The sequence below is a fragment of the Canis lupus genome, chromosome 10, assembly GCF_003254725.2.
Source record: "Canis lupus dingo isolate Sandy chromosome 10, ASM325472v2, whole genome shotgun sequence".
Taxonomy (NCBI): domain Eukaryota; kingdom Metazoa; phylum Chordata; class Mammalia; order Carnivora; family Canidae; genus Canis; species Canis lupus.
In genome coordinates, this window is record NC_064252.1 from 9,998,760 (window position 1) to 10,055,354 (window position 56,595).

At 42.6% G+C, this 56,595-nt stretch overlaps 2 long non-coding RNA genes across 3 annotated transcripts; one reads left to right on the plus strand and one right to left on the minus strand.

The window, feature by feature from the left end:
* Positions 1-15,206: 15,206 nt before the first annotated feature.
* On the minus strand, positions 15,207-18,051 carry LOC112677811 (uncharacterized). The gene is made up of 3 exons (XR_003147202.1): positions 17,687-18,051; positions 16,627-16,764; positions 15,207-15,814 (listed from the first exon to the last, which is right to left on the minus strand). It is a non-coding gene; the product is annotated as an uncharacterized LOC112677811 (long non-coding RNA).
* Positions 18,052-19,160: 1,109 nt separating this feature from the next.
* On the plus strand, positions 19,161-41,492 carry LOC112677810 (uncharacterized). Of its 2 annotated transcripts, none has more exons than XR_007413356.1 (6): positions 19,161-20,538; positions 23,053-23,322; positions 24,108-24,287; positions 27,604-27,696; positions 28,368-28,464; positions 41,325-41,492. It is a non-coding gene; the product is annotated as an uncharacterized LOC112677810 (long non-coding RNA). The 2 variants fall into 2 exon arrangements; XR_007413355.1 differs by lacking the exon at positions 19,161-20,538 and adding an exon at positions 20,545-22,516.
* The last annotated feature ends 15,103 nt before the right edge of the window (positions 41,493-56,595 follow it).

A 56,595-nucleotide genomic window follows, 5' to 3' on the forward strand; every position in this document is an offset into this window, starting at 1 on the left:
CAAGTGTGTAACATGTCAAATGGTGACCCAAGCTAAGAAAAATAAAGCAGAGAAAGGAGCTAGAGTGAGCGCTATTTTACGTAGAATGTTGAAGGAAGGCCTCTCTGAGGCCTCGAGTGACTTGATAGATGTAAGGGAGCATGAGGGAAGGAGGAGCGTATCAGCCAGTGGAAGCCGCAAATGCAAAGGCCCTGGGGCGAGTGAGCAAGGGTGTTCCAAGAATGGCAAGGAAGCCAGTGAGTCTGGGACAGAAGAGTGAGGGGAAGAGAAGCAGGAGATTAAATCAGAGAGGAAGGGTTAGGTTGGAAGATGCTAAGCTATGTTGATGGCTTCAGATTTTAGGATTTCTGAGGGGGAAACTTTGGAGGATGGATTAGCTTCCTATTGCAGCTATAACAAAATACTATAAACTTGTGGCTTAGAGCGATCTGAATTGATTATCTCTGGAGGTTGGGCAGCCCCCATGGTCTCTGAAGGATGTGAGTTTGCTCAGGCCACTGCGACCAAGTACCACAACTGAGTGTCTTGCACCGAAGAATGTAATCTCTCACACTTCCGGAGGCTCCAAGTCTGAGATCAATGTCTGGGCAGGGTTGGTGACTACCCGGGGCTGTGAAGAAGAGTCTGTTCCATGCCTCTCCCCTAGCTTCTGGCCGTTTGCTAGCAATCTTTGGCGTTCTTCGCCTTGTAGCAGCGTCACCTTCATGTCTGCCTTCAACTCCATACGGGGTCCTCCTCGGATGCGTGTCTGCTTCCAAATTTCCCCTTTTTATAAATCCCCCAGTCATATTGGAGTAGAACCCACACGATGGCCTCTTTCTGATTCGATTACCTCTGTAAAGGCCCCATCTCCAAGCAAAATTACATTGTGAGGTGCTATGGGTCAGGCCCCCAACCTGTTTGTGCACAGAGGCCCAATCCAATCTGTAAAATGGAGCTAAAGTCAAAGCAGTGGCAGGGCTGCTTTCCCTCCAGGAACTTCAAGGGGCGAATCTCTTTCTTGACCTTTCTACCTTCTAGAGGCCACCCACATTCCTTGGCTCTTTGCCCTTCCAGCAATGGCACCACTCCAACCTCTCCTTCCATTGTCACATCTCCTTTTCTGACTCTGACCTCCGGCCTCCCTCTTTATAAGGATGCTTGTGATTTTATCTGGAAAATCAAGAACCATCTCCCCTACCCCAGGATCCCTAACTTAATCACACCTGCAAAGACCTTTTTGCCATGAAAGGGGACACAGTCATAGGTGCTGGGGATTGGGACTCCGGATTAGGACTGGACTCGGACATTTCTGCCTCCCTCAGAAGGTTTGAGCAGAGCAGTGATGTGCTCTGCATTGTATGTGAAAAGCATCACCCTACCTGCTGTGTGGAAAGGGGAAGGCGTGTGATGCAGGAGACCTATCAGCAGGCTGTGGCGGTGGTGCTGGTAAGAGACGGTGGGGCCCTGAGCCAGGGCAGAGGCCCTGGGAGGTGATCGCATTCTGGAATCATTGTGAGGAGCCACTTGCCAATGGAGCCCATGAGAGGTGTAAGACAGGGACAAAGAACTCTTCGTTGTATCTGCCTCTTAAGAACAACACCTGCATTTGTTTACCCCATTAGAACATTCGATGTGACTTTGCATTAATTTTCTCATCCTGTGATGTATCCCTTTTATACCTCTTTTACTTAAGAGAGAGTTAGTTGAGGATCAGAGAGGTGACTTGTAGTGATTCTCTTCATTTGATAGCAGTTAATTTTTCTTTTAAATTGGCTATTTCAAAGCTTTGATGGGTTTTAAACACAGAAATGGTTAGTTAAGCTTATACTGGTGATAAAGAGAGACAGATGTCCCTTAACATCACCAAAGTTTTAGACATAGTTTACTAATCCCAAAGCCGGAGAGAATTTCACATTTAGTTTTGTTGGGAATAAATGAATTAATATATGTAAAGAGTCTAGAGCATTGCGTAGCACGTGTAAGCCCTGTATAATATAGCAATTACATATATAGCAATCACAATTGTTATTTATCATTTCGATTCCTTATTTCCCAAAGATATTGAAAATGGTAATATAGAAAAAAAAAGGTAAAACAAAACAAAGAAAGAGAGTAGAGGAAAAATTTGTATTGCAAGGCTAGAATAAATTAGTTGCTACAGTCAAACATTCAATTTAGTTCTGAGCATCCAGGCAGCTAGATCAAAAACAGGAAACACGTTGTGTAATATAGATTTTGCTGATTTCTTATTGAAATCCAATTAGGTCGTCTAAAGAAACAGAACATTTCTTCTCGTGGAATTCCAATCACAATCTAATGGTAGATCCTCACATTAGCGGCTTTAGAAACATAATTTTTTTGTTGTTGTTGTGAAAGCCAAGGGCATGACCGTAAACCTTAGTGCAGCGAAGTCCTCTGTGCATGTGCTAAACCCACATATCCTGCTGTTCACTTTTTGTAAGTGTCCATCCTCCTTGTTGCCAGAGTGACTTTTAAAAATACAAACCTACCCCGATGTTTATAGCAGCAATGGCCACGATAGCCAAACTGTGGAAGGAGCCTCGGTGTCCAACGAAAGATGAATGGATAAAGAAGATGTGGTTTATGTATACAATGGAATATTACTCAGCTATTAGAAATGACAAATACCCACCATTTGCTTCAACGTGGATGGAACTGGAGGGTATTATGCTGAGTGAAGTAAGTCAGTCGGAGAAGGACAAACATTGTATGTTCTCATTCATTTGGGGAATATAAATAATAGTGAAAGGGAATAGAAGGGAAGGGAGAAGAAATGTGTGGGAAATATCAGAAAGGGAGACAGAACGTAAAGACTGCTAACTCTGGGAAACGAACTAGGGGTGGTGGAAGGGGAGGAGGGCGGGGGGTGGGAGTGAATGGGTGACGGGCACTGGGGGTTATTCTGTATGTTAGTAAATTGAACAGCAATAAAAAATAAATTAAAAAAAAAAAATAAAAATGCAAACCTGCTAGTGTTACTTCCTTGCTTAAAATTCATCCCTGATACTCCGTTGTTCACAGCAGTGTTCTCAGGCTTATTTTTAGCCAGAGAACCATTTCTTCAAATCAGAATTTATATGGAAATCCAATAGGTAAAATGGATATAGGCTGAGCTGCTCCAGGGGAAGTGGGTGCGGGGACCTCCCTCGTCTGCCTGCTTGGCCTCACCTACTCTTTCCTCTTGCATCCCACCTGGTCCTCTGAACTGTCAGGATCTAAGCAGAGCCTCCCAGTAGGCCCCAAAAGGACCTGTTTCCACCCTCAGGTGTTGCCACCCAATCTGCACTTGGGCTGAGCTGAGAATCTAAGTTCTTAGCCAAACTATTTTGAGACTAAGTAATTATTTTAAAAAATTAAAATCATGTGACTTTGGAGATGTTTATTTTTTGATCAACAAATTGGTTTTAGGTTTATTGGTGGACATCTAAAATAATTCCTTTAGATTGGGGTTTTACAAAGTCTCTCTAAAAAGCACTCAAGCAGACAGATTACCTAAATGTTAAAAAATAACACAAGCATAATAATTATTCTTGAAACATGACTACATTTTATTTAATTTCTTAGTTTGATCAGTCTCTATGTCTATGATACTGTGTTTCTCCCTTTTCTTTCTTTCTTTTTTTGATATGGTTCTAGATTTTCATAAAGTTGGCTATGATGTTCAAAACTGGATTTATGGTATATAACTTGGAAATTTTTGACACTTTTAATTGACTTTTCTCTGAAGACCCTATTTTTAATGAGAATATGTTCTCTGGGCGCTGGGGTACTTACTAAGCTCAGAGCAAGTTCTGCTAAATTAAATATCTTCTCAATTCTATTTTTTTTTAATATATTAAGGTGAGTAAAAATTTTAGCCCAGATATTTTCCTTTCAATCTAGAACACTGTTCTTTGACATACATTGCTGTAAGAGGTTGTCTTTATGATTATTTGAAGTGCTTCACCAAATTTTTTTGAGACAGGCAGAGAGAGAGAGAGCAAGTGTGTGCAGAGGAGAGGCAGAGGGAGAGAGAATCTTAAGCAGGCCCCAAGTTCAGCACAGAGCCTGACATTGGACTTGATCTCACGACTCTGATCATGACCTGAGTCAAAATCAAGAGTTGGACGCCTAACCGACTGAGCCACCTAGGCAGCCCAATGCTTCATCAAATTTATATGTTGCAACAGTATAAGCTTCTCAACTATATCCCATTCCATTCTGGAACAGAATGCAATTTCTCCAATTAAAGTAGGTGCCCCATCAAAAGATTTTCCTCAAGTCAAGACTTGACTTGACTTATAATTCTGAAGACTTGACTTATAATTCTGAAGTGCAATTATAGAATTTCAAAATTAAATCCTGTCTACCACTTTAATGCTTATTTTTACATTTGTTCACTTCCTTGCTTTTGTAGGGACTAAATTCACTGCTTCTCTGTTTGCTATCTTTGTTTTCAATAGCCTTAATTTCCTAAAACATTTGGCAAGCTGAAGTTTTTTTGGTTCTCCATTTGTTGAATGCCTTGATTAAAGATTTCAATACTTTCACATAAAATGCACCCAAAACGAAGAAAATTTGTTTACAAAAATGCCTCACACCATTGTAGAGTACTTAGGTTGATTTAAAAAGTAATTTGTTTAAACAATCAAGCATTTCAAAAATCCAGTTGATAGAAGGCAGCAGGGGAAGCCTAGAGCTACGCTAAAATATCGCTTTTCTTCAACATCAGCTTCCTCATGTCAGTTTTGTACTTTAGTTATTTTAATTATGTATGGTGATATAAAATATGTAAAAATCACTCTAATTTCATTGGCAGGTTATAGAGGCTTGGTTTGGACAGATTTATATCAGACTCGTGAGTTGCATGTTAGTGCTTCATGAATTTCTTCATTTAGTAAATATTGTTTTCACCACACTTTTCATTCTAGACTCAGGCCTCCTAAACTGTGAGCGAATGAATGTTGCTTTAACTTTGCCAAGTTTGTGGTAATTTGTTACAGCAGCCTCAGAAAACAAACACACATGCCTTTATGATAGTACTTATCACATGTAATTATAGGGTCTCCTGCGCTAGATAAATCATATATTTTTTAAAGGCATCCTATTTATCTTTATATCTCTAGCTTTCACCATAGTGCTTAGAATATTCCATTTTTGGTTAAATGAATAAATGATGTTAATGTATTAAGTTTTCATTTTTGTGGAGTAAGGACTTAAGTATAACTGTACTTATATTTAAAGACTGTACTTGGAAGAGTATAAATTTATTTTATTAAAACTAAAATCAATGTAAGTTGTAAGCCTCCATTTCCGCTGGGTAATGGAAAGCTCAGTCTTTCTTCATCTGTTCGGCTTTAAGGCTCTATCTCTTTCATAATTCTCTACTCTTTTCCTAGAGGAAGCTCACTTAGGTGGCCTGCATTCCAAGTGGCTTGCCGTAGACTGAATGTTTGCATCTCCACGACATTCGTACGTTGACACCTAATCAAGCTCCGATATGATGGTATTAGGAGCTGGGGGCCTTTGGGAGGTGATTAGGTCAGGAGGGTGGAGACCTCCTGAGGGAAATTGGTGACCTTATAAAAGATGCCCCAGAAAGCTCTCTCACTCCTCCTGCCATGTGAGGACGCAGTGAGAAGACAGCCACCCACCAGGAAGAGTGCTCTCACCAGACACTGAATCTGTGTCAATAGCTTCCAGAACCGTGAGCAATAAATTTCTGTGGATTATAAGCCACCCAGCTATGGCATTTTCTTCTAACAGCCCAAACAGATTATGACAGGCCTCATACATCCCCTGGCATCGGACGTCAGTCCAGTCCCCCTGGAGATGTGGCCCTCTGCCTGTCCCTTGGGCTTCCGTCCTTACCATCAGTACTTCCCTTGAGTTGACTAGAATCCCACTGAGGCAACTGGTTGTCACCACCACTCCCTTCACTCGGTATCCCCTGGAGGTTCTTCACTGCTGTTGGCCACTTCTGTACACTTCTGTGGAAGCTTGGGAGTGTGTGTATTGGGGGGACGCACGGGGACTTGGTGCGACATCCCCCAAACCCAACAGCCTACATATTTCCTCTGTCTATTGCTGCCAGATGGAATGTGCCCTTCTTCATACCACTTGTACCCCCTGGACAATGGTCTGGGAAGCTTCTGCTCTGGGAGCGCCTCATATTTTCTTGGGATTTCTATTGCAGTTCTGTAGTCTTGCTGCCTCCTTTGTTTCTAGGATGAAGTCTATGGCCTGGAGGGCAGGGCTTTTTCTCAGGGACGCCCTGGCTTATTTATGCTATCATGGTCCCTCTGTTTCTCCCTTTTCTACTCTCTAGTCAAACTCTTATTTGATTTCGGGAGTAATGTAGCAACTCATGCCATCATGCTGTAGGATTTATTGTGTAAAGTTTGTGCTCTAGGTCCACGGAGATTTGGCTTATGATATTTAAAGCCTAGTGTTTTAAAAGTTAAAAACAAAATCATCAAAAGACAGAAAATCAACTCCTCTCTTTCCAAAAATGAAACAAAACAAAACAAAACAAAACCAAGAAGCCATTCTCAATGTTTTGCCATTGAAAGCCCAGGCTTTTGCAATTAAGGGAAGCATCCAGAGACCATTCCAGCTGCTACTGGTGTGGGACTGGAAGCCTAACCCTAACCTAACCACTGGGTGGGGATGACAGGAAATGGAAACATGCATGGTTCAATATTAAAATATTACTCATTATTATAACATGGCAAAAATGTAGTATTGAAAGTAAAATAATTACTTGGAGACTTTAAAAAGAAAGCTTTCCTGAAACAGAATATTTGAACAAAGTGTAAGTGATGAATAGAGAGAAAAACTGACATTTTGAAATACGTGCATTCCCACGTTTTTATATCTCAAGTCTCTGCAGATCATCAAAATTGATAGAAGGAGTGAGCTGATAGTTCATAATCTGGAATATGGAGCTCATAAATAATATTGGGAACTACATATCAAGTCTTTATTCTCACAAACCTGGCATTTTCTGACATTGACACCAAAGCATGTTAATTTGGGGAGCTGAGGTTTCCCATGGTCACATGTTCTCTAGAAGTTAAGAGATCTTCCTGAATGGCCTTCTCCTCTGGATATAGAAATGGTGCCTTTGTAGAATCAGTGGGAAATTTTAAGTATGGACTTCTACCCTAGAAACAGATCTCCCTTCATAACACAGTTGGCTTTAGAAGAACAAAGAATGGGCAGCCCTGGTGGCTCAGTGGTTTATTTAGCGCCAACTTTGGCCCAGGGTGTGGTCCTGGAGACCTGGGATCCAGTCCCACATCGGGCTCCCTGCATGGAGCCTGCTTCTCCCTCTGCCTGTGTCTCTGCGCCCCCCATGTCTCTCATGCATAAATAAATACAATCTTTTTAAAAAAAAGAACAAAGAATGAAGCCTAGATTCTTAGTGAGTTGAGTTGGGAGAAGAGGGGAAGTTCTGATGTCTGTTCTGAGTCTAGGACTAAAAAATTTGGATTTGTATAAGGCCCAACCAAGTGTCAGCGGTCTGCCCGGCATGGCGCTATGACCCTGCATATTAGAGAGACTGGTCACACGGGTCTGGGTGGCCCATTCCTTGCTGGCCTTCAGAGAGACTCTAGTTCTCTGGGGAGGCCTGGAAAAGCTGAGGGCTTCTAACCACTGCAATGAAAGATTTACTCCTGTGGGTCCAAAGCTTTGTGGTGATGGGAAAATGGGGCTGTCTAGGACACCACCTAGCTGGAAAGAGGGAGAAGGAGGAAAGTCAGTGATCTGTCTTTCTGCTGCTTCTCCCTCTGCCCCCCACCCTGTGCTCGCTCATGCTCACTCGTGCTCACCCTCTGCTCATGCTCGCTCGCTCTCTCTCGATCTGCTCTCCCCCAGCTTGTGCTCTCTCTTTCTCTTGCTCTGCTCTCGCTCTCAAATAAATAAAATCTTTAAAATCAACCCGTGAGACTGGTGAGATCTGGGAATGGGTCAACGGCAATTGCGACATATCTGTGACATGCTTGAAATGAATTTTATGAAGGTAGCCAGCCTCTCGGCTTACTGGTTAGTGCGACGCGAGCTCATTTTGATGAGCTGCTGCAGGACGTGGACAGATAATTGCCAAATTGGTAGTATCAATACCTCGCAGATCTCGGTCACATGTCTGAACTCTATGGATTTACCGTCTAACACAAACTGCCAATATTCAGCTGGAAGCTAGCTGAAAGATGGACAGGAAGTTTGTCCAGAACTGCTGGAGTGTCACAGCAACCCAGTTCCACTCTGAGAGGGGAAGAGGAATTAAAAGGAGGACAGGATGGATTGAGAAGTTTCCAAGGCTTTGGTTGTGTGCCAAGGAAGAATTTCAATTTTTTTTTTTTTTGGTATTTATGAAAACTGAACTTCTGACCCCCAAATGTGGATTCAGTGGGAGGTTGGAACGCTGAAATGTTGTTATTGATGATGTGTGGGCAGAGTTCCTGCCGCAAGAAGCTTGGCAGTTACAAAGGTTAATTCTCTTCCCGGCCATCAGGTTCAGAAAGAATTCCCATGCGGTGATGGGCTCTCTCAAGTAACCCCTGAACCCACTGAGTATCCTCTTGCATGAGACATGTTATAAAGAGGCAGAGCACAGGGAAGGATGAGGCTTCCTTGGATCCACTTTTCTACTAGACCGCCACACTCTCCCTTTCAGTTTATGGGTAGCTTGGGGAAGCCAAATTCAGACAACACAGTCCAGCATTTCTGGGGAACAGAAATTAAATCTTTTACAGGTTCCTCACAGTGCTTTTTACAGGGTAAGCCCTCAAGGGAAGTTGAATTAAAAAAAACCCCACATATTTCAATGCTGTTGGTCAAACCTGCCATCGTTCAAAATAGGCCATCAGGTATCACCAGCAAATCACTTTTGCCAGTTATAAAGGAGAGGTCCCCTCCAGCTCTAAAATCCAAAACCTGTGTTTTATATTCCATGTTTTGTGAATAAACCTATATTCAGAAAAGAAATCAGCGGTCCCTGGAGATCAGCTACTTCAGGATGTTGGTGAGTTGTGTAAGCTGTAAAACTCCCCAAAAGTCAGGCGAGTGGGGCAGGATGGGGGCACCATTTCAGAAAGAACAGATGATTCATGGGAATCGACCACAGAGTTCTCCTCGTCGTGTGAATGTAGCTCGTGGTTGGACTAAAAGACTTCTTATTCCAAAGTTTTATGATTGTTTTTTTTCACTCATTGCATGAGGATATTGGTGGAAAAGACACAACGACCACAAGAAAATTGTTTTTAAAACCATATTTTAAAGTGTTGCACCACGTGCCTTTGTTGTTACGTAAATGAAACCTTGAGATACGGAGACTGGTGGGATCTTGCCTAGAGAGGGTCAGACATTTCAATCCACTCGGTTGTATTCGTGCCATATGTGTAAATAACTCCAATACACAAGTGAGCCTGGGAGGAAGAGTTAATCTGGAAAAACGCTCGGTCCCATCAATCATGTTTTAAAATCCTTAAAACAGTTTTGTCAGATTCTGAGACTTAAAAGGCGAAGATAAGGATGACTGCTTTCAAAGCCAAGTGTGAAAGTCATCCTTTTCGTATCTCTCTCTGCTCCCACAGTGCAACTGGCTCTTGCAAAATGGGATCTCCTATCTCTTTACTAATGAGAACTCAGACCTTCTCTGGGGACTGGCAGCTGGAAAGGCTCATCACTCATAGTTTGATGTTATCTCTTGTTCTCAAATAACTGACGCTGGAGTTCTGAACATTTGCCTTTTAGCTTTCGTGGTTGCCCAACGTTATGTTAATTTGTGGGGACTGTGATGTAAGTATGCACCTTGAGTGGCTGCAGAGTCTTTACGTTTGTTGAGAAAGGAAGAAAATTACCTTCACTGAAGCCTGCGATCCTAGGGTCCTTTTTTTGTGTGTGTTCTTGGTCTTTCCTTCCAGGAGATGGCGACAGAACATCATAAATATCAAATTACACGCTGCAAGGGTTTTTGCCCCTCAAGGCCTCCCATTCTAGAGCCTACACTCTGTGTGGATAATTATTCAGGATCTGAGCCATGTGTGAGCTATCTCATTGCAAAATAGGATCTCATATCTCTTTACTAATGAGAACTCAGACCTTCTCTGGGGACTGGCAACTCTAAAGGCTCTGCAAGTTGGTGTTTGGCAGTCCTCCCTTCTCCACTTAGGGTGAGGGCAAGCACAAGAAATGAAATTATATTTGCCAAGAAACAATTTCACATGACCTTGGTTGAGGAATGGAAATTTTGTATCCTGCTTGTCCATCTACCAGTTGACTTCTGATTTCCTTATTAGGAGAGAGAAATTATCCCCAGGTCTATTATCCACTGCTGTCTAAAATTAGCTACCTTTCGGAGTGATCTCATTTGAAGATATCAATTATTTGATTGCCTTGGAGATTTTATTAAAATGAAAAGCTCCTGATTTGGCAAAAACAACTCCAAGAAAAATTGGAATAAGTGAGCAAAAGGGAACCTGATGGAGAGTTAGGTATAAGAATCTAGAAGGAGAGAGAGGATGGGTGTCTAGAGGCCAGCTGTCACGGGTAGCTTGGCAACTAAGGATGGGGACATTCTCTGGGGTGGCCCTGGATGCTTTTTTTAATTCACAAAAAAATACAACCATACTGTAGTACTTCACAGTTGAAAAGGAGAAAAGAAAAAAAAAAAAAAAAAAAAGAAAAGGAGAAAAGAGAAATGCTTCCTTCCAGGTCAATACTTTTGTAAGTGCTGTTTTACAGACAAGAAGGTCCAAAGATTGATTGATTTTTTTTTTAAGTATGTAGACACGATCAACAAGTGTTTACTTAGTTTATTAGAAAATAAATATTATTAGAAATATTTTTGAGCTCCAGCTGGGAGCTGAGTCCTGTGTTAGGAAGTGGGAATGCAAAGCTAATTAAATTTGGGTATGCACATAGTGCTGCTAGACAGGTGAACCAATATTGGTAAAGAAGACTCTCTAAAATACGTGGGTTCTTCAGCTTTTAGTGGCCCCAGCATGAAAGAAAGTCATCTAGGGCAGCTGCTTGCCAGACGGGGAAGCTGGGGAAGCATCCTAACAGCAAATCTCTGGGTTTAAATCCCGTCTTATCACTCACTGGCTGTATGACCTTGGGCAGATTATTTAAACTCACTAAATGTCAATTTTCTCATGGAAAGTGGGAATGATAATACTCCCTGGTGAGTCCGTTGCAGGAATTGGATGAAATACCGTAAGCCAAGCATTTGGCATTGTACTTGGTTCGGATTCAGTAAGTGCTGGTCTGAGTTTGGTTGGCTCCCCTCCCGCTGGCGAGGGCTTGATGCCCTCTGTTTATTTGTTGCTGTGATCCTAGGGGAACATCCTCCCCTGCCTCTTACAAATTGCATGCAGACTGTGGTTCTCCCTCTAGGCTTGCTGTCTCCAGGCGCAGAGGGTTCTATTTCTAGAACTTAATCTCAGACCCCCCAGTCCCTGTCTGATACCATCCAGTTAATCTGGACGTAGGTAAACTCACATGGACGGTGCTTTTGCGTCTTGCCACCCATCTGATGCCACATGCGAAAGCAGAAATTAAATCTCCCACCCAAGAGATAGGGCAGGAGGCATTTTCACCATTTGTGTTTGGACATGAACACAACGCTCTGTAGCTTAGGCTTCCCAATCACAGGACGGAGAATGGGAATCTGGCCAGTGTGACAGATTTCTGTGATTTGCTGGCGTGTCAGAGGGGCATGGCAATTTTAGAGACAAGAGGAGGTCTCATCTGAGTTTTCAGCTTTTCATTCATGCTACCAGGGCTATATGCCCGCACTGTGCTAGCCAATGGCCATCCACTCAAGTGCTAGGGAAGATATTCGATCCCATTTGATGGCAAGTCAATGGCCCACACTGTCAACACCAGTAAACAGCTGGTACGGGCGCCCTGGTGCAAATGCTCTGGGTACCAGCCACGAGTACAAAAGTCTACAAGTGGCAACTCTCCTAAGTTCGGTGAAGCTGGCGGCTAATAGGAGTATGACGGGGCACACGAGCAATTTAAAGTTTTCTAACAGCTACATTAAAAAGGTAAAAAGAAACGAATGAAGTCCATCTCAGTGATATATTCTGTGAGTCCCAGCACATGCAAGCTGTCATTGCAACATGCAATCAATAGAACAATTAATAATGCAACATACTACATTCCTTTTACCACTCAGTCTTCAATATCCGTTACGCAACTTAGTACACTTAGGGCACATCTTAATTTGGATAAGCTGTATTTCTTTTTTTAAAAATTAATTAATTAATTAATTATTCATGAGAGACACACAGAGAGAGAGAGAGAGAGAGAGAGAGAGAGAGAGGCAGAGACAGGCAGAGGGAGAAGCAGGCCCCATGCAGGGAGCCCGACGTGGGACTCAATCCCTGGTCTCCAGGATCACACCCTGGGCCGAAGGCAGGTGCTAACCGTTGAGCCACCCAGGGATCCCCTCGTATTTCAAGCTCTCTACCCTCACGTGTGGCTGGTGGCTGCCCTACTAAAGAGCACAGGTGCACAGGGCGACGAAGGGGCCTAGCTCTCTGCCTCACGGAGAGAAGACACCTAGAGAAGAGGAAGTGTCCTCGAGGGGCCCAAAGATTATCCCAGAGGGAGCACGTAGTAGGAGTAAAATGTTATAATGTTAAATGAATGTAGTTTTCATTTCTCTCTCCTTCGACTTGAAATCATGTTTCCCCGCAGCCTTCCCGTTGGGAGGATTCCCCGGAAAGTGGTGGATGTACATAACACTTTGGGGGGAAGGCAGTAATCTGGGGCAAGTCTCTGTCAAATAAGACCAAGAAGTAAAAGAGAACGTTTCTGATCTAAGGAGGAGATGCAGACAGGAGGGAGGTTGAGAGGAAGGGGGGAGAGTGAGACACCAGTGTTCTCGCCTCCTCCTACTGTTTAGGGTTTGAAGGGTGAGGTGCCCCAGCACCCTGGTAAGCGTGAGGGAACGTACGGAAATCGAAGGTAGTGACCCACTTCCATGGGAACAGCCTGGGGAAGGCTGCAAGCTTCTAGACACTCTGTATTTAAATTGATACCATCTCCAAAAAAGGGAGAAAAGGCAGTAAAGTGAAATGGGAGAGAGAGAAAGAGAGATCGAGATAGAGAGAGAGAGAGAGAGCACGTGCCTGAGGCCCTGGGGAAGCACAGCCTGCGGGAGACCTCAGAGCCCCTGTGTGCCCTGATAAAGGGACCCGGAGGTGCTCAGAAGCCAGAGAATCACAGAAGTTTGGTGCCAGAGAAACAAGTGCAGAATTGAAGACCTGTCAGCTGGAGGCCAACTGTTGGGATCACAGACTCCAGTAGCAGACCTCAGCTCAATGCCCCATGAGGCCAGAGGGGACACAAAGGTCCTCCGAGGACACCGTAGAGGCCCGCAAAAGACCATCGGTTCTCCAAATACCAGCAAAACCCTGGAGCACATGCCAACAGCCCCTGCTGAGGTGTGTTTGCATTGTTTAGGGTCCAGTCAGGAAACAGAACCCACAACAGGTAATGGGGGGGATTTATTAGGGATGCTGGTTGGGGAGGCGTTGGGAGAGTTTAAAATGGGGGAAGGTGAGGTAAATCCTGCAATCCACGAAGGCTGGAGGCCATCGCCTCTTGCAGCAGGGCCTCCCCGGCTCCCTTTAGGGAAGACGTGCAAACCCTACTACTCACTATTTCTCTGGCTGGTTGGCATGTAGCAGCGGAAGGAGAATGGAGGTGTTTGGAGACTAGAAGAGGTTCTGGAAGTCAAACTACTTTTGTGGTTTGTAACTCAATGATTTTTAACCTCAAGAAAAAAATATTCTTTTATCACCAATTCCTACTTTAGGGGGAGAAAAAAAAGTTGAAGTCTTGAACTATTGAAGTTAATACAATTTTTTTCTGTGGAATAAAACTTTGATTTTGGTACTTCTGACGGACATTTCTTCGAGTCAGAGTGATGGGTGCTGGGCAAGGAAAAAGGATAGCTAAAGGGTTTCCAGAAGCAAAAGCCCCCCCAGTGTTAAGAATCACCTCCCCACACAGGAAGCCATACTTAGGAATGACCGCCTTGCCCCTTGTGCCAATAAGGGCTCCCCTTCATTTAATAATTTAAAGGGTACGGGGTGCAAAGCCTGTTCTCACCTTAAATGCCTCTCCTATACAAAAGGATTTCTTCTGTTTGATGTGCTGCCTAAAGTTCTGCCCATTTGTTCTTTTCAATGGACGTCCTGGGCTTCCTTTTAAAATGCAAGTGTCTCTAGGTGGCTTAGACAGTCAGGGCCAGATAAGAATTGATTTACCTGCATTGCTTTCTAGCAATCTAAAGCTTCTTGGAGATTAGAATGGGTACCAGTGAAAGACGGGCTTTCTGGAGCTTCTGTGGAGTTGGAGAAAGACCTGCCAAGCTACACTTAGGCAGCATGAACAGCAAGGAAATTTTGCCCAGAACTTAGCCTGTTGCCAATTCAAACTTTACTTCTAGAAAGAATCTCCCTGATTTGTAGAACCAGTTAAACCACTTTGGAACTCCCATTTTCAATAGATTGAATATGTATTAAACTACCATCGTAGGCTTGATATCGAGTAAGGCGGTCTCGGTATTTAGGGAGCCCCTATTACGTGACATGAGTTTTGCGCACATGATTTTGCTTGATCTCCTCGGCAGCCTGTTCTCCGGTGTGAAAACCTAAACCCAGAGGAGGTTAAGCCACTACGTAGGGTTGACATAGCTGGAATTTAAGTCTAGTTTCTCATGTCCTCCATGAGCCCTGAACTTTTTGATATCAGATTTCTGAATATTTGTTCCATCTGTGGGTCCACAAGATAGCCGATATTGTGGCATAATGGGATAATCTTTTATTTATATATTTATATATTTATTTAGCTTGGTCATAGGATACGTGTGTATCTATTTTCATTAAATATAGTATCAAAAGCTTTCCACAGTGTTTAAACCAATTTTCACACCAGCGGTGTGTGAGAGTTCCAGTTGCTGCACCTCCTTGCAAATATATGGCACCGTCAGTCTTTTCTTAAATTGAGATATAATTTACTTATTTGTTACATTATATTTGTTTCAGATATACAACATGATATATTGCAAAATGGTCACCACGAGAAGTCTAGTAAATGCCCGTCATCTCGCAGTTACATTTTTTTTTTTCTGGAATCTTCTTTTTATAGAATGCGTAGGGCTTTTTAAAAAAAACACTGAATAATTACATGATGGGGAAATATGATAGGACATCTGATACCGGGTCTTGCATGTCTCCCTAGGGTAAAATTATCTTCTGTAATAATGTCGGGAGAATATTTAGATGCAAATAACATGAGCATGGCTATGAGCTCTCACAGCTGATGGACGTACATGCTGCTACTTAAAAACATTGAGGGACGTGTTAAAATATTGAAGACTATATATTTTTTTTACAAGCAAATATATTTAATGAAGTTGTAATTCCACTAAACGGAATGTGAAGGACCCGTATTTCAGAACAAGCTTGACAGGAGAGTAATATTTTCATGTAATTGAAGTAATTTTTTACTTTTTCTGTGATAATTTCAGTGTGCCAGTACACAATAGGAATAACTTTATTCCCTGGCTAATTGGAATGTGTAATTCTGAAAGAGGCATCGATCATCTTAATTAGAAATAAGGTTTATGATGTTGAGATAATGGCCTTTGGTTTGGTAATTTGGAGCAAGTTAATTCAGAAAGGGAGACAGGAGCTCGACCCTGGCTTGCTTCTGGTTCAGGTCTGTCCATGCACGTGGTCTATTCACCTTCCACAGGAAGCTCTGCCTGTGGGAAGTTGGAGCCTGGGCCAGCCCAAGGCAAGACCTGGCAGGAAAGAGGGAGGGGCCATGTTGCTGAGTCCTTCTTCCTTCTCTGAGCTGTGTTTCCACCTCTTGGTGTCCCCTCTCGCTGCTTCACAAGAGCCAAGGCCCTCCAGGAACCCCTGAGTATGCCCATCGCCTCCATTCGGGGCGCCCTCCTCCTCCTTGCTTCCACTCCACTCCAGCTCTCCCTCAGCTGTTCCCACCCAGTGAGGAGGAAAGGATTAGACTACACCTAGAAGCCCAGAGGAAGGGTGGGGGTTTGTACCTTCACCCAAACACCAAGCCTGGGCAGAGGTCCAGCTGTCTGTCACCCACCGTGCTCTGCCCTTTTCTTTGCCAAGGGCTCCCCCTGTGAGCACCGTGGGTCTGTGGCAGCCCATGAGGGCCTTTGTGCGATTCATCCACCAGGAGGGAGTTTCCCTTTCTGCTCTGTTCCAAAAACACCCTGTAGCTGGCAGTGGCTCTGCCTAAATTAATTATTTACAGTGACGTAGACCTTTAAAGCATTTATTTCAAAACGTCCTTATAGACATGATCTCACTTGAAAATTACAGTAACCCAGGGGCTTAAAGTGGGTCAGGGACCATTTATCTCTACGGCGCAGATGAGGAAGGTGAGGTTTGGGTTGAGTGACTTTTCTAAGGTGTTAGATCGGGATCTTGAACCCTGTGCTTGTAACTTGATCTTCATTGTTCTTTCTGCTCCTTCTGTGGGAATCTATTCATACTGAAATGTGAATGACTAATAGTATTTTTTTATTATTATTATAAGACTGTGTATAAATGACAGAGAATGGAATAAGTGACTTCTCACCTGTTATCCAGATTCAATAGTTACTCGATTTGGCCACAGCTGTACGTACTTCTCAGGCATTGTGTCTTCTCATTTACATATTTCAGTTGTTATATCTTAAAACACATGTTCTTGTAGAGCCACGATGCATTATCATACCTATTAAAATTAATAATGATTCCTTGGTATCATCTAGTAGGCAATTCATATTCAAATTACCCCATTAAAATTATTTTATAGGAAGTATATCTAAGTCAGAAACCCCAAATTCTTTTATTCCATCTATTATCCCTTCTTTCTTATTTTCAACTTCTTTACTGCTGCCTTCTCTATCATTTAGGAACTTACTGAAATATCTACTGTCTTTGAACACACACACACACACACACAGACACACATACTTACTTGGAGTTGCTATCCTATGATTTTCTTTAACCTTCTCAACCACAGTCCATAAAAGATAGCCTGCACTTATTTATAAACTTTTTTATGCCATAAACTCTGAGTACCTTCTATCCACCACATACGGTGAAAGCATTTGAGAATACAGAACTAAAAGTTCATTTCCCTCACTACCACAAATATTCTGTGTTTTTTTTTTTTTTTTTTGTAGTTCCTACCCCCGTCCCTCCCTGTCCCTTCCTCCTCTCTCATACCTATCCCTGGGCAACCAATGACCTGCTTTCTGTCACTGTAGATAAGTCTGCACTTAAAATTTTATATAAATGGCATCCTATAATACGTATTCTTTCTGGTTTGGCCTCTGTTACTCAGTATCGTTGAGATTGATCCATATTGTGCTGTGTATATTCCACTGTATTGATATACCACAATTTGTTTATCCAATCTTCTCTTCATGGGCATGTGGGTTGTCTTCAGTTTTCAACTGTTACAAATAAAACCACTATGAACACTTATGGGCAGTTTATGGACATATGCTTTCCTCTCTCTTGGGTTAATACCTAGGAGTGGAATGGCTGGGTTCAGAAAAGTTACTACAGGATAACACACTCCACCTGCCCAATGGAAGAAAAGGGAGACCCTCCCGTGGAAGACATCCATGCTCATAGACCGTACTTACTCTAGTTTTGATGGGAGTCTCTCTCTTTAGCCTGAAAGTCTTGCTCTTTGAAGATTCTGAGGTGTTAACTCTTCCACTTTCTGAGCCATGCAAATTCAGAACCCGAGCACTATCTTCAGGAGGAGACCAGTTGTATTGTTGCAGGCTCCTTCTTTCCAGTCGTCGGATTTTATCTTCTCTGCAATAAATGACTGAGAACAGCAAATTATCAATGGTAAACCTGGCCCTGCATTTGGGTCTCCTCTAGTTTTCAATCTGCAGGATTTGTGTGAGCACAGAAAGCTCTGTTGGTTTCAGCCTATTTGGGCCAAGCCCAATCACTGATCTCCTACCGATGGCATTCACCTCTTGGCAAGCGCCTCAAAGGGAGGAAACAGGTGGGTATGGTCAGCTTACCTAGAAAGAGTTTTCCCTACCCTGGATGGGATTTTAGAGTTAATCTAAACCTCATTGCCTCCAGGAAATAATAGTTTAATATCTTAATTTTTTTTTTTTTTTTTTTTTTGCAGTTTGATTTTCTTTTGGTTACTGCAATGACATCCTATCTCACTTTTAATGGTGCTGATGCTGGTGAGTGGAGGCCCACAATTTTAATCCCACCATAGTTTATACCAGAAAAGGCAATATACTTGCCTAGACTATATAAATTGTATATTAATCTATAACTGAGGATTGAAGGTCTAAATATGTTACCAGACAATGGACAAGAAGACATAGTTTAATCAGCTGCAGAGAGTGAAAAATATTCTATTCTAAATTCAGTTTGCCCTTGATCATAAAAATGTATACACAGTTAAATCAAATTTCATCCAATTCCCAAAGTGTAATTTTGACGAGTGTCTTTTTTTCCAAACCTTAAGTCGGGGAAGCATACTCTCTGGTTAACTCTCTATTAGATGTCAAATTCAAGTTTTTAAAAAAGGAAAGACAAAGAGATTAATGTTGAAGAAATTCATCCCCTGCTGATTTAACTTCTATAATTAAAAACATCATCTATCTTTTCAAAATTCTTTATTGGAATATAACTTGTGTTTCTGAAATTGCACCCATTGGACATGTATATATTTCAATGAGCTTTGACAAGTGTACGCACCTGGGTAACCATCCCCACAGTCAGAATACAGAACAACTCTCAGAGGTTGCCACCTTTTGTTATTACCCCCATACAGGCCTTCCCCTGCAACCAGTAGTCCTCTCCTTCCTTCCTTCCTCACACTCGTGGCTGGTTTCTGACTCAAGCCTTTGTATCACCATCACTGCCTCTGAAACGCTCCCCTTTGCTTTACTTGCCCTTCAAAGACTTTCTAGATTGATTCTTCTAATTTCAATTCCCATCTTTTGACTGGAGCCCTCCAAACCCTTGTGAGGGGAGATGGAAGTGTTTTTACGTAGGCACATGGATCAGATGCTCTGTGCAGCTGTTCTCCGTGTGATTCATATTCCTATGTCCTCACTGCCCCTCTCCAAGCCAGAGGCTCTCTGTTTCCTTTGAAATCCCCCAAAGTGCCCTCTACTATATTTTGTTCTTTAGATGCTATTTATAGAAACAATTTGCAGAATGTAAATGAACTTCATTTCCCAAAGTCCATACTCCCCCAGGGAGCCTCTGTGGGCTTTATTCTGTGCTGAGAGTCCTGAGCACACACCCGCTGCACACGGTGCCATTAGCTCACTCACCCTTCAAGGTAATTTCATACCTGACTAGTATGAGATTGTTTTTTACAAAAGCATTGACCCATGACAGTGGCAGCATCTGTCTGTTGGTGTGTTGAGCACTAAATTGGAATTTTAATGCTAATAATTAACTAGAATAATATCTCACTTGGACAGAAGCCATTTGATTCTCTCCCGTGAGCTCAAATATTATGTGAGTAGCCACCGAGGCCATGGCAAAGGAAATTTTATTATGATTGTTTCAAGGAAGGTAAAATAAGAAGTTAAGGCTTTCTGAAAATATTTTTTTTCTGAAAATATTTCTTAAAAAATAATGACCATTCTGAAATAGGGTTAATGAATGCAAAAATGATTTTGCTGTTGAAATGCTCTCCGGCTTTCTGAGTCCGGTGACCTCCCTTCTTTGATATTTCCATTTGTTTGACAAGTTTACTTATCTGAAAGATTTTTTGATTGATTCAGAGGGAATGCGTTTGTCCTCTGAGAGGAGCCATTCCTCCCTCCTCACAGGGACTGTCACTTTGCTGTGACACCTCACAGCCTTCCTAGTTGTGGCTTTTAGGAAGCTTCCTCCTAAGGTAGGCGGTGAGACTCCAGGGCTCAACCTTGCCTTGAGATTGACAGCGGTGGACTTTGTAGGTGACAGAAACCCAATTAATAAACTGAACATACAAAAATGTCCTCTGAGCTCTGGAAACAGGGCCAGGTGGCAACGACAGAGACAAATGTGCTTTGTTTGCCCTCTGCGTGTCTGCTTTGCCCTGTCCTAACAGCTTCCTTCTCTCTGTCTCTCTCTCCTTCTCTCTCTCTCTCCCCTTTTCTTTTCCAAGCAGTGTTATTTGAATTCACACGGTGAGAGGCAGTTTCACAGGTTAGGCTATGGCCGGAATACAAAGTTGTGGAGGTGGAACACATGAGCCCAAAAGATTTACTTTTTTGAAATAGATTCTTTATAAGCAATTAATTTGGTCGTCGTTTGGTTCTGATGACGTAAAGCTATAGATAAAGTGAAATTAGGAACGCCTGATGAAGACCTGCGGCCTGCGTCACCTGAAGGGATCTGTAATCCTGTTTCCTCGTTGGAAGAACCCCAACAGTTGCATCTGTGAGGGCTCATGATGGGCAAGAAATTGCGCAGGACGTACTATGTTGTTTTGCTATTACGTCATCCTGATGAGGTAGGTGGATCTTGTTACACTCCCTTGAAGGCCAAGTCCCTGAAACTTGGAGAACTTAGCGAACGTAGAGGCACACAGCCACCAAGTGGCAGAGCTGGCTCTGGGAGCCCGGTCTGTCTCACTTGGTGGTCTGTTCCTGTAGGCGCCACATTATTTGCCATTTTATGGTAGAAAGAGGGTGTAGCTAAAGGCCCCAAAGCCTGCAAGTTGTCGTTTTCTCATTCCAGGTCATTGGCAGAACCAGAAATGGGATCCAGATTTTAGAGTCTTGGTCCATGGACAGCTAATTGGCTGCGTTGGCTTCTTTGGAACACATCTTCTTTCTCACTGTTTCAGAAAATAAGATTTGAAGTAAAACATATGCTAATAGAATTTTTTTTTCTTTTAGACTGCACACAAAATGCACACTATGCATTTGGGGACTTTATAGTCCACTCTGGTGAACAGAAATACAGAATGTCCAGGCCTCAGGGCCAAGCCCACTTGAGAACTGTCTTTGCCTTGATATCAACACCAGGTCCACACAGAGGGCTACGCAGGGCCCAGAAAGTCTCCCCACCCGAGGTTAGCAATTTGCTCACAAGGAGCAGTCTCAGTGGGGAGTATTAGGCTTCAGAGCACACCCATGTCTCTCATCTTTCCCTCAGAGTGGGGTAAGGCTACCTGCTTGTCATGGCTGGAGACTTTCCGGCTTGCTGTTGTTTGCAAAGGCAGAGACATTAGCCTGAATTCCAATAAACCAAATCCTGTTAAATTGTGCTACTATCAGGCCAGCTCTTTCAAATTGTGCTTAGGAACTCTGGTTGAGAGACATCAAACAATATGTCATTCGATGGTTTCCAGGCTCAGAAGAAAATGGTTGAAGACCATAAGTCATGGCTTCCTTACATCTACCATAACTGTTGGCTTTTCTCACTGAATTCCCCCAATTTCCACTACAAGGTTTTATAAAGAAAAGATGATATTGTATTTATTCCTGTGACTTTTATGGGGGCATTTGAGACTTTCCAACAATCAATTTAGGTACCTGAAGGTTATTTTCAAAGTGGATTCCGTTCCTATAAAAAGCATGGTGTAAGCTGAGGTCAAATGCATTTGACAGAATTTTTAAACCTTTCTCTTGCCTACCCATACTGACTGGTATATTAAATAAACATGCATCTCTATAATACAATGACTTTCCTGCACTCTAACAGTGTGGAAATGGCAGAAAAATGTCACATAATTAGATGTTCAGTATGACCCTTGTCTTATAATGAATATGGATTTCAATTTTATTTATTATTATTTTTTAAGATTTACTTATTCATGAGAGACACACAGAGAGAGGCAGAGACACAGGTAGAGGGAGAAGCAGGTTCCCTGCAAGGAGTCTGAAGTGGGACTCCATCCCAGGACCCCGGGATCACAACCTGAGCCAAAGGCAGATGCTCAACCACTGAGCCACCCAGGCATCCTTGGATTTCAATTTTAGAGTGAATATGGACTTTATGGATCCATCTCTATATCCTAGTAAATGGGAATGAAAAGGTGAGAAATTGAATCAAAGGTGATTTCGATAAGAAGACCAAACAGGGAACAACAGTTTGTAGTAAGGGACACTGACCAGACATTTGGAGGACATGAATTCCACCCTGGACGTTAGTTCATTAGTTTCCTACTGCTGCTGAAGCAGATGACCACTGTCATAGTAGCTTCAAACAACATCCATTTATTTCCTTTTAGTTTTGTAGATTAGGAGTCTGGTAGGCTCGTCTCAAGCTCACTCAGGCTGACCTCAAGGTGTCTGCATTCCTTCCCGGGAATCTCTCCCTCCAGTCTCAATCAGGTTGTTCACTCAACTTGGTTCTTTGTTGTTGAAGAACTGAGGTCTCCATTTTCTTGCTGGCCACCCACTGGAAGTTTTTTCTCAGCTCCTAGAAGCCACCCACATTCCCTGGCTCATGGCTCCCTTTCCCCATCTTCAAAACCAACAGAGGTGGGTCAAAGATTATCTTCATGTCTCTCAGACCTCCATTCCTTCTTGCCTCATCTTTCCTTTGCTGCCTTCTGCTGCTACATCCACTGACTGCAGCCAGAGAAATCTTTCTCCTTTAAGGGCTCTCCTGATTAGATTGGGTTTATTCAAATAATCCACGATCATCTCCCTATTTTAAGATCTGCAACTGTAATTACATCCGTAATTTTGTTGTTGTTTTCTTTTTTACAACAGTGCCTACATTTGTGTTGGTTGAATGATCTTGCGGGAGCATCTTTAAAATTCTTTAGAATTTAGAAGTGAAATACAGCAGAGCTCACCCATTAGGGGCTCTTTGGTCAGATGTGGGTGGAGGGCAGGGTTTGATTTAGAATTCCACATCCTTGCTGACGCTAATATTTTTTAATTTGTGAGAAGAAGACCATCATATGATCAACAAATTACATAGTCAGCACATAGAAATAGATTTTGAGATTAATAAGTGAAGGAAATGTATGTGTATACTGACGTGAGGAATCACTTTTGTGTTTGCACAGTCACTGGAAACACATTAGAGGAGGCCATGGAGAGGACATGACTTACGAGCTGGACCCGGACAATCAGAAGCTACTCAACCCTCCCCTGTCCTGGGAATGTACATTTTGCCCATGGATCCTACAATCAGAGCTGTTGTCAAGGATGCAGCCTTGAGAGAGCAACGTGTCATTGAGACCATCTGGACCCAGTTAGGGCCTCTGTATAAACTTTTAAGATGTGGCAGGTGGTGTGGAGATCTACTGGTCCTGTGGCCACCCCCAACGAGCCTGGTAAGTGGCCTTGCTTATCAAAACTCTACCCACCAGTCTGGAGTGGCCTCTTCCTTCAGTTTTTCTTTGCCCTTCATGGATGGGGCCAATTTCAGATCTTACCCAGGAAACTTCCGAGGTTTTGAACCAACAATATATGACATAAGGGAGAATCCATAGATAAACAGGAGAAGTCCTGTTTAGCAATGCTGCCAGACGTGCTGAGACCCTAGAGGTATCTGTAGGGGATCAGCATGGCCTTAGCTCTTAAGGCACTGTGGGCGACCACGGACTAGCTGGAGTAACTGAACCAAACCAGGCCCGGACTTGCGTCCCTCATTCACTCAAAAGGCTCGGGAGCCTAAAGGGTGAATAGTTGGTAGACGCTTGAGAAAGGGCTCGAGCAATGGTTCTCAGGGCTCGCTTGTACGTGATCGCCCACATAACACAATAGATACAACTTATTCTGCCCTGGTCATAAATGTAAATAAGGGTCTGTCTGTCCTTGCTGGTCTGTTTACCATACCTAATATTCCTTTGAAGTATGCACATCTGGAGCAACAAGCTTATCTATTTACCAAGGTCTTCTGGCACCTGTGAGTCTGTCTTGCATGCTGAGAAAAGGGAACTTTGGAGAGTTTCACAAACCTGCTAAAAATAAACACCTTCTTGTCTTTGTTTTGCTCATGCTATAAAATGTTGTAAAACCTTGAATAAAGCTGGCACTGCTTGGACATCATCCACTGTGTCCCTCCTGTCCCCATCTCTTTACTTTTCTTTTATTTTCCTCATCCCCTTATCCTCAGGACCCTGATCATGTTGCCGCAGCGCGCGCAACAGGTACTGACTCCCTTATCTGGCACAGTCCACTAGGGATGGAGTCAGAGCCGGAGATGGCTTTCCTAAGCACCTCACTGAGGCAGTGGGATTCTGAAAGTGAGGACTCAGAACTAAGGTCTCCTGGCAAGTTGATGCTGAACCTTAAGGTAGGTGAAAGAATAGGGTAGTGGAGAAAGACTCCCAGGGTTGGGAGTGGGATGTGTTCTGTGGGGTTGGTAGTAGATAAAGGAAAGGGAGACCCTGGGAAACAGAAAATTTCTTTGATGCAATTTTTTAGACAGATCCCAGTGACTTTCCCATATGCCCATCCCTGTGTTCACAGCTCTCATCCTCGACTGCACACTATAAATCCACATTGTTCAATATATCAGACTGTAGGAAGATTGCAAGGCCCATGACACCAGAACAAAAGCACCTTTACAAATGAACTCGTAAACTCTTCTGGGCAAATAAATATTCACATGGTTTTCACTTACCTGAGGGCTCTCAAGGACTCTGGTTTAAGTGCGATGAAACACAGGAACAAAAACTTAGGACAGTTTCAGCCAATCGTCAAATACAATACCCTCTCTCTGTGATCCAGTAAATCCCATTGAAGAAGCACTTTTCTTTCTCTTTGGTAGTTTTTATTGAGGTGATTGATATGCCTGATAATGACCTTGAGACACAACCCATGACTTCTGAATTGGCAAGGACAGATGAAAACGTGCTCAGTCTGGGTGTTAGAAATTACATGCATATACTTTGGAAACTGGCATTTAATGTTCCACACAAACGCCAACACCTCTGATTTAACTGGAATATTTGCTTAACAGAATGCCCATTCCCTAAATAGTGTGTAAGCTCTAGATTACCACCGGGTTGTTAGCATTCCCTCTTTGTTTTCTTTGCACGATCCCAAGGAAAGATTTTCATGAACAGTGGCAGTAGCTTGGCCCGGGTTCAGAGACTCAGAACAATGCAATGGTGAAGCGGAGAGCTTGGTCAGCAGGGAGCTGTGTCCCCAGGGTGCAATGTCAGCGAGAGGCCTGTCATCACATAGGTTGAAATTATATATTTACATATATATATATGTATGTAACACACACACATACACACACATATATATGTATTTAACCGATGATTTAAAGCACAGAACATTTTGAGGGGCGTATATCATACCTCAAGTAGTTGTGCATTTAAACTGTCTACCTTCAAATGCATCTCTGTAAATCTGGGTGAGGTTACCTCTCCGAGCTTGTTTTTTTATTTGTAGAGTGAGGATAGTACTCCACAGGGCTGATGTAAAAATTAAATGACATAATGCACGACAAGTGATTGCCGGAGGAAGCTCCCAGTAAATCTTGGCTCCGATTATTAATGTGCGAATCCAGCTACTCAATGCTTATGTTCTCAAGACCTGTGAGTGCATATCAGGGAGAATGATTGTCTTTGGATGACTTGGGAGAGGAGGATTCTAATTTAAGTAGGTCCAGTGTAGGATCATGTCAACGTTGAAAACAGTAGAAGTCTCCGGCGAGGTTGTCTTGACCCCGAGGACTGGGGTACCATTGCCAGGACTGAGAGGGGAGCGGACCCGCATGCCTCTGATGCTCCTGACCACCGCCTGTGCTGGGGCTGGCAGGCTGGTTAGTAGAGTTTACTGGATTCCACTGGGTGTTCGACGACTCTGTCTTGTCCAGGAAGTGGATACGATTATAATCCATCTCCAGCTCACAGATGAAAAAAAACAAGATTGAATAATCTTCATTGTCACCCTTCCATGCTAATAAACGGTGGAGCTGACACTGGAATCCCAGTCTCCCTCCCCCCGGTGAGCACGAGATGACCAAGGTGTACTACCTCCGACAGATGCCCGGACCCTCCAGCAGCGTCCAGGAGTCATTCCTGCAGCCACTAAGTAGGCGGGGAAAGGACTTCCCACAAGGACAATCTGGCCACCCTGACCCAAAAGAAGGACAAATTCGCTTGGAGGACCATGGAACAGGGTTACTTGTTTCTAACCATTTACTAAGTAGCTCCTCCTTCATTGACTCAAGTAGAGCAACCAGATAAATTTGAGGCAAATAGTTATAATAATGGGCATCAGGGATTGGCTTACTCCGCTCGAGGTAGTCCGATCAGAACTTCACATATGTTTATTCTCCATGATGACCCACAAAGTAGGAATTATTAGGCCCTTACTACAGATGAGCAGAAAGACCCAGAGAAGTTAAGTAACTTGCCCAAGACACAGGGTAAGTTGTAGGAAAGAGAAATGCTCAAAATGTTAAAATAAGACAGTGGGAATCGGGGGATGGTTGAGAGCTTCCTAGGAAGCCAGCAGTTGCTGGTGAAGGAGTCTGTTCCTTCCCCTCAAGTCCTGTGAACTTGGCCATGGGTACTTTGGGAAACCAAAGATCCTTCTTGTGGGGAGATGTGGAGAGAGACAGCTTGAGAAAACCAAAGTCATGGAGGACCCGAGGAACAGTAGGTGCCCCATTAAAAAGAATTTGATAGCAGTTGCATAACAGAATATTATCATAAACATATGCTCATATTTATGGGATTCTTCTCTCTCACATTTGATGAAATATTCATGACATTTTTCTCAGAAAGGCATGAGAGACAATCACCTAGAGAAGAAAAGAAAAAAATATGACTTTTTTAGGTTAGTTTTGCAACTTGTCACCACAGATCTTTAAAAAAAAAATCCTTTTTAAAGCATACCAGTTAACAGAGGAAATTATGATAAAAAATAAAGTGAGGCTGAAAAGGACAGAAGCAAAAGCTGCTAACCAACACCATGCAGCGTGCCTCCCACACATTTTCCCTGGGTAGTTCCATCCACAGATCGACAACATTTAAACTCTTTCTTTTTTCTATTTTTAAAACTTTTTTTTTTAAACCCTCACAAAACAGGCTACATTAAAGCTTAATTTAAATTTTCATTACAGGGGCCCCAGGTGGCTCAGTTAAGCGGTTGCCTTTGGCCCAGTTTATGATCTTAAGGTCGGGGGTTCAAATCCCACATCGGGCTCCCTGCTCAGTGGGGAATCTGCTTCCCCATCTCTCTTTGCCCTTCCCCTCACTCATGCTCTCTCTCTCTCTCTCTCAAATAAATAAAATCTTTTGAAAAAAATAAATTTTCATTACAGGAAATATATTAACAAGCAAGGATTAAATTGACTGAAAAAATACCCTTCAAAAATGATGCTTGATTAGTGACTTTTTTTAAAGATTTTATTTATTTATTCATGAGAGACACAGAGAGAGAGAGAGGTAGAGACACAGGCAGAGGGAGAAGCAGGCTGCATACAGGGAGCCCAACGTGGGACTCGATCCCGGGACCTTGGGGTCACACCCTGAGCCAAAGGCAGAGGCTCAACCACTGAGCCCCCCAGGTGCCCCAGTAACTAGAGTTTGACATATAGTTCTCCCTCTCTTTTTAAAAGGTTTTTCTTATTTCTTTATTTATTTTAGAGAGAGAGAGAGAGAGAGAGCATGCCAAGGAGCAGGAGGAGAGGCAGGAAGAGGAGAAAATCTCAAGCAGACTCCCCGCGGAGCCCTAGCCGGGTGTGTGTGTGGGGGGGGTGGATCCCATGACCCTGAGATCATGACCCAGGCACTGAACACACTGAGCCTCCCGGGCGCCCCCACATGGCCCCCTCTTGAGGTTGGCAGTGGCACCAGGAGAAGACTGCAGATGTGTCTGAAAGCAGATGTTGCAGAGATGGGCAGCTTGCAGGTGTTCTCCTTGGTTGTGAGCCCGCAGGCTGCCCCTCCACCTCCCACTCTCGTGTGATCAGGGGAGTGAAGTCTGCATCTCAGTGTTTGCCCTTCCTGCAGCTCGGCTTCAACACCAGCTTTTCCAGCACCAAGTGCTTGAAGCTTGCCCATGAGGCACAAAGACCACTGCAAGTGGGGGGCACCCTCCAGGCCCTCTTTTGAAACTTGTGGTAAAATCAGAAAAACTAGTCTTCAGATTGAACATTCAAAACTTTACTGAGCATTTACTATGTGCCAAAATAGGCTAGGTTCTTTCATATATGATCTCTCTCTCTTTTTTAAGATTTTACTTATTTATTCATGAGAGACACAAGAGAGAGAGGCAGAGACATGGAGCCCGACGTGGGACTCGATCCTGGGACCCCAGGATCATGCCCTGAGCCAAAGGCAGATGCTCAACCATTGAGCCCCCCAGGTACCCCCTTAATATATGATCTCATTTCATGCTTACCTCATAGATGAGAAATCTGCAGCGTGGGGAATCATGATGCTGGTGGCCGTGATGCGAAGCTGGGGCCGGAGGATCTGAGAACCCAGGCTCAGGAATCCAATGAGGTGGGTGTCACATGGGCCACAGTATGCCACAGGTCCATGCACCTGTTTCCTCCTCTGTGATGATACCACCTGCCTCGTTGACTCAATACATGTCAACCAGCCGCCCTTCCGAAGCCTGTGGTCCCCAGCAGTGCGGCCTGCGCGCACCTCTGAGGCAAGAGTCTGCGTTGAGAGCAAACCACAGATCCGGTTTGAGATGCTGACTCCTTGACTCTTGCAGGTTGCTGTTCTTCCAGCAGGTCGTAGGTTCTCTTCAACTTAACATCTCTCTGTTGTACTACTGAGGCAGCACTTGCGTTTAGAACATCAAGAGTCCTGAAATGAGGCTCCAGTTAGCAAAGACCATGTCGGACGGGTTGACCCAGGATTTTACTTTCTTCTTTTACATAAGAAAAGTTACATTTTTGTTTTAAAAATGGAACAAACCACCCCAAATTGATTCTAAAAAAAAACCACCCTGCATTTTATTTATTTTTATTTTATTCCCCCCCTACATTTTAAATGTGATATATATCAGTGATATTTAATATAAAAAGTGATATATATCAGTGATATTTAATATGACCTGTTATTTAAAAAGCCTCAAACAAACAAAAACCCCATGAAACCCAGAAAGGTATCAAATAAAAAGCTGATGTTCCTCTTCGATCCATTTCAACTCTGACTCCTCCCCACTCTAGAGGCAGCCATTGATAATGGTTTTTTGTGTATCATTGCGGGTGGTTTTCTGGGCATTTTTGTATGTACATAAATATGCACCTGGGTCTATTTTTCAATCATACATGGGATAATATTTGACATAATTTTTTTATTTTAGTGGTTGCCCCACTGAATGGGATTTAAACTCATCGGTGCAGCAATGAAGACCCTTTACCATCTGCTTGCCCCTCCCTCCCCCATCAACACCCTGACAGGTGCCCTCTCTTCAGGCAAAGGTCCTGTTAGCTCCTGAGTGAGACCTGGTCACCACCACCTTCACCGGGTTGCTATTCTGGGTTCTAGCCTGGAATGCCCTACCCTATTTTTCTACCTTCCCAATATCACTCCTTTCTTCAAGGGCTAGTCAAGCTCCCTTTTTCTCAGATGGTCTGCTCAGAGTGTCTAATCCCTCTGAGATTACCTGGCTATGCCCTGGGTACCTTGCTGTATTCTATTGACCATGACATGACACTGCTTGCCAAAGCCCTTGGGGTGCCTATCTTGTCTTTTCAATAGAACTCTGTTTCTTTGGCTTGAGGACTGCATCCTGTGGCTCCTACCACTCTTCCTGTGGCGCTTAATTCTTGAAGACTCAACCTGAATTGTTTTAAAGGAAGGCAAGACCAACAGGGTCTTTGCATATTATGTCTGTGGCTTAAAATGTTTAGTGACTTTCTATAAGCCATTGACTGAAGCTTAAGTGACTATGTTTGACTTAATAGGTTGACTAAGGTAAACCTCCCAGCAAGTGTGCTATAGAGGCAGTCATTTTTACCTAACAGACATATCATCATAATACTTAAAATCCTACTATGGTAACCTTGCTGGAGTGGTTCTAAATTCATTGGATTAAAATTTAGGTTTCTAGGGATGCCTGGGTGGCTCAGTGGTTGAGCATCTGCCTTGGGCTCAGGGCGTGATCCCAGGGTTCTGGGAATGAGTCCCACATCGGGCTCCCCACATGGAGCCTGCTTCTTCCTCTGCCTGTGTCTCTGCCTCTCTCTCTGTGTGTCTCTTATGAATAAATAAATAAGATCTTTATTTAAAAAATTAGGTTTTTATTTTTTTACATTTTTTAAAATTTAAATTCATTTTGCCCACATATAGTATAACACCCAGTGCTCAACCCAGCAAAAATTTAGTGTTTTTTTTTTTTTTAATTTAGGTTTTTAATAAGGGGGTGGTATCCTGAGCTTTGGAGCTCTTTTATTTATGGCAAGACTTTAAACCCATGTAACTTTTTTAAATTTAAATTTTATTATTATTTTTTTTACTGAGGTATAATTGACATATAACACTGTATTAGTTTCAGGTGTACAATGTGATGCTTTAATATTTGTATATATTGCAAAATGATCACCACATAAGGCTAGTTAATATCTGTCACCATACATAGTTACAGAATTTTTTTTCCTATAATGAGAACTTTTAAGATCTGTTCTCTTAGTAACTTTCAAATAATGCAAAAACAGTATAACTATAGTGACCATGCTGTACGTTACACACCCATGACTTACTTATTTATAATTGGAAATTTGTACCTTTTGAGCTCCTTCACCCATTTGTCCACTTCCATCCCTTGCCTTTGGCAACCACCAATCTGTTCTCTTTATCCACAAGCTTGGTTTTCTTGTTTTGTTTTGTTTTGAAGATTCCACATATAAGTAAGGTCATATGGTATTCGTCTTACGCACGTGGTTTTTAAAAATCCTTCTTTCCTCTAAATACTTAAAACATTTTTCCTTCTTACATTGCTTCTTGCACATTCAGTACATATACTTTCTTCAGTAAGTACTTACATTCTTACCTATATTATTCAATAATTAGAGCCTTGTACATTAATTCCACATATTTACTACATGAAGCATTCTTGGTAAACTGATATTCTATTATAGAAATAAATTAGTTATTGATAAATAGAACCTTCATAAACCAGAATGCTGGAGAAACACATCATAAATTTTTCTCCTTGAGCACATTTAAAAAGCATTAAAATAAATGACAAAGAACTTACTAAATGTTTATGACTTTGGTTTATGCATGTGGGCTAATGGGATGAAAGGCTAATCCGTCACTTGGCTCTTACTGCATTTAATTAGCTTGGATCACTTTATACTGTCTTGGGAATACTTTATCTCCTTTCCTCTTTTTTCTGGTATAAACAAAATAAAATGGACAGTAACAGGAAGTAGTTACCTTAAATTCAGGGTTGATGTAAACAGTAAGAATAATAAACTTATTCTAGAAAACAAACAAGGACCATACAGCCAACAGCCACTCTGAACATCTGAATGTCTGCAGAGGCTACTTCAATTTTGGGCCATATTTGCTCCCTTGTGTCACAGGCTGTCCTCTCTTACTTGCGACATTGCATCTCCATCATCTGGAGTCAAGCATAGTGTCACCTTTAAAAAAAATAAAATCCATAGAAACAGAGCAGAAAAGTGGCCAAAGGCTAGAAGTTGGGGAAAATAGGAAGAAGTTGGGACAGGTATGTGGTGTTCAGGCCACGGGACTCACGGATTCACGTTCTCATTTTTAGGAAATGACTTCATATTCTTATGTCTAAATTATGCCATATTTTATATTTTTCAAATGCTTTCTAAGCATTACTAGTTGTTCATGACAAACGTGACAACTGAAATGCTGTACTTGGTGGAAATACATGGCTATCCATTATATGGAATACACTTATTTTTTTTGAAATTTCAGCTTTATTGAGATATAATTCACATGTAAAATTGTAAGATATTTAAAATGTACATCGTGGTGATTTAATAAAAAAACTTGCACATTGTGAAAAGATTGCCCCCATCTAGTTAATTAACACATCCATCACCTCACTGTTTGTTTATTTATTTGTTTTTGGTGAGAATATTTAAGTTCTCTTAGCAAATTTTAGCTATACAATACAGTGTTATCAACTACAGTCACCACGTTTTGCATTAGATCCTTGGACCTTATTTATCTTATAGCTGAAAGTCAGTATCCTTTTACCAACTTCTTCCTATTTTCCCCAACTTCTAGTCTTTGGCCACTTTTCTGCTCTGTTTCTATGGATTTTATTTTTTTTAAAGGTGACATCGTGCCGTGTTTGCCTTTCTCTGGCTTATTTCACTGAGCATAATGGCCACAAATTTCATTCATGATGTCACAACTGGCAGGATTTCCTTCCTTCTCATGGCTGAATAATATTCCATTATGTATGTACGTACATATGTCACATCGTCTTTGCTGACATTCACTTAGGTTGTTTCTATACCTTGGCTATTGTGAATAATACAGCAGTTCTATTTTTAACAGAAGAAACTCCATGATTGTGGCTTGATAGATGTTCATTACCTGCTATAGCAAACCGTGTGATAAAAAAATGACCTCTATCTTGAGCAATGAAGGCAGCAGTGAATTATGTCTTCTCTAACCAGATGTAAAGGGCTTGTTTTCCAGAATTCTGCTCCAAAAGAGATGTGGATATCAATGGGAATCAGTTTGGTGTCATAGACGCCTGGGTTTTAGCTTCGGGTTAGTTGATTGTGCAGATTTAAGAAAGTAGTTTAACTTGTCTTGGATTCATTTTCATTAACTATAAAATGAGAGCTTTTCCCCCAGCTTATCTGCCTTCAGACTGTCCCAAGTAAGGGTTTGGCACTTCTATATCTTTTATTGATACCTAGGAGATCTTGGGCTGAGGGGCCAGGCCAACAGCAAGGAGGGGATGAGACCCCCCCCAAAAAAATGGGTTTGCAAGGGTGCCTGGGGGGCTCAGTTGGTTAAGCATCTGACTCTTGATTTCTGCTCAGGCCATGAGCTCAGGACTGTGGGACGGAGCCCCACATTGGGTTCCAAGCACAGCATAGAGTCTGCTTGAGATTCTCTCTCTCCCTCCACTCTTCCCCATGTTCATGCTCTTTGTCTTTTAAATAATGAATAAAATATTTCTTTTTTAAAAAGAGAGACAGAAATGGATCTCCAAGACTTCCTGATAAGAAACTCTGCTCTTCTTTATTTTACTTGATGGGCCTCTTTTTTGGGGGTAGATGGGGGGGGAGTTTCTCTGCTTAAAAAATTGGTTGGAAAAACCTGTTCAGAATGATAACTAGGTCTCTTTCTAGCCTTTTCATTCCATAGTTTGAAGCATGTAACTTGAACATGAATAAAAAATGCACAGAATTTTAAGAAGACATGCCTTTAGAAGAACACAGTAATTCGTGTCCATTTGTGTCTTGAAGTTTTGTATATGACTGTGATTAATGGCAAACACTACAGATGGGGCAAAGGCGATTTGATAGTTAAATCGACATTCTCTTGGTTAATTGCTGCATATGATATTTATCTCTGTGAACCTAATGAAGTCAAATAGGCTATACTTGAAGTGACTCATTAAATTTGGTGCATATAGATAGTTCTCTCCATTAAAAATGTCCCTATCCTGAATCAAGTTCACTCTCTAATTTAATTGGGAACATTGGTTTTGTTAATCACAATTTATTAATCACCAAGACACTGTGTTTTCTTAGTCTGAGAGATTTTTTTATTTTGAATTTCCTTGGATAGATTTTAAAAATATCTAAAAAACCCCAACATTTTTTTTAACCCCAACGTTTATAGAAATGGTGAGAGTGGAGGGAAAAAAAAAAGAAAAAAGGATATTTAGCAAAAGGACACTTAAAATATACTTAGGATACACAGAGCTGCTTGGCAGTCTATTTAATGTTTGTCTAAAGATCACCTGTAATTGGAGCAGAAGCCAATTTGAGAATGGCATCTCTGGTTTGGAAGACTGTGTGCTGTGACCTAGATATGGAGCAGAAGGAAGCCAAAGGAGATGGAAAGAGGTGAAGGGCAGGAGGGTCCTATTTCATTTCCCTGAAGTTTTATATCCTTGCATCTGCCACCTGTCTTCTCACCCTGCTGGGCTCCTAGGGTCCCACGTCTACTTGAACTTATCTGTCTTGATTTCTATGGGAGGTGGCAAGGTATCACCTGTCCCCTGTGCTCTTATTCTCGTCCAAGAAACTTTGTCCTTTAAACCTATTAATACTTTGCCCTGAGAAATGTAGCCCTAGGTAGAGGTGGGACATCAGGGTCAGGATTTTCTGTGCTTGAGCTTAGAAGGGCTTCTGCAGCCAATAGTCAGGAAATGTCAGCGCCGCTAAACAGAGACAATAAATCCCCAAGCTACCCAGTAATGCAATCTCCCTCAACATGGAAAAAGGTCAGGCTTGAGCTGTAAATAAATTCCTGTCACACGGCAGCGTGTCTCTTCAGGTGAGATAGTAAATCTTCCTGGAGATAAACAGCCACACATTCCATAATTCTTTTCCTATGGTCCTGGGCTTCATGAGTTAATTTTTCTTCAGCCAATCTTCCATAAAGCTTGGGTATTAACATTCCCTTGGTGTGTAAAAGACCTTCCCGAACACGTAGCCAGGATGAAGTGGGGTGGGGGTTGGGCTCTATAAAACACCAACAAAATTTATAGAGTATAGGCTCCAAGACCCTTAAAAGGGAAAAAAATTTTGATATGCAGCCTGTCTATATTTAAAGGAAGACAGGACATAATTGACGCTTTCTTTGGTATATAAAATTCCTTAATTTTTTTTGTATCAAACCTTTTAGAATGCTGTAAATGGAAATCTCCAACACGTTACAGCATTTTACATTTAGTTTTATCTTAACAATCCCCAGATTAGTACTTGGAGTCAAACACCCGAAGTCTCAATTATGATTCTTCAGCTAGTTAATCAGCACTTAGGAAGCTACCAAACAATAAAGATGCAAAGATGAATGAAGCTGGCTGCCTCCAAAGAACTCACAGCCTGGCTGCAGGGGAGAAAGATGCACACACACACACACACACAAATTTAAAATATAATATCCGAGGTGCTATCATCAAGGTTTCCCCAAAGGGCAATAGGAACACAGAGGAGGGAGCCACTAACTGGGAAATTTGGGAAGGCTTCACAAGAGAGTGGCACCTCATCAGTTTCTTGGAGAACGCATAGTTTTCCTCAAGGTAGAAAAGGAAGGAGAAATACATAGACGTAGAGGAAGGCTATGTACAAAGACTCAGAAATGTAAAAGAGCTTGGCCTACCTGAGTAATTGTGAAAATTTCAATATGATGGGAGCTTAAGGTACATGTTGGAAAATAGTAGGACGTATGACTTTGAAAGGTTAGCATGGCTCAGGTCAAGGCCAAAGACAATGGACATTGCATCTAGCAGATTTCATCTTGTCTCTGACAGCCAAGTGTATTGCAAGGTCGGGTCTCTTTCTATACCTAAGACACACCCCTATCTTTGCAAACTTAAAGTCTGATCCTAGAGAGCCAGATGAGCTGGAGTACTTCACTGAAGTCTTCTGGCTTTGAACTCTGATCATGAAGGAGTCCTTAAATAGCAGTGCATTTTAGAGGGCCTCTTGTCTTTGACCTCTGCTTTTTTTCACTTGAAAGAAGTTAAGAATGACAGTTTTCAGAATATAAGGCCAGGTCCTGTGAATGATCCAAGAGCTCCTGGAAGAGAGGAAGTCATTAGGGAAGTTATTCATACTTCTCTTTGTTTCACATTTTGGCAGGATTATTTTGTGTTTTTGCAGAGCAACTGACTTTCGAAATCTAAACTGAAAGGGTTTTTTTCTTTTATTGTTCAGCATTTGGCATTTGTTTTTATAACTCTTGTAAATACATGCAAGGAGGAGAAGGTCACTAGGGAGTAAGCATTTTGAAATATGTTGACAGAGCACTGCCTTGCCAGAATCTGAGTTCTTACCAATAGCAAGAAGGATCATTACTAATTCCCGCATCTTGCAGTGAAACATGAGCTCAGGTCAATTATAGCCAGCTGTTTGAACAAGGACTAAGATGTTTGTGGTGTTTCAGGAGAAGTGCTAAAATCAGCCCTGAAAGGACATGTGCACACAGAGAGCAGTGGTGTTTTGTTTTCTTTTTTTTAAAAAAGGAATTCCAGTATGTAAAATGGACTTCTATAGAATGGAAAATGCTGGAATGGATTTCTAAGAATCCGCTCCTACCCCCTTGGATATTTTGATCTGCACACAGGGGCATATTCATTTAATCTATCAGCAGATACAGACTGAATTCTTTTTGTGTCAAAAATGTTAAGAATAGGGATCCCTGGGTGGCGCAGCGGTTTGGCGCCTGCCTTTGGCCCAGGGCGCGATCCTGGCGACCCGGGATCGAATCCCACGTCGGGCTCCCAGTGCACGGAGCCTGCTTCTCCCTCTGCCTGTGTCTCTGCCTCTCTCTCTCTCTCTCTCTCTCTGTGACTATCATAAATAAATAAAAATAAAAATAAAAAAAATAAATAAAAAATGTTAAGAATATATTGTAAATAAGATAGGTAAGTCCCATGCCCTATGGTACTGCAGTCTAATTGTATTTAAGTAAATAAAAAGGAGAATTATAGGTTAGATTGGTAGACAGTAAGTAAACGGGATGATGTGAGAGGTAATATAATTCCATTGGTGGTGGTCAGGGAAGGTGTCTGAGGAGGTTACACATGAGCTGAGACCTGAAGGATAAGTCATAAGAAGTTATAGGGGAAAATATTCCAGACAGAGGAGCTGGGACATACAAAGGCCCTGGGGGCAGGAGAGAACTTGGATTGTTTGAGGAACAGAAAGGAGCAGAGTGAGCAAGGGCAGGAGTGTAAGGAGATGAGTCTGTGTAAGTAGAAGGGCTCATGTTGTCAGGAGTCTCAAAACATGCTTAGTTTCTGTGATTTGCATGACTATAGTTTATCCCAGCGAAAGGATTCAAAGGAAAACAGGCAAAGAGAAATGATGCATAGGGTGAAGTCTGGGGGAAACCAGGCACAAACTTCCAAGAGTCCTCTTCCAGTGGAATTGCACAGGGTGTGCTTGATTTCTCCAGCACAGCTCATTAGAGACTCAGTGTCCAGGAGTTTTGCTGGAGACTGGTCACACAGGCATACTTTCCCTAATAAACACTACAATTCCAGACTCCCAGAAAGAAAGCAGGTGTTCAGCATTAATCACATGGTTTGCACAACTGAGCACAGTAAGGCTTTCTTACCTCTTCTGGGAATGGCGGGAATTGTCCTGAAATCCAAGTTCCCATGTGCCAGTCAAGGGGCAACCTGGCTAGCAGCCCTTTCTGGAGAGAGGCATCCTAAGGCCTCCTCTGATAACTTCTTTCTGCACCGGTCGGTGTGTTCTATCAGCAGAAACTCTTCTATGCTTTGTCCAGTACCATGGTGGCTGGCACATGACAACCCTGGCCAGCAAAAGGCCTTGAGATATCTGGATAGAAATGCCTTTGGCCAGGCTGGAGAGTATCAGGAAGGGAGGCCTGGTGTGGCAAATTCCCATTTATCCACGTGTGGGTAGGGAGGCTTGGTGCCGTCTGGAGGACTCATGTGTCAACTCTGAGTTGATTTGCATCCCTTGGCCCATGAAACTTGGCTAGTCCTCACAAACAGAAACAACCTTGCACTCCTCTAGATGCCTTTGCTGCCTTTCAACTTGTATATATGGCCCTTGTCCCATGTTGCGTCACATCACAGCTCTACTGGAGGCAGAGTTATTGTTATCTGAGTATAAACAGTCTTGCTGACTCCCCTGGACCCGCTAGTAAAGACAAAGGCCATTTGGTGGAACGGCTTCCAGGCCTGGACTCATACTCCTTAAGATAATAAAAACTGTAGATGCTCAAAAAACCTTAAATGGCTAGAAAGGGCCTGGAGCTGCTTCTGACAGAAAAGGTTCAGTTTGGGATGTTAGACTAAGGGAAAGGGGTTGAGACAGAGAAAGAAAATGGTAAGCCTTTGCTGGAGTTGGGATAGGAGAAGGGATTTAAAGGAAGCAGCTGCCGTAAGGTTTTGAGACAGGATCCTCAGGACAGCTGCTTGGGGTTGTACAAGGTCATGTCTGGTAGTTGCTTCTTTGAAAGACTTCAGTACATTTATGCATTTGTTTTCAATATTAAAAATTTTCTTAGATGTCTTCTGATGTGTTTAACTAAGTGCATATTATCATCCTGAAACATGAGGGGGTCTGGATTTATTGCATTATGGAGCTTTATTTTTCTGTTATCCATTCCCTTACCTCCTGGAGGACCAGAAATGTAAAGGACTCTTTGCACATCATGGACACTAACAAAGATTTGAAGTAACGAACACACACACACACTCATTGGCAAAAGAAAAGGGGACCGATGTTGTTTTGCAATATGCCCAGCAATTGAGATCTAAGTAATGCCAGAAAGGAGAAAACAATCTGATAGGGTTTTTCTGGGAGAAGCAAATTAGTTATATCAGATGCCAAACCACAGTCTAGATGAGCAAGGGTGTAGATGAGAAAGCTGTAGACAGGCAACGTTTTTAAGCTTAGTACTGAAGCATTTCAAGTAATACAGCAGCAGGATTTTGAAGACCTCTAAGAGGACAGCAGATACTCTAATTCATTATCAATGCTGAATGGATGTTTTTGAACAAAGCAATAAAGAGCTTGTCTAAAGGGGTCTGAAGTAAAGTCACAGCCAATTGGCTGATGTAAACTGCCGCAATAACTAAAAAAAGGCCTTTGTAAAGACCCAACATGATGATTTTTAAAAAAAATTTCAGATGATTTTTCTATGAGCTGCTGTTAAATTTCATTTCACACCTGCTGCAAGGAAAAAGACCTTACCAATTCAAAGATATTCTTTTGGTAAGAATGTTTTATAGGAAAAGAGAATGGGCTAGAGAGTCTTTGATGGGATTGAATAAAAAGCAATGTCTGGTTAAATACCATTTGATTCCTGACAGACGACTCTAAGGGTGGGTAGCAAGTTCCCAGAGGAGATCTTAAGCTATTATGAAAGTTTATCAGAAAATTGTTGAAGTATTTTTATTCAGGAATGGTCATTTTTTTCCCAGAAGGTTGTAAATAATCTTACAAAATGATTTGGTCCCAGACCATGTTTAGGCACTTTTTTCCCATATTAATAAAGAACATAGATTTTTTTTCCCCCATCATATCAGTGTTCACAGATGCATAGTGTATAGAGATCATCAAATGTAAAGGAAGCTGTCATATGTCCTCTGAACTGTTACACTTGGGAAAAGAATGACTTTGGTCACCATGGTGGGGAGGGACACGGAACCTCTCTTGCCTGGAGAATATGTCATTCATTATCAGGTGGAAGTAGGCACATTGGTAGATCACTTGCTGCAAGTGACATCTTGAGGTAGCTTTTAAATAACAAAAATAATTAGAAGGAGGAAGGGTGGCTCATGGGACCCGAGGGCTAGAAAGCAATGAGGGCCTTGGGAAGATCATAATAGGTGCTGGAAGCCTGTTGGAGATCCGGAGAGTACTCTTGCTGGTCTCTTGCTTCTTTCTGTGCCTCTGTTGTCTTCTTTCTTGGGGGAAAAGCCCTTCCTGTGTCTCTGTCCAGTGGAAGATGTCAGCCAGCCATTTCCAAGTCAACAAGGTCTAGCCACACTGAAAGACTAACTTTCACTCTAGCTCCTGATTTCATATTTCTAGGGGGCTGGGCTTCTGACTTGCTCTTCTTGGAACATTCTCATTCCACTAAACAGAAGCCAGGGGATTTGGTTGTATCATATAAAAAAGTCTACTGGGTGCCTTCCTATAGACTGGGAAGTTCTCAGAGAATGAAGAATTGTTATAAGTGGGGCTAACATGTGTATCATGCTAGTGTATGACATTAGTCTTGAACAAAAGCAGGGATTATTATTTAAAAGTTCAATATAACAAGACAAAAAACTACAACTATGGACCAGCCTCAGAAGACAAAAAGTTTGATCTTACCTCTGGAAGGTGCAACAGGATGTCATCCTCACAATGGCTCCCAAACCTGGACAACCACCAGAAACAGATGTAGATTTAGATCTTCAGATTTATAAATAACTTTCCTGGTTCTCTCTCAGGATTTTGATTCGTTAAGTCTGAAATCTGCATCTAAAATTCTTCCGTACTGATTCTGTTAAGCGGATTTAGGGACCACTGATCTACTGTATATGCTGTCTACACTGATCTACTGTATACTTTTCTCTGTCTATCAGAGAAATCTTATATAAAGAAATCTTATATAAATGTTTTTCAGGGAAAGACTCATAATCGGAATAATTTCTTATTATTTTTTTGCCCAAGAATCAGAAACTTTTTCTTTATAACCAAATAAAAATTTCCATCTACATGTGAAAGATACAAAGCATGTTTTACCCTGTATTTATTCAATGCTTATTCTTTCCTAGTTTCTCTCCAAATCCTTAACACACTTCCGGTTCTGGGACTACCATTGGTGGAGTCCTATCATATATGCATTATTCAAATCCAACTATGTATATCTGGACAAAACATTTCCTTTCAAAATATGCTAGAAATTTCACCAGACCACTGTTCAGTTCTCTTCAGGGCCTGGGACAATCCCAGCAGCAAGCTCAATCTTGCTGGCTGGTTCCAGCCTGGATTTTGTCTGGAGGAGGTGTTGGGTCATGCTGGGATGTTCTCTGGAGCAGATTCTTTCAGTATCTGCACTTCGGCATGTTGATCAATCCTATTGTGCACCGTGATGGCACGTGAGTCGTTAGTGGAGAGGCTCAGTAATACCAATTAATTTGATTTTTCAGTGCTTTCCTTTTGTTCCAGGACAGACATACATACAAATAAGTAGGAGGTGTCCTGAAAAGGAGAGAGAAAATGGGGCCATACATTTGGGCCTTTTAAAACACTACCTCATTGGAGTGCTGTAGCGAATTTTGGGGCATCATATTTTAAGGGTGCTGGTGAGATAGAGTAGGCTTTGGAGAAAAATTATGGGAAGATGTGAAGAGGGGACCCTGTCCATGGGCTAAGAGGATTGGAATGGTTGACTTAAAAGTCTGTGGGGGTGAAGTCATATGGAAGCATAATCTATGGGAATAAAGTTTTGAGGGTGGTCTTTGCAAAGACACTGTGCATCTTTTCAGGGCATCAATTTATTCAAATATCAGTGTGGCAGAGAAGGAGATGATTTTTATGTGATGCAGCTATAGCAGTATCACAGAGCAGAGGGCAAGATTCTCACAAACTGTTAACACAAAACAAAATAAAAAGAAATTTTAACTCTTTGTCTGACTTGCTATGGTTTACTTTTCTGAATCCTGGATATACCTATTTAATTCTTTTTAGCTATCATGAAGCATTCCAGTTTTCCATGACAACACAGAGGAGGATGGTGGCCAACTTTCTACCAGCCCAAGAGAAGGAGAATTATAGGCTGCATAGAAGATTTTAACTTCAATACAAAGAAGGACTTTGATCGGGGTGATTACAAATAAATCAGCTCATCAAAGTGAATTTAGAAACAGGAGTGTATTCCTTACCTTAGAGCACAAGGTGACATGGAGAGAAGCGAGTATGCTGCCGTCCAAGCTCTGGGTTCTCTCTGACACAGAGTCTCTCAGGTGGGTGGATGCTTCCTTCTTTTGAGGAGCCTCCTTTGCAGAACTGGAATCCTGGTAAACACACTTCTTGCTGATGATCTCAGAGGACAGGGTTGAGGCAGATTTGCCTAGGATGCTGTTATCGGTAGACCTATCTGGAAGCAAGTTACCAGATTAGAACTGAGTATTTTCATCCTAAGACATGCTACGATTCCAGTCACAAAAGAAATTCTATGGATTTAGGGGTTCCTGGGGGGTGCACTTGGTTAAGCCTCTGACTCTTGGTTCCTGCTCAGGTCCGATCTCAGGGTCCTGAGATGGAGCCCCGCCTCTGACTCCTCGCTTGGCTCGGAATCTGCTTGAATTTCTCTCTCCCTTTGCCTCTGCCACCCCCTTGCCCTGCGCATGCTCGCACTTCTTTTAAAAAAAGATATACTATGGATTTAAGTGAAAATGTCACGCTCTTTTTCAGTCTCATTTTCCAGACGTAGCTACTGATAACGCTTTCTTATGTGCTGTTCCATAAATTTTGTGTGCACGTATAAGGAGATACATAGATGCATGCACGTACACATACTCATGATCGCATTATTTACGTTCTTCAGCTTGTTTTCATTAAAAATGCCCAGCACATTTACTGTACAATTTCCTACTTCATCATTCCTAATAGCTACAGACAGCTGCAGAGTATTCCATTCAGGGGCCATTCCATTCATTACTTGAACAATCTCATATTTCAGGGTATTTAAGTTATATGGTAGATATGGCAACTTGCTTATGAATATCCATTCTTCTTTCTGATGAAGACAACTCTGACTTTGTTCAAAATGGTAACATCCTCAACTAAAAGTCTTTTCATCCCCAGACTCTTTGGTAGGTAGGAGTGGCATGTGACCCAGTTTTGGCTTAATGGGATTATCTTATCCCATTGTATGGGCACATCATAATTTATGTGGGCAGTCAGAGGAAGCTCTGGGCAGAGAGATTGTTTTCGAATGACTGCTATTATAAATAAAGTTTCAATCACTGCCCATTTGCTTGATTATTTCCTTAGATCAAAGAATTAAGTTAGTGTGGTGGAAATTTGAGCAGTAGCCAGTGGATGGGATGGGTGTTTCGAGGTGGGGAGTGGCCTATTCCAGAGGCCCCGACCCTCTGGATTTTGTTGGTAACACAAGTTTGCTCATGGCACACTGAGTAAATGTGGCATTGCTAACATAATTTGTAGGTTTTCATACCTCTATTTCTCCCTGGCTTCCTTCCTGCCTGTCTGCTTCTGGCACCGTGTGGCCAGGGGTCAGCCTCCTGTCCGTGTCTTTGACAGTACGGATGTTACTGCCATTTGCATTCTGCCCAAGTCTGTTCTGATTCTTTCAGCACGACTTGGTCAAAGGAGAAGAGCAAGTGAAGTAAGTCCCTCTCGTGGGGAGCCAGTTCATCCAGGCTGCAGGCAAATTTATTTCTGTTGCATCTTGATATCCAAGGTGGAGATAATTGAGGTCACACATCACAGGCAGACAGAAAACCGAATTCTAAAATGTTTCGAAGCAATTTCACTTTATTGAAAATATACTGCAGCACAGGGATGGGCAGGGGTGATAATCAAGATATTAACAATCAGAAAATGTGGATGTTCCTTATCAGAATGGACGCCGGCATTAAACAACTGGCCCGGTGCATACTGGTGTGGACCAACTGACTATCAGCTAGTGGGCAGGGAAATGGGATTCTCCTTTTTATCCTCAGGAGTTAAATTATGAAATTCCTGCCAGCTCGACTTCCTTTCAGTAGGTTCTTATCTCTCCCAACCAGTCTATGAGAATGAATCTTCCTAAATCCCCCTTAAAAAGAAATCTCTTTGATTAAATCATCAGTGGATATTTATATTTATATTTATATTATTTATATTTATATTTATATTTTTAAAGGTCTAAGAATTTGAATGTGGATGTATTAGCCAGAACTTTTTGGGTTGCAAATGACAGAGCCCAGTGCAGATTATATTCAATATAAAGGAGTCGTTTTGGATTTACATTACTAGGAAGTTCAGGATGGAAGACATCAGGCATGTTTGGATTCAGGCTCAGTGGTGTTATTTAGACCCTTCAATAGTTCTCTCTGTCCCTCTTTGGGTGCGGGCCTCATTCTCTTCTTTGGCAGGTGGTCTTCTTCTGAACTGGTGGTCAACACCAGCCTCACGGTTGTGTGACTCTCCTGCTCACCAAGTTCTTGGCACCAGAAGGGCCCCGAGCATAGACATGGGAGCAAACCCAGCCCAGATTGAGTCAGACCTGGATCAGCAGAACCCTTCAGCTGGCTTATGAACAAGAATAAATGCTTACCATGTTTGAGTTTGGGGGCAGTTTGTCAGGTAGCGTATCGCATAGCAATCTATAACGAATATACGTGACTACTGATAACTCTCCTGATGCTCTACTGTCTGCTGTGAGACTTTTTAGAACATGCATTACTCAGTATTTATCTTCTGTCCCCCAGCAGTACTCAGCACAGTGCCTTACACTTAGCACTTGACCAATAAATATTTGTTGGGAAAAAAAATTACCTGCCATTATTTCCTTATTACTCTGTTCCTTGTTTCAGTGAAATGTCCTAAATGACTTTTCTGCAGTGATGGGCTTCATCCCCATTTCACTGAGCTTCTGACCTGCCCTCTCCATTAAGGCTGTTCTTGAACTGCTCACTAATGCCTTCTGTGCTGCCTGCTGATGACGATGGTCATACTTCTTCCCTTACTCACTTGGCATCTCCACAGCTTTAGGTACAGTTGGCTACTCTTTCCTTACAGAACACTTCCTTCTCCTGGCTTTTATGGCACCACATGTGCTTGGTTTTTCTCTTACTCTGCTGGCTGCCTTTCCTTTATGGATCTTCTTCTTTCTTATTCTAAATAAAGGACTATCCCAGGCCCTCGGGCCTTGGATTTCTTCACTTTCTTTCTTTTTTTCATTTAGCGACTTCAACTGTCCTCATGGCATCAAATACTCTTTCTATTATGATAACCTCTATATACTTACTTCCAGCATGGATGTCCCCAAATCTACGTGCCTCTCTGGCACCTCTGGATGGGTTTCCAGATGCTATTTTAAACTTAACATCACTAAAATGGATTTTGTTCTCTGCTGACCTCCTTATTCTGCTCCTAGTCCTTAGGCCCCATTTCAGTAAGCGTTGCCACCACACCACCCAGTTGCACAAGACAAAAATCTAGGCATTATTCTTATTTCTTCTACTGCTTTTATGCCAACATTTATCCCTCAGCAAGGCCTACCGACTCTATGTCAAAGTCTATCTTGCATTCTCCCACTTTTCTACATCTTTACTACCACCCTAATCCAAGACACCATCACCTCTTGCCTGGAGGACTAGAACAGTTTCCATATTAATTTTCTATCCTTTAAAAATGTTTTTTAATTAAATAGGCTCCATGCCCAGCATGGAGCTCAATGTGGGGCCCAAGCTCACGACCCTGACAACAAGACTTGAGCTGAGATTGAGTCAGACACTTAACCGACTGAGCAATCTGGGCGCCCCTTAATTTTCTATTCTTATCTTCTCATAATCCATTCTTCCTATTGCAGCCAGAAAAAAATATTAAAACATCTAGATCAGATTATGGTCATGTTATTTTCCTTACTTAAACACCCTCTTTGTCTGACTTCTTCTAAAACTTGGAAAAAATCCAATCTTTAACCCTTCTTGGGAAGCCCTCATTTCATGACCCCTCCCTCCTTCCCTGGCTCAACTCTTAGTTTCATATCAGCAACAACTCTTGAGCCATACTAAGCTTCTTTTGGATCACTGAAATTGGTTCCTACTGTAGGTGTTTGTATTAGCATTTTTCTCTAAAATTTTTTTTTTCTTTATTTATTTATGATAGTCACAGAGAGAGAGAGAGAGAGAGAGAGAGAGGCAGAGACACAGGCAGAGGGAGAAGCAGGCTCCATGCACCGGGAGCCCGACGTGGGATTCGATCCCGGGTCTCCAGGATCGCGCCCTGGGCCAAAGGCAGGCGCCAAACCGCTGCGCCACCCAGGGATCCCAGCATTTTTCTCTAGAATGTGTTTGCTCTTCCTTGATCTTTTCATGACTGTTTCTCATCACTCAGATCAACTTTAATTTACCTTCACAGAGAGGCCTTTCCTAGACTACTCAATCCAAATTTACGACAAGGTCACTCTCTTACATCCTCCTGCTTTACACCCTTGCATGACATTGATCGCCTCTGATAATGTCCTTGGCCTTGCCTCTTTCTCTGGCATATCCCAGTACCTAGGACATTTTCTCAAACATGGTGAACTCTCCCTAAATATTTGTTGAATGAAAATGAGAACAGAAATGTTCTCAAGCTGAATATTTACCTAATTTTCCTTTCATTAAAAATGGTATTTATAACTCAAACCTGAAAGTAGCACTCTGACAGTCTTCCACATAATCCACCCTTTTGAAGACAAAAGTTCAACTTTGATGAAGAGAGTCTTTTGTTCTTCATGACAATGAGTTGCTGAAAAGAGGAAGCAAAAGAGGACTTAGAGAGCCAATTCACTACTAACTTTAGATAAACAATTGCTTTTGCCTATATAAAAAGTTCTAAAAAATAAAATGATCATTGGACTTGGCAGTTAACCAAGATTCATATAACCATGAACCTCCACGCTATTTTTTTCCACACCACCATTTTTTTGGGGGGGTGATTGTGATGGAATTTTAAAAGAAGAAAAATTATCCAATATGATACATATTACACCACACTGAAAGCAGTACAAATTAGGAGACAGACACACATCCATTCTCCCTGGTAGCAGCTCATGGGTTAAGAAGAGAACCCCACTGAGATTAAGCATAAAGCAAAATCCTGGAAAATGCCATAATAGTATTACATCATTATCAAGAAAAGTATGTCTGAGTGGTAGTAGCTGGAGACAACAAAGGGGAGTTGCACATTTGGGAAACCACGGACTAAGTATGGATTTGATAACCTATGTTACAATAGTCTTAGCATGGAGGTGTTAAGATCAATAAAGGTTGATGCCATTTGTTTCAAGAACCCTTTTAGCTCAGAATATGGAAAACAAAACAAACAAAGCTTTCTTCTATATCTTGAACAAAATCAGACGGGATTCTCATACTGTTGTCTTTCCTAGTCGAGGAGTTGAAACTGAATCAAGCTTTCTGCTGATCCCTGCAAATGCTCCAGGGGCCCCACTCAGCCTAGAGGAAGAAAAATTGCTGATTCGGCTGGCATTCCGCAGGCAGCAGTTCAAGAGCCACTAATGAACTGATCAGCACCCCCTATAATTAGCCATTTGCTCTGAATTGCAGGCCACGAATAAGCTTTCCAGCAGCCCTTGGGAAGGCAGAAGGGCCCTTAGAAACATGACCCCGTCAGAGAATTAAAAGTATCTGAATGGATGTGCACACATTACTTGAAGGAAGACATAAATTAGTCATGCCATTTATTGAAGGACAAAAGAATCCCCAATTATCTTCTATAATCAAATATCTGGTTTGGACAATTGGAGGAACTGGATATGACAATGAGTCAGTAATGTTCACACTGCTGAGTGGCCCTCCTGGTGAGTTTGTTGTGTTGAAAGTTTGCAAAAAGCGATTGAGGTGGATGATGTCACCAGTTGTTTCTCCAGAAGAGCTGGGGTCTTTGGCTAAGAGAAGAAAATACTTGACTGTGATTTTGTATGTCACTAGTAGTTTGAAAGCATGTGTGATTTAGTCAACACGTATTTTCCTCTTTCTCAACCCCATGACTTCTCTGATCCTTAGGCAAACAGGTCTATTGTCATTTTAAGTTCGAAATGAAGTGTGTTTGGCCCAAGATCTCTTAATTGGATTTAATTCAAATATTCTCTTCTTCCTCAGCTCCGTCTTCCTCAGGCTGGCAGCTTGCAGGGAGGAAAGGGTGGCTGCTACTCCTTCTTTATTTCCCTTCCTTGAGCTTTTCCTTCTCTCCCTCCTCAGCTTGCTGGCTTCCTACATCTCTAGGGTAGGAGTCAGGGGAAGGAAGAAAAGTGAGGAGTGAGGAAGGTTCTCAAGTGTGATGCTGGTTGTGTAAGCTGGCTTTGCATTCCATGGGTGTGCATTCCAAAGCTTGGACCTTTCTGGGTATTTCCAGAAAGTATTTCCAGGCTCTGCCCTCCTTTCCTCTTCTTCCCGTGCCAGGCTGATGAGTCTAGAGCACAGCTGGGAGGTACAGCTGTGGGCCACATCCAGCATGCGACCTGTTTTTGTTAATAAAGTTCTAGCGGGACAGAGCCCTACAAACTTGTTTACGGCTTATTTATAGCTGTTTTCATGCTACACAGAGTTGAGTAGTCGTGACACACATCATGCAGCCCTAAAAACCTACATCGTTTACTATCTAACCTTTTCCAAAACATATTTGCTGACTGCCTTTTCTAGTTTTGGGTAGTCATTTTCAACTCCTTCTAGAATAGTAGACAACCAACTTTCTCATCCAACTTGTTGCTGTTTTCTTCCAGCACTCTGGAAAGTCCTATTGCTGACCTTACTTTGGCTTTCTCCCATGGTCCACATCTGTTTAAGGGAAACACTCGTCCATCCCTTGCTTTTCACTGTAGAAGAACAAGTGACCTGTTCCCAGACTTTTTCAGGCTTAAGGCAGAGTCTTGTGGGTAGAGGAGGGGCTAGGGACTCATGGGTTATCAATAGCTCTCTAACTTCTGCGTCAGTCTTTTACCTTTGCATATCTTTAACCTAGCCGAGCATCTAAACTTTTTATATACGGATTTATATTTTTTTAATTTGGTTTTAGATACAACTTTAGGGGCACCTGGATGGCTCAGTCAGTAAGCATCTGCCTTTGGCTTGGGTCATGATCTCAGGGTGCTGGGGTCAAGCCCCATGCTGGGTCCCTACTCAGTGGGGAGTCTGCTTCTCCCTCTCCCTCTGCTCCTCACTCTCCCTCTGCTCCTCCCTCCCCACTTGTGCTCTCTCTCTGCACTGTCTCAAATAAATAAATCTTAATAAAAATTTCCTTTATAAATTCTGTACACTTACAGTGTGTCAACATCCTATATCTGTAATATGGGTACTTTAGTGAGACTTTAGTTAACATCCTAAAAAATATAATAATCTGTATAGATTGGCAGGTAGACATTTACCTACATAGTTAGATTAAAAGACTTTAATAAAAGGGATTCACTGTCCCAAATTATTTCCCTATTATGGGTTGGATGCTCTACAACTTGGGAATCATTTCTTTGGGTTCTTATTCCAATACAGCAAGCTTTAAAGAATATATGCTTCATATGACATGAATTTATACAAAAGCAGAATTAGCAAAATGTTTCCAAGTTCCAGACCATTTTCGAATGAATTCAAAACCTTAAACACTTCCTTTAAAAAGTTCTCCATGTAGCATATGATAAAAAAGTAATTTTCTGAAAGAAAATCATCTTAAATATATTTTTGAAGTTAATTTTAAATGTCATAATGCTCAACTATGTAAAGATAAATTTTATTTTTCAAATTTAATAAATAAAAATGATAAAAGCTATTTAACTATTATTTTTAAAGATTTATTTCAGAGAGTGAAAGAGCACGTGCACACAAGTTAGGGATGGGGCAGAGGGAGAGAGACTATCCTCAAGCAGACTCTCTGCTGAGCACAGAGCCCAACTCAGGGCTCATCCTGGGATCCTGAGATCATGACCTGAGCTGAAATCAAGAGTGAGATGGACACTCAGTTAATTGAGCCACCCAGGTGCCCCTAATTTTCTTTAAATAAAAGTATAATATGTTAAAATATATTTTAATGTGACATTTTGTTCGAGGAGCAAACTTTTTAAAATGTAGATTGAAACTTAAAATTATGACATGAAAATAGATGAAAAAAAATTTTTTCAAAACCTGATGCTCACATTCTTAACATTTGAGCCACAAAAATTAACTGGTAAATGTTTAAATGAATTTATTTTCTCACCTTAATTATCTGACAGGACAGAAAGTGTTAGGCTATTATTTTTAAGCACATATCTGCAAATAGAATATTTCAGTGTACAAGTCTCTATTCCCATTAAATTTAAAGTCAAATAGGGGTGTGAAAGTTGTTTTTTTAACATTGATTTTTTTTAAAAAATGCTAAAAACATCTTGATGCAGTATGTAACATTTTGATCAGATGCACATGACCTCTAAACCTGATGAAAAGAACCATGTGATGAATTTGCTGAATGTAATTCAAAGTTATGGCTCCACATTGATTTTAGTTTCAATGCTTTTTTTCTTTAACCAATGGTCCATTATGGATAAGAAATAAGTGACAAAAAAATAAACACACTGTAAAACTGTATAGTGGTCAAATCCACCACTGTGGTGAGGGCTAGTCACCCTACCATCTGCTGACAAAACAGCTTGAGTGAGCCTTGAGCTCACGTATCTGATCTGAAAAAGCAGATAAATGAAAACTTACTTAATTTGCATTTAGAGGTTTTCAGCTGTTTTATTAAAGATAAAAAAATCAATGAATTATTTTATTGATCTATGTTTTTAGAAGTTTCATGAGCCCCAATTTGAAAGTTCCCATTCTGACAAGGGGGTGATTGTTGGCAGGCTGGGTTGGGGGAGCCTGGGGGAAACTGGTAGAGGAAGAGGATGGAAGTATTGATGGCCTTGATGTGACAGGTGTACATGAGTCCCTGGAGGTGTGGTTGGGAGTCTGGAGAATAAGAAGTCTTATAATGGTAGAGCAAGTATTTCTGAAACATTATTTTTACCTGGAGGAAAAATACCAGATTCTTTATTAAAACAAATACAAATAGGGGCACCTGAGTGGCTGAGTCAGTTAAGCATCTGACTCTAGATTTCAGCTCGGGTCATGATCTCAGGGTTGTGAGATTGAGTCCTGCATCAGGCTCTATGCTGGGCATGGAGCCTGCTTGAGATTCTTTTTCTCCCTCTGTCCCTGCCCCCGACTTGTGCATACTCTCTTTCAAAAACTTGTATTTTGAAATTTGCATTCAAAAACAAATATACAAATATATATTTCAAAATACAAATATATTATGGAACAGAAAGCAACATTTCTATAGAATTTCAAGGTGAAACATATCATCCCAGGTCTCCTAGAAGTTCCTGTTCAGTTCAGAGCCCTTTTAGTGCAAAAGGGAGACTCTCTGAGGATTTTGGAGGAGGAGTAAATCTGGATCCAAATTGCCTTCATGTTACTTACTAGCCAAATTACCTGACCCAAGTAGACCTCATATTCCTCATTCGTGAATGAGGATAACTTAATTTTTCCCCCAGGATATCCTTCCCACGCCACTCCAGCCTAGCTTTAGATTTAAAGGGTAGAGTCTATAAGGCCAGGGGGCAGACTAGGAAAGTTTTTCCCTTGACTATGGGATGATGACAGATAGAGCTCTGGGCTGAGAATGAGTGAGGAGACCTTGTCCTAAAGGGTAAGAGAGAAGGAAGTGCATCGAAATGGAGGGATCCAGAGCCAGAGCACTGCTCCAGAACCAGAAGTGCATAAAAACACAAAGCCAGAGCATGGGCTGTAAATATGAAGGGTTGGGCACCACTGCCTAGAACCAGCTCATCCTGCAGCTCTTACTCTAGGTCTCTGGGAAGCAGTAGGTGATGGGGTGGACTGTGCCTGAAGTAGATGATGCAAAATGGTGGCTCCAGCCCATATATATATATGTTTTGTTCAGCCCACAGAGCTTTGTCTGTTTTTTTTTTTTTTAACCGAATCACTTGGCTATATTAAAAAATTTCAAGTATTGGCATGAAAATCAGACTTTGTCATAGTCACTGCCATTGCCCTCTGTCTCTTCTCTCCCAAGAAGTCACCGGTTTTAGTTGTGTTTCTACTCTTTCACCTTGTTCATTTCGTCTATTTACCTTACTTACTTGTCTGGCCTCCAAGGCATTTGATTCGACCCTCAGTTTAAAAGGACAGGGAAAGAATGGACCGGGCAAATACTCCCCTCGGTCTGCTGTAGAGACTGCTTAGGAGAACATACAACATGCCTGAGCAGAGCCTGGCAAGTGTGAAGTGGTCAGTAAACAAGGGACACCACCTTGCCTCAGGTGTATTTGGGGGCTGTCAGGAAGTCACAGGCCTGGGGGGAGAGGAGAGATTTCTGTCTGAAGCATACACCACTTGGCATTTTACAGGCGAGATAGGCGATGTCCTTGGCTGCCAGCACGAGCTGCTGGATTCACAAGGATTCAATGCTTGCTGGTGGCGGGTCAGGGTCCCCATGACTGGGGGTGTAATGCCCAGTGGGGTGTGTTTATGCCAGATAAGCTGTTCAAGCGAAACTGTATGGAGTCCCGCAGTCACCTTGAGGTTGTCCATGTTCAGGGGCAATAGAAGGACAAATGTTAAGGGGAAGCTCAAACTGTTCAGTGCCACAATGTTCTTTCTGGTTCTGTCATTGGATCTCGCACTTCGCCTGAACCAGAGGAATGAGGGAGAGATCACCCTGGGCTCTGTGTTTACTCTCAGATGTGAAATGGGCCTGTCGCTGGATCTGTCAGAGGCGGTCCCTTTGAAGAAACAAAGAACCTGCCATACCAGTCCCCCACCAAGGCACTCCAGGGACAAAGGAGCCCAGGGATGAGTCTCAACAGGTGGGGGACTTTCAGCCTTTCAGTTTGAACTGTGGTGAAGGGGAGTTTATAAAATCAAGTAGAAAAAGTGCCCATCTATTGAATATTTTCAATATTTTCTGGGAATATTTTTATTCCTCTAGATATTTTTTTCCTCCTCCGGATTATGGTCTCGGCTCTTAGTAATCAAGTTGTATTGGTCAGCATGATGACTGAGCATTTCCTGCCTCAATTTACAAAGTCTGAAAGAGCAAAAACTCCCTCTAACTTATTCTGATCCCTAGATAATTCCTGCCTACTTTAAGGACAAGACGCAGGACTTCCTTTTGCATGCCAAGTTTTGTTGTGATTTGTAAGAACTATCTAAAAACCTGGTAAAAATAAAATAAATAAAATAATAATAAAATAAAATAAAATAATAAAATAAAATAAAATAAAATAAAATAAAATAAAATAAAATAAAATAAAATAAAATAAAATAAAATAAAATCCTGGTAAAGCTAGCGTTGAAAGCCTCAATGTAATTTGGACACACGCTACCCAGTGGCCCTAGCACGTATTTGCAGTACACTGGTTCTCACACTGTGCTGTGCAAAAGGATCCCCTGGAGGCAGCGACCTGAGGTTAAGTGTTCAACCCTCAATGGTCTGGGAGAGAGAGAGGGGAGGGCGGGGGGGGGGGGGGGGGGGGGAGCCCGGAATTACAGCATTTGCAGGTTTTCCTGGTGAAAATACTTTTCCCAAGGCAAATTTCAATCTGTCAAGGTGGCATCAATTGCCTCACAAATTCTTAAAATTCCTGAGATTTAACACTGTGCTATTGGAAGTTGGTACTTACCAGCCCCAGTATATCACTGCGTGGAGGACTTGGGAAAACTGATATTTTTGGACTCCATCTCCAAAGATTCGGATTCAGCAAATCTGAGGTGGGGCACCTGGGGGGCTCAGCAGTTGAGCGCCTGCCTTTGGCTCAGGTCGTGATCCCAGGGTCCCAGGATCCAGTCCCACGTTGGGCTCCCTGCATGGAGCCTGCTTCTCCCTCTGCCTGTGTCTCTGCCTCTCTCTCTGGGTCTCTCATGAATAAATAAGTAAAATCTTAAAAAAAAAAAAAAAAAGAATTTTCCTTTTGAAGGAAGGCAAATTCTTCCAAGTGGAAGTGGAATTCTTCTACTGCATCTACCAAGTGGAAGGTGATGCTGAGAGCAGCATTTCCTCCATAGGTTTCGTGGAGCCCTGGTTTGGAAAATGATACTAAATGTGTCAGAGGGACAAAAATAGACTTCGGTGCTTAAATGCTGAGAAATACCAAGGTAAGCAAAGGTTTTCTCCGGTGCAGGGCGTGCAAGGTGCTACATCAACAAGAGAGTACTGAGTACAGTACTAATGTATTTGATCCTAGAACCGTTTTCCCAGGCACGCTGTTCTGGGTGATAATAGTAGTATAGATGCTTCCATTTATGGAACTAGCCTGAGCTCTCAGAGTCACGGGATGCTGTAAATAATTTTGTTTTCACAATACCCGGCCTGAGGTTGTGCTGCAGACTTTTCAGAGGGAAGCTGAGACTCAGTGGGTAGCAGGTGGGAAGTCCTTCATCTAAACAGAACCTTTACCACCTGGTTCAGCGCCAGATTGAGGCGAGGGAGCAGAGCCAGAGCGCTTTAGCCTTCCTGATGCTCGTGGCCGAGAGGAATTTGAATTATTCAGTCCCCCAATTTCAGAGCTAGAAGAGGCCTCCGAGAGCACAGGCGGAGCAGGTCAGAGCTGGAGGGGCCTGGAGAGCTCACCTGCTCAAATCCTCATTTTCTGGCCTACGAGGAGGTAAAAGCCCCCCAGGGGCACTAGGCACCTCTGCCTGGGTGGAGGCTGGGCCTGTCTGACGCCAGCTGCTGCTCTTTTATATTGAAATCTCTTCTCTTAATGGGGAAAATTAACAAGGCAGGAAACAACAAATGTTGGAGAGGATGCAGAGAAAAGGGAACCCTCTTACACTGTTGGTGGGAATGGGAACTGGTGCAGCCACTCTGGAAAACTGTGTGGAGGTTCCTCAAACAGTTAAAAATAGACCTGCCCTACGACCCAACAATTGCACTGCTGGGGAATTACCCCAAAGATACAGATGCAATGAAACGCCGGGACACCTGCACCCCGACGTTTATAGCAGCAATGTCCACAATAGCCAAACTGTGGAAGGAGCCTCGGTGTCCAACGAAAGATGAATGGATAAAGAAGATGTGGTTCATGTATACAATGGAATATTACTCAGCTATTAGAAATGACAAATACCCACCATTTGCTTCAACGTGGATGGAACTGGAGGGTATTATGCTGAGTGAAGTAAGTCAGTCGGAGAAGGACAAACATTATATGTTCTCATTCATTTGGGGAATATAAATAATAGTGAAAGGGAAAATAAGGGAAGGGAGAAGAAATGTGTGGGAAATATCAGAAAGGGAGACAGAACGTAAAGACTGCTAACTCTGGGAAACGAACTAGGGGTGGTGGAAGGGGAGGAGGGCGGGGGGTGGGAGTGAATGGGTGACGGGCACTGGGTGTTATTCTGTATGTTAGTAAATTGAACACCAATAAAAAAAAAAAAAAAAAAAGAAATCTCTTCTCTTTCCTGGAGAAAGTTCGAGATCCCAGCCGCCTCTGATGCTTATTTGGGAGGAACAGTTAGGGGGCCCAGCGTCCACACGTCCTGAGCTGTTTTGGAATAATCCCCTTGAATTAAACTGGTTAGCTGCAGCCTTTGAAACCCTGATGAGGGCAGCCTGGGGGACTCAGCGGTTTAGTGCCACATTCGGCCCAGAGTGTGATCCTGGGGACCCGGGATTGAGTCCCACATCGGGCTCCCTGCATGGAGCCTGCTTCTCCCTCTGCCTGTGTCTCTGCCTCTCTCTCCCTCTCTCTATGTATTTCATGAATAAATAAATAATCTAAAAAAAATAAAGAAAGAAACCCTGATGAGTCAGGGGTGTTCGATTCCAATAACCTATGAGGGAGGAAGGTGCCAGAAGTCAAGCCATCAGGGTCACAGCAGCTCCCGAGGCACAGGCCCCACTGGCCAGGCCAGCCCCCAAGGGCAAGGGTGTTTTCTGATGTTTTCTGATCTTACTCAGAGGGACATATGGATATCGAACAACACACCTGCGATGTGTGGCCGTGGAATGTTCCAGATCTGAGTTACCCAAGACAGTACGTCCCTCTGTACCCATCAAAACAACACGGTCCGCTCTGCATTTTGTGGTCCTCGTGCTATCGAAACCCAACGACAGGGATGCGGCGGGGGTCACAACACAGAATTATTAGTCCCTTGTCCCCTGTCAATACCCCCCTGCCCCTTGCCTGTCCTCGCACAGTAGCCGTCGGCGACTCAGGAGGCACAGGGGTCGGGAAGCAGGGGATACACCTAAGATCCCCGCGCCCCGCTCTTGGGCCTTAGTGGTGGGACCCGTCGGGGGAGCTCACGTGCCAGGTGTGTGAGCCGGGACATGGGGGCAAGACACCCGCCCTCGTGAAGCGAGCTGTCCGTGCAGGACACGGTGTCGGACAGAACAGAATCATCTACGTAAAATTACCATTTGTGATAAAGGCTTTGAGAGGAAGGAGCTTGGTACCGCGAGTGTGTGGGGAAAAGCATCATGGTCTAGACCAGCCTTCTTGATCCCTGCAGGCCGGAGGGCGGCTCCCCTCTATCCCGTCATGGACCCAAAGCGGTGGCACTTGGTGTCATAAGCGACTCACCACACGACTTAGGGAACGCTTGGCCTGGTCTTTATCCTCTTCAGCGGGATCAGTCCAGCGATCGCGTGCTTGGACCCCACAGTAACAGGAAAATTCTAGAGAAGCTTCTAGGTGCTTCTCAAGTTGTGCATTTATTTCATTGCAGAGAGCTCGTGGACTGGCACTGCACTGTGGCCTGCGCTTGGACTAGCCCTGACCTAGACTCTCAAACCAAGGAAGGCTTCCCGGAGGAGAGGAGTCTTGCACGGGGATCTGGAGAAGGGGGGAGGGGGCAACGAGGATGAGCAAGCTGGAAAATGCCATGCCAGGCCTGTGCCATCTTCCTGGCTTCTTCCTGGCAAAGGGCGGCTCTGGAAAGATTTTAAACAGGGTGCTGCACTGCGGGTGGCACAGGAGGGGGCAAAGGGTCAGAGTAGGGACACTGGTTAATAGACCAGTCAGCTGGAGTCAGGGTGGGGGCAGAGGATGCAGGGGGTGTGGGACGTTGAGAAGGAGAGTAGGGTTCGGTGGTGGAGTGGGTGGCGCTGAAGGACAGGGACGCTGGGAGATGGCTCTCCCAGGAGCTCACCCATCGTCCCAATTCCTCACTCCGATGCAGACCAGGACCACCGCGTCCTTTCTGTTCAGGACCCAAGGAGCCCCTGCATCCCCATGGCGGCT